At 40.6% G+C, this 69861-nt stretch overlaps 7 protein-coding genes across 9 annotated transcripts in view; 3 read left to right on the top strand and 4 right to left on the bottom strand.

Annotated features, from left to right (window-relative positions):
* Positions 1-1170, bottom strand: part of LOC140943421 (TNF receptor-associated factor 6-B-like) — a 3307-nt gene extending 2137 nt beyond the window's left edge. The window contains exons 1-2 of the mRNA XM_073392504.1: positions 1097-1170; positions 1-317 (exon numbers count right to left, since the gene is read on the bottom strand). The exon at positions 1-317 is cut by the window's left edge and continues 2137 nt beyond it. Coding sequence (XP_073248605.1) covers positions 1-260 — 260 coding nt within the window. The 5' untranslated portion in view covers positions 261-317; positions 1097-1170. The remainder of the gene's footprint in view (positions 318-1096) is intronic.
* A 4159-nt stretch (positions 1171-5329) lies between these two features.
* Positions 5330-9325, top strand: LOC140943174 (TNF receptor-associated factor 4-like). Of its 2 annotated transcripts, XM_073392238.1 has the most exons (7): positions 5330-5552; positions 6236-6287; positions 6633-6731; positions 6996-7160; positions 7851-7928; positions 8398-8475; positions 8638-9323. In XM_073392238.1, the coding sequence occupies exons 1-7, from the start codon at positions 5383-5385 to the stop codon at positions 9268-9270; spliced, it is 1275 nt and encodes a 424-aa protein (XP_073248339.1). In that variant the 5' UTR covers positions 5330-5382; the 3' UTR covers positions 9271-9323. The 2 variants fall into 2 exon arrangements, with proteins under 2 accessions (XP_073248339.1, XP_073248340.1); XM_073392239.1 differs by lacking the exon at positions 8398-8475 and having other exon boundaries at positions 8638-9325.
* A 582-nt stretch (positions 9326-9907) lies between these two features.
* LOC140942836 (pecanex-like protein 4) lies at positions 9908-19207 on the bottom strand. Its single transcript, XM_073391849.1, has 7 exons — positions 18168-19207; positions 17378-17548; positions 16527-17011; positions 16258-16364; positions 13866-15676; positions 11890-12076; positions 9908-11191 (listed from the first exon to the last, which is right to left on the bottom strand). The coding sequence occupies exons 1-7, from the start codon at positions 18866-18868 to the stop codon at positions 10928-10930; spliced, it is 3726 nt and encodes a 1241-aa protein (XP_073247950.1). The 5' UTR covers positions 18869-19207; the 3' UTR covers positions 9908-10927.
* A 1588-nt stretch (positions 19208-20795) lies between these two features.
* LOC140944052 (uncharacterized) lies at positions 20796-25348 on the bottom strand. Its single transcript, XM_073393162.1, has 4 exons — positions 24985-25348; positions 24180-24246; positions 22854-22951; positions 20796-22191 (listed from the first exon to the last, which is right to left on the bottom strand). Exons 1-4 carry the CDS (start codon positions 25327-25329, stop codon positions 22027-22029), a joined length of 675 nt encoding a protein of 224 aa, XP_073249263.1. The 5' UTR covers positions 25330-25348; the 3' UTR covers positions 20796-22026.
* A 550-nt stretch (positions 25349-25898) lies between these two features.
* On the top strand, positions 25899-26384 carry LOC140944180 (uncharacterized). The gene has a single exon (XM_073393309.1). It carries the CDS (start codon positions 25899-25901, stop codon positions 26382-26384), a length of 486 nt encoding a protein of 161 aa, XP_073249410.1.
* A 5381-nt stretch (positions 26385-31765) lies between these two features.
* LOC140943738 (uncharacterized) lies at positions 31766-41302 on the bottom strand. Its single transcript, XM_073392848.1, has 9 exons — positions 41232-41302; positions 40631-40804; positions 39620-40058; positions 37131-39128; positions 35533-35898; positions 34717-34863; positions 34327-34452; positions 33732-33931; positions 31766-33066 (listed from the first exon to the last, which is right to left on the bottom strand). Exons 1-9 carry the CDS (start codon positions 41280-41282, stop codon positions 32722-32724), a joined length of 3846 nt encoding a protein of 1281 aa, XP_073248949.1. The 5' UTR covers positions 41283-41302; the 3' UTR covers positions 31766-32721.
* A 2557-nt stretch (positions 41303-43859) lies between these two features.
* Positions 43860-56384, top strand: LOC140943186 (inactive rhomboid protein 1-like). Of its 2 annotated transcripts, XM_073392254.1 has the most exons (9): positions 43860-43996; positions 45039-45460; positions 46810-46922; positions 47950-48112; positions 49566-49680; positions 50598-50667; positions 52206-52290; positions 53351-53480; positions 54561-56380. In XM_073392254.1, the coding sequence occupies exons 1-9, from the start codon at positions 43960-43962 to the stop codon at positions 54869-54871; spliced, it is 1446 nt and encodes a 481-aa protein (XP_073248355.1). In that variant the 5' UTR covers positions 43860-43959; the 3' UTR covers positions 54872-56380. The 2 variants fall into 2 exon arrangements, with proteins under 2 accessions (XP_073248355.1, XP_073248356.1); XM_073392255.1 differs by lacking the exons at positions 52206-52290; positions 53351-53480 and having other exon boundaries at positions 54561-56384.
* Positions 56385-69861: the final 13477 nt, after the last annotated feature.

Genomic DNA, 69861 nt, shown 5'->3' with positions numbered 1-69861 from the left:
TCAATCAATTCGTCATACTCTTGTTGCTTTCTTATGTTTAGATTTTCAAGTAGCTTAATCTTTTTATTACTCTCGGCAATTTCAAGCTTGCTTGTCGCCAGCGATGCTTCTAGCTTGCTTATTCGATCGACATTGTCAGACACTGTGCTGTGTAATTCCTCGATGTTGTAATTTCCTGGAGTCGAAGATTCCAGTTCTTCAAGCCTTGCGTTTGCTATGGTGAATTCATTTTCCATGGATCGTAACTTTTTACAAGCCATGTTTAAATGGCTCTCCAAGGATAATTGTAAATGTCGGCCGAGGGCGTTTCTGGGAACCTGGAAGAAAAAGTACATCCCTTTTAAGCGACTTAAAGCAATTTGAATGCCACAAATTTAATGATCGTCTTTACACCCTTAGAGCCTATCCCAACCCCACCGCAATTTTAAAAGGTTTGCTCACCGTATCGCCAACAATGCACAATAATTTCCGTCATATAATGAGCGTGGGATCTCTAGCGACTATTCCAAAGCCTCCAATCCTACAATCATGGACAAAAGTCTTGGAACACTATTGCGTTTCTGGGGCATTTTTCAATTCACACAGGTCCAACCCCTCCCCTCACCCCACAAACAATTTGGACGCATGTATCCAGAATTTTTTCCGAGTTTCAACTTTGTATAGTTGAGGGGAGGGAGAACTGCAAAAAAAAAAAACGAAAATGATGCACTATTTGAAGAGGGAACTGAGAATTAACAGAAGCATATGAATATTGCAGTACTGTCCCAAGGACTTTTGTGCAGGATTGTAGGCTTATTGAGACACGCTTCCGTGGCCATTTTTAAGGCAAACGGTAAACATCGCTTTTTAACACCTGAGCAAGTGATTTCGTTTACTTGCCGTTTACTGTTTACCATTCCTACCCATGAAACATTAGTCCAATTGAGACAGGCTCATCAACAAAATTTTTTTTCTTAGTTTTCAGGTCCGTCCATTGCCTGATTTTAAAAACTGTTCAATTGCTTGAATCAGACAAGAATTGTTTCATCAATTCTTTTTCATTTAGCGACCATTGTTTGACGGATAGCAGAATCAGTATCATATACTGTTTCTTTACCTTGGCCTGACATCCTATATGTGCATAAGAACAGCTCACTTCAGTAAGACCACAGACTTTTTCCAGGTGACTGTTTAGCTGAAGTGGAGAACAGAAGAAATAATCGATTAAGTGCACGTTTTTGACGAATAGTTATATCCATACATTAGCTAACAATTGCGCTGTCACATAAATCCAGTCATGACAGCCGGTGACATTTTGCAGAGTAGTGAACACCTTTGCTTAAAATTGGAAAGGATTCCTGTGTAGATTTATGAACATTTTATACAGTAGTGCATGAAAAGACCTGCGATTTCTATGAATTAAAGACTAGTAAAATAATTTAGCACAGAAAAAAGAGAAATACTGCCTGAACTCAGTCGTAATTATCAATTGATTTTTACAAAGTTTATCAAAATCGATCATTTGCGTTGCACAGTATCTTCTAATTTTTATAACACGTAATTATCAGTGTTTACTTAGCTGCGATTGAAGAAGGACCTTATCCGCTGCTGTATATACATCGTATATATTTTGCACAAAATGTTGTATACCTCATTTCTGGGAATGTTGTCTTGACCACACCTCTGAAGACAGGTGCACGGAAATCGTTGACAGGAGTTGAAGTGCTCCTGGAAAAAAAAATAACAAACAACAATTTTCAATACCACAGTTACTGAAAAATATGTGGAAGAAATGCTAATACAATTTCATTCCAGAAATTGTCCAGTGTTTAGTAACGTAAAAAGAACTTGTGCATTCACTTTCGGTGAGTGGGTAAACAACATGGTATAGTATGTAACTTCCATTTCTTCATAGTGTCCGCGCATGCAAGACTGTATCAAATTGCAGAAACAAAAATAATAAAAAGATCCTTTCTGCTACTACCAATTTCATCTCAACTGGCTGGAACTTTGACTGGTTCTAGAAAATATATACCTGTTCAAGGCGCCAAATATAGTTTTGCTGGCAGTATTGGCAGGAGATGGTCCTCCGAGGACATTCTTGAGTCAAATGACGTTGAAGATCACTTTTTAACAAGACGACGTCACAGTGATCATTGGTACATCGCACCCGGACAAATAAACAGTTATTTTCATGGGCCTTGAAAAAAAAAGAATAAAATGAGGTTTAAAAGAGGAAACGCGTGAAAAACAATAAAAAACAAGAATTAAAAACAGTTCTAATTATTCACCTTAATATTTCGTAGCTCACCAATCCACTGACAGCCATAACTTTCGTTTGGACACTTGACTTTGTAGTCCAAAATTTTTCTTTCACTCGCCCGATCGGGGAATATGTCCTAAGTTAAAAAGGAAAGGCAACGTTAAGATAAGCCTCAGTGATTCCCACATGCATATGTCTTAAAACGTCACTCTTACCACAAGTCGACCTCGCGATTTTCACTTTCACAGCAGAGATCGAGCAGAGCGAGTTCTTTAGGCTTCGCGATCGCGAAGCAGTCGAGCGCCGCGACGAAGTCACGAGAGGTCTTTGTTCCGCGGGCCTTATTAAATAGGAGGAAGAATTTTTTTTCGAAAGTCTAGTTATATAAACCCTATTCTAGTCGTACGATTTTGGTTACGTTTGAGACATGTCATCATTTTTTGTTACTAGTGGCAGTGTCTCTCCTGGAACTAGTCTTTTTTGTGTTGTCTGTTCGCCTACCTGCGCACCCAGATCCTCCCTGTCAATTGGACATTCTGGTTTTCTACAAAAAAAAAGTACGAATAAGAAACGAAGAAAAATAAGAAAAGTACTTTGACAATTCGTGGGCTATGCATAGCATTTGGCTCTCAGTTTGCAGAAGTAATGAAATTTTAGTTTTTTCAGCATATAATCATGATTTAAGTTCAAGCCATCGACAATACCGGCAATAAGCTGTCTGGAAATAGGGGTAGCCAGATCCTTTCACTGCTCTGCAAATTTTTAGTATGTCTACGTGTTACCTTCGGAGTTTAAATAGCTGAAGAAGATCCCGTAATTACTGGTCTGTTAAAGGACATTTATAATAATAATAATAATAATAATAATAATAATAATAATAATAATATTCTGTGAGACATGCCCATCCACACTGACAGGACCATAGTAGCTACTGAGGCCAGACATTATGCTAACGAACAAGAAGGTTAAAACCTGCCTTCTCATTGACATGGCTACTCCCCTCGACACCAACACCTCAGTCAAAACCATGGAAAAGCTTTAAAACAAATCGAGGTAGTCTAAGAGTGGATGTGGGGGTTCAAAACAACAACAGTACCGGTGGTTATGGGAGCTCTTGGCACCATCAAGAAGGTCATAAAAAACTACTCCAACAAAATCCCAGACAACATCAACATACATGAACTCCAGAAAATAACTCTCCTTTCTACAGCCCACCTTCTCAGGCGGGTCCTCTCCATCAAGTAGAAACCCTCTATGCCTCCCAAAATCCATGGTTTGGACTCGGATGTTGAGGAAGAATCAATCGCAATAGTATATGTTATATAACAATAACAATAAAATGCTTATATACAACATGTTGTCTTTCTTTTCTGCCATTGCATTTTTCTACGAGCAAATCTCCGAATCTCCTTTGATTTATTTCGAGAGCCACTGTCTGCCTGTAATACGCGCTCAAGCTTAGATCCTCAAACTCACACGAGTGTATCCATTACACAAAAGATAGCGTAGCCACTATGGATGTATTGTCCAAATTAACTAAGCGCCAGTGTCGGAAATACCTGACAGCGAAATATCCTCAGAAGTGAAAGATCAATCACTTGTTCAGTAAGAAATACTTACGTTTTTATCAGTGTATAAGCAAATAAAAGTATACAGGCAGAATATTACCAACATCTGCAAGTCGTCGCGGCTATAGTACGTGAAATCATGTCAAGGAGAAGATTTGGGTCACTGACTCTTGCTGATGAGCCATAATTTCACTCAAAATGCCCATCCATAACTCGTCTTTATAGTTCCTTCTTCTGTGAGTGGGAAAGTTATCATAAAGACTGAAATTTCCGAACGAAAATCAGTTCTTGTAGAATTGAAACAAAGCTAGGCGTGCCACTGAATAACATTAACTTAATGAAGTAACGTTCTCGAGCATTTTAAGTTTACATGGTGGCATGTAGGTTCTATGACTTACGATACTAAAATGCAGACTGAAGAGCCAAAACGTTACCTTCGCATGCATTCTTCCAAGCAGAGGCGGCAAAACCGATGACCACATCTTGTTTGAACAGGTTCTTTCATCGGACTGCTGCATATTGGACAAGTATCCTCCTCTGCGACAAAGGAAACAAATGTGTAGTCGTATCCAGACATAATGCCGCACTACCGGCCAAGATCGCGGAAGCCTAACTTCCCGATTATACAACCCCGGGGTATACAACTCCTTCGCCTCTGTGAATTGTCTCTGATACTAGCCAAGAAAAGTGGAGCCTACATAGACCGTCATATTCGATTGATTTATAGCAGACTTAATAGTTGAACGTTGTTAACGTATTGAGTCAATAAAATGAAATGGTATTGTCAGACAACCAGAGGTACTTGTCATAAATGCTTAGAATGGATGACCCTTCCGGCTCAAACTGGCGCACGTCACAAGTGGAATATAAGGTTACTGAAGCGATTAAGTTACCAATTATTGATTGAAGACGGAAAGAAAAGGTAAAAGCCTGAGTACCGTAATCAAAAGTGATTTAAAGTTGTTACCTCCCGGTGGTAAATAAAACTCAGTATATAAGTTTTGCGTTTTCAATAATTTTTGGACAAACGAGAAACAGTAAGCAACAAAATAAGCCGTGTCACCCAAACATACATGCATTCTGCAAAAGCAACACGCGGCAACTCGAGCAGCAAACGTAAACTGGAAAAAATATTATAACGTTATCGTTTATAAATCTAAAGTGGAAATTTCCAGTGATGTCTGGGCAATAATGCTGTAATTAAACTTCGGGATTTTAAAAGAAAATGGGGAAAATTGGGGATCGAAAGTATACACGCGAAATGGGATGTCAAAAATAAGCATTAGACGTATTACTGGTATTACTAGTCTGCTACACAGCCGTTTTTTGTGTCGTCACGCAACGTTCCTGGAGGAGCGTTGCGTGACGACTCTAAAAACGGCTGTGTGACAGACTATGGTATTACGGGATTGCGCGAAAATTTGGGTCGGGATCACGGGATTGTGGAGACTCTCAATAACAAATCCAGTCACGCGAGTAATTAAATGCGACGCATGACTTGTAATACGATACGGAATTTTCCTGAATCACGCTCGTACTTTTAAAAATGCTTCCTGTTCTTGCAGTATAAAGATGGCGGTGCTTACGAAGGGTCCAGAACTCGGCGGCTATGATTATGACTTCATTACCAGAGTTCCTGAGGACTGGATATGTCTCGTCTGTCATCTAGCAATGAAAGACCCTGTCCAAATTGTGGGATGTGGTCACCGACTTTGTAATATCTGCATGGAGTCTCTTTTCAGGTAATGATTTGTATTATTCAAACAACGAAAGAACAGTCGAAATAACCGCGTGAATGCGATAATTCATCGCTGGTGAATTATATCTTTCTCGTGTCTTTATACTTGACGCTCAGGACTGCCACTTTCGATTATTTCTGCTGAAAGAGCGAGGATTAACAACGTAAATATTTTATAGGATATATCTGTAGTTATTATTTCCTTTTCGGTGCCGAATCACCGTCCTGAATATTTTTATGCGTTTGTGGTCGTTCGTGTTTAGTATCCCAAAGTGTAATCATTCAAATGATGGTTATTGAAAGGAACTTTTCCTGTTGTGCTTCTCATTGTTTCGGTTCGCTTCTATATTTCTAAACACGCATTTTACTTTAAACATAATTTGGTCATGATAACCGATGGACCATGCGTTTAAAAATCTTCACTTTGAGCTTCAATTTTTTCCACAGTCAAGTTTTAATGTCTATTGACCTTTCTGCGTGTAATATTTACTTAATTCCTTAAGGGAATATAATTCGAGTGACTTAATTTAAGGGGAGTGTTGTCAGTGTTCAAGGTCATTCGCATGTTCATAACATAAACTCGCGAACTAATGAATGCTAATCGATATTTCCTCTCATTTGTTGAATTGATTGATAGGCGGGTGGTGTTTGGTTTTCTTCTAATTTTCTTCTAATTTTGTTGTTTAGGCGCCCTTCACCGTCTTGTCCAGCAGACAGGCAGCCATTATCACGCGACAAGGTATTCTGTTTCGTTAGTCATGCAATTTAATTGTAACGCCATCTTGACTCACAGATAACTTTTTTCATGATGCATTAATTTCTATTTTTTAATTGTCATGACAAAAAATGTGCTTCATCAAAAGTGTCCGGAATGAGAGGCAAAGTGTATCATTAGTTGAAGCAGGGAGACAACTACTCTCCCAGTCTCGCACGCACGCACAGCCGTTTTTGAAGTTTCGTCACGCAACGTTCCTCAATTCCGTGTGGGCTTCGTAGGAGATTAGAAGCCAGGAACCGACTATTCTAGGCCTCCATCATGCTATGTTATGTATTCTCAAACAACCTTTTCCTTAATAATTTGCAGATATTTCCGGACGCCGCTTGCCACCGTAAAATTTTGGATCTGTCCGTGAAGTGTTCATATTTTAGGTGTTCATGGACGGGAGAATTGCGTGACGTGGAGGTACGTATGTCATGCTTTTGTTTCCCTACTATAGAAAGAAAAACACTGTATAAAGCCAAAGACCTGGTTAAACTAGGAGACCTTGTTGCCGAAACATTCTTTTTTGTTGCCGGCATCATCATCACTTTTCGTTAAAGTTCGCGTCAGTGTGGTCAAGTATTACTTAGAGTTGCGCAAAGGTTCTTAAGGTAATTCGCGTCAAATTATAACTTTGCCGACCCAGTATTCCTCTTCACTTAGAATGTCAATCTCTTTCACTTTAAGAAACATCAATCAAGCTGTTCGTTCAAAGTGGTTAATTGTCCAAACATTGGTTGCAAAGAAAAGCTCACCAAACAGGAGTTGACAATCCACGTGACTTTTGAATGTTCTTGGAGGATAATTAAGTGTGAATATTGTACAGCATCATTTGTCCAGAATCAAAAACAGGTACGATGAAAATTTGTTTCTTGTTTGGTTGTTTTTATGTAGGTAAGGCCCAAGCACGCACTAAAACTTGTTTTCCTGCGCTGTGCGCCTGTGACTGCCGGTTACCTCAACATTGTCCTTAGCGTCTATTCTTTTTCCAATATGACGACGGCAAGAGACTCCAAAGAAGAGTCTTCTCTCTCGCCGTCGCCATATTCCCTATTCCAGAAAATATAAAAAGAATGAGTACAAGCTTTCGGGGCAACGCATTCTGGGATTGTTTGGGAAGACAAGCGTTTATGATTGGTTAATGGTTGCCTGGGATACCATCGGCCAATCATAACTAACGTTTGTCCACCCAAGCTATCCCAGAAATCGTTGCACCGAAAGCTTGTACCCATTCCCCTCATAGTTTCTAGGGTGGAATGAAACACTGGTCGCGTATATGAACCAGGCGAAAACCCTCACCCTTTTCTTACACTGTACGGGTATTAGTAGAAGCATCTGATCCTATCTGCCTAGTTCTTCTTGAATACGTTTTCAGGCTGACTCAATGAATTATTTATCATTGCAAAACTATGTGCATTAGGAGTGAAACCCTTTAGTTTTAAAAGCCCGAATGGCCGCCGTGACACACTACTTTTAAATCGTCCGCTCGGAATTTCCCGCTTTCGACTTTCTCAAAGAGTATTTGTTCATTTCCTTCCGCAGATCCATCTTGCCACTTGCACAAAGTTTCCTGTCCAGTGTACTAACAAGTGTGGTGTGAGGGATATCCCAAGGGAAATGGTTCGTTGTTTTTTTGCAAGAATTTCAAATTACAGTACAACTATTGATCGCTCCTCCCCTTGGTATCAACCTTTTGTTCGCCTAATACTTCTCTTTACAGGACATTTCCGAAATCCAAACCCTCACTTTGAAAGTGAGGCCGAGTGCAGTGAAACCTTTCATGTTAAAATGTTTTTTATTTGCATAAGAATATAGAAATGACTGTTATCCACATCGGTTCATTGTCTGTTATTTAGTGTCAGTTTTGTTTGTTATTTGTTTGAAACTCGTGGCTTGACTTGAGGTAACTCGGAAATTTCTTAGCTATTAACAATCATCGCTACATTATAAATATCTTATTATCCACACCCCTCAGAGCTTTTTAGCGATAAAGTTGAATCCCGATTTCTCGAGCCCTCGGTTTTTCTACTGCTTGTAGGGCAGTTTGCCTATTGTAGTATATTCGATGTTGTTGTGTTTTTTTTGGCAGCTTGGGGATCATACCCGTTATGATTGTCCTAAAACTTTGGTTCAGTGCGAGTACAATTCTTTGGGATGCGACGCAGTGGTAAGAATTTTTTTAAAAAAATGTATGCCTCCTTTATTCCATTCAATCTCTGACGGACTGCGACGCGATCGGAAGCTGTCTGCGTCGGACATATTCAGTCGATTTCATGCACAAAAAGACAAATACTCCCATTTAATTGTCGGAATATTTCTTCGTTCGCAGTTTCCACGATCAAGCGCCACATTTCACTCGGAATCTCAAGTTGAACACCATCTCACCCTTGCCCTCCGTGGCCTTGAGTCAACTCAGCACCAGGTCCGCGCGCTTGCAAACCTTGTCAAAGAACAGTCGCAACAGATAAAGAGACTGGAGCAGATGACGGAGAAATATGCGCCGTACATTTGGAAGATAACTGGCTTCCAAGCGGTATACGATAGGGCTGTTACAGGGGAACAAGAGACCCTACTGAGTGAACCGTTTTATTTGTCAAAAAACGGGTACAAGTTACGAATCAAAATGTTACCGAACGGTGGCACCGCTGATCCACCTTCGCATAAGAAATTTCATGGGAAATACTTATCGGTCTATATCAAAGTTATTCCCGGTGATTACGATTCAATATTACTCTGGCCTTTTACGGAGAAGATACGTATCACTATAATCGATCAAGCGTCCTGCCAGGGTGACAGAGTAAACATATCAATGGTTGTTGATTTCAAGGATTCTCCCTGGCCCCGCCCTCTGAAGGAAGGAAATCTTGGTTTTGGTTACCCTGGTTTTGTCCCCCAAAATGAATTGCAGACCCGATCATACTTAAAAAACGATAAAATATTCCTCATGGCTAGTAGAGGTTAGCGCAATAAACTCGTAAACACAACAAAGATCCCCCCCCCCCCCCTGAATCCGGTAGGAAAAACCCAGGTCCGATTGCCCGAGACAAGTAAACTTTGATCTTGGGCAACTAAACATAGAAGTTTGGTGGCCCAGTGGGCAACTGAAATTAGGCTCAGTAGTCCTGTGAGTCTGTCTGAATTTAGTTGAAGGGAAGAGGATGCTGGTTATAAACTCGCTGATTTTGTACATCAGAAAGTTCTACAGACTCGATCATATTTAAAAAGTGATAAGATCCTCATCATGGTTAGTAAAAGTTAGCGCAATAAAATAATCGTGGACTTATCAGCCCGGCCATCCCTAGGATTAACAGCAGTGACAAACCTAGAGCATTTGCACAATGTGTAAATCCGGGAAATATCCATACCCTCCCCACGAAGGACAACAGAAATTCCGAGGGGTGGGGGATCCAAACGGAGACAATTTCCGAGGGGGTTAAGGGGTCCTAAGCAAAAGTGCCCTCTGTCAGGGGGTATGGATGTTTTGTGGAGCTACACTATAAATGAAATGAATCCGAGGGAAAAAGAGCTCAATCACAGGGGGACTGAGGAGCTGACTTTCAAGCGCTTACCCTTCCTCAGAGCGCACCAGAAGATTTATGGTTGTCTGTGGTTTAAATGTAGGTTACACAAAGACGGCGCAATACTCAACCAAGTTCACTTTTGAGTTGTTATTTTTATTCACACTCTATTTCACACACTGCTTTTTACAGTTTGCAACTGGCTATACATGAATTAATCTCATACAACAATTTATCACTGCATTTGGGGTTTGGTATCTTGCACGATACTCGAGATTTTCAAGTACGACAAAGACATGTCACAGCTACCACGATGTCGGAAAGGAAAATTTCCTTGCTTTTAAGTTTTTTTTTCATACTTCTAATTCCTAAATAAGGGGAATACCAAACTAAAAAAAACTTGCACGTAAGAAAACTCAGGGGAGATATGTTACCGGGAAAACTTTGAAGAAGAGGAGAAATGCGTTGTGCACGCTTCATTTTCGGTTAGCGCGATTTGCCTTGGCCCCAGGGTTTTCCCTTAGAAAGCGGGAAAGCCCTGGGGACAAGGCTGAGGACAAACAATACGGCCACGCACTCGCGCGGAACACGTGATCCGGTTCCGTGGAATAATGAGGCCTGTTTAATGAGGTACGGTGTCGAGTACAAGTCGTAGCTCGCACAGCTGGAAAGTCTGACCTTATTAGATGGACGCCACCCATCACCGCTTTTTTGTCGATTTTTAACTTCTCCTGGTAATAAAACGTTTGGTGTTTCGATATGGTTTACCGCCATACTTTGGGATCTTTGCACATAAAAATAACTACTGTATGAATAAATTGTGGACGTGTGTGTGTTGTTCTGTCTCAATAATTTGAGATGCAGGGTAGCGACTTGATTCTGAAGACAGGAGAGTTTGCTTCTAGGATAGCAAGGTGCCTGAGTAGCTTTACAATGAACGAGCTGCAACAGCTAGGGTTCCAATACAACCTCTGTGACGCGCAAGAGCTTCTAAGGGGTGCTGATATCTCACTAAGAGGTGCATAAGGTAACCAAGAAGAGGGCCTACTGCCAGGTTTGGGAGGCTCTTGATTGCTTACGATTGGACAGCCAAAGGACCTTTCACAGAGGAGCTACAACAAGAGGTGCTGATACAGCCCCTGAAGAATAGACAGGGTATCCTAGAGGAGGGTCGGCTGCTTGGATGGTAAGGTTCCTGAGTAAGGTGGGGTGGGCCTGGATGCTGTAGCGCTCTTCGTCATCATTAGTGAGATATAGCAGCTCCAGCGCCAGTGAGGCCCATTGTCCTCGTACACACTCTCCATTTAGGCGCCCCACAGGGGCAATAATCTCTTGCTTTGTCAGAACACGGCTGGTGTATGTGCCCTGACAAAAGATAAAAACATATGAGCATTTAAAAAATGATTGCGCCAGAAACCACCTATTTTCCCTACGGTATACATCTTCTTGGAATGATAATGGTTATAAAATCTATTTAAAGGGTTACTTACATTTGCTCCTTCGACATTTTCTCTGACGCTATCTTTAAGATAGACACCTCGTTAAAACGGACACCCAGAGTTGTTCCCCGCCTGTTCATTACTCCCTTTAGTCAGGAGCCGATTACTGCTTTAGTTGACTCTCTATAAGAGGGATGCCTTGCTAAAACGGACACCTAAAGTTGCTCCCAGCCTGCGTGGCAGGCGTTCAAAAGGAAAGATGAAGGGAATATGGCCGCGGGAACGCGCGCGAGGGAGTTTCTCTCCCTCCCTCCCTCCTCCCGCGCCCCTCGCGTTTCTCTCGCGCCCAGAATCCCCTTTCCCTTTCCCTTCGAACGCCTGCTACGCAGGCTAGCTCTTCAGACATTTTACTTTTCTTTGACAGCTTTCAATAAGACGGACACCTATCGCTTTTCGCTACGGTGTTTGTCTCAGAAAGGGATTCGCATGGACCCAAAGTTTAGTTTTAGCTACGGAAACCTATGTGACGCATCTGAATGAGTACACTGAAAAACTGAACAAAGCTGGAGACGATGACACAGAGAATGCTGAATGATTTTTATGAGAAAGCAACTTTTTTCCTACCTGGCTTTTATCTCTACCCAACGAGAAAAGAAATGGTTTATCAGCCATGATAGACGTCTGCCAATCACGATCTGTCTCGGAACCTAGGTACCAGTCCCTGTCGTACTCTGTCAAGTACTCTACCAGTTCATCTTCATTGGTCACTTCTCCAAGAACTGCTTCGTCATACGTTAACTTGAACGCATACCTGTAAAAACGAAGAACACACAAAATATTAAGTAGTACAGTAGTAACGATTCTGAAGGTCTGGATTAGGGGTCTTGGAACGAAACAGTTTCTCTGGTAAAATATTCTAAAACAACTTACTACTACACTTAATATGAGCCTCACTAGCTGGGCCCTAAACCCTCTCCCGATCGCAAAGTTATGAAACTTCTAGCATTTGATAGCTTGTTTTAAAACGCGTATTAAATAAAGAGGCGAATATTTGGCGCGCATCGATTGGTCGTTGCCTATGGTCTATTTGAATTCAGACACATGGATGACGTCACGGGAACATGTTTTCTTTGTTTTGTACAACATGGCGGGCAGTTTTGAAAATGTTTGCGAGATTATTTCGGATTAAGCAAGTGAAGACCACGAAAAAAATTAAGCAGAATTCGTTTTCAAGTAAGAAGAACGGAGAAAATCGGACGAAAAGAGTTCTTGACAACTTGAAAATGCCTGAACTGGAAGAAATCTTCTTAACAGTTGCCATCGTGTCATCGCTACGAGAGACTCGCAGTTCTGCAAAATGTTTTCGCTATTATTATGCTTTGAGCAAGGGAAAGCGTTGAATTACTCTTCGGAGGTACTGTCTTCAAGTAAGATAAAGAAGAAAAGAAGAAGCAGAGAGGGAAAGTAGCGTTTGTGACTTGGAAAATGCCTAAACTGGCACAAATCATCCAACCGAGTCAAGCTGTACGAGGTAGGTTTGTGTTTTTTTCCCTCACTCCATAAAAAGGATATATTCCACGTTGCCGTGGGTCTGTTCAGTAATGACTCACAGAAGACGTCAAAATGTGGTCAAAACATCGATGACACACTCGCCTGCGACTCGTGTCACATAGCATTGTTAAACGTATTTTAGTATTTAAACGGTAGATTTAGGCATATTTTTATCCCCCTAAAAATTTTTCATCTGTTCGAATTTCCTAGCTGAAAGTCCAGTGATCCGAAAATTATAGAGATCAAAACTTATCTTTTCAAAAATTTCAGCCAGAAAAAAGGCTCCCGAAAATTCTAGGTGACCTTTTTTAGGGTTAAAATCCGTTTTAAATGGGCAATTATACCATTTTTTAGATATTCAAAAATCCTAGGAGCGACAGGCAAGCAAGAAATTTTACAACAAATGTTCCGAAATTTCTAGATCTCAAATCGTCTTCCAAACAGATATTTTCCGAAAATTGACGTTGGGAGCCCCTGTCATTTTGATGTCATCTGTGATCTTTTACTAGGGAGCTTAAGCGACAACGAAGGCGACAGCAACTAGAACGGTAAAAAAGCAGTAGGTTCAGATTGGCAAAACAACAACTTTGCACGTGCATCACGCTTTTTTGTACATTTTTTTACCGTCACTGCTCGACTAAAACGTGAAAATGCCTAATTTCACGTTTTGTGGAGAATGTGAATCAAGACAACGGCTTTCTTTTTCTTTTCTTGCACTTCGATGCGGCCTGTTAGATTCAACTCCAGAAAAATTCGCTAACATTCGACAAATGAAAGGAGATGGAGTAAGCGCAATAAATTTGGAAGTTGAGCAAATTCACTTAGTTTTAGTGACGTTTTTGTAGCCGTCCTCGTTGCCTAGGCTCTCTACTAAACAGACGCACGCGATTCACGCATGGCAACAAGATATCTATTGCTAAGGGTAGGGATAAGGGGAATGGCGACAGCTTTCGCGTTTTCCCACTAAAATGACGCTGTTTCACGCGCGCGTACTAATTAGTATTGAGAAAATCTTTGTAGATCTGTGGGATACTGCTTTGTACATGTACCTGTATGCCTTCAGAACGAGGGATTTTAGCTGCGTATCCTTCTCTAGCCAGTCAAGATTCATTGACCACGGGATGTTGCCGGAGTACACCTTATGCACATGACCCGGACCTGCAGCTGTTGAAGAGGATCCTGGGAAACCCAACACTTCCACCACCGCGTAACAAGCGCATGTTAATTGTTTATAGATTCCAGTTAGAGCGGGATCATTAATGATGCTTTGCGCGACAGTCTCGTTATCATTTCCAAAGTTTTGAGACTTTATGACATGTCTCAACCAGAAATCCGGAAATTTGCTGGATAAAGAATCTATGTGATGCTTGTCCACTGGAATGGAAAACTTCCAGTTAGATGGCATGTCAAGTTTGTAAGCATGCTCTGACGTGAATGCCGCTGGCTGTACACTACTGCTGGCACCTGCATTGTTACTGAAAACTCCACTATTACCAGCTGTGTACTGCAAGTCACTCGAGACTGCATGAAACCGTTTAGGTGGATTTCTACTTGTTTTTTGAGTTGTTGATGCCTTGGGGCTGCCAATGTCCAGCGCTGGAAAGCCACCAAGGTTTAATGAATCCTCCAGGTCGTCTACACCCTCATCAGATCCTGGATATTGGGAAAGCGGCATTTGCTTTCCAGGATTTGTGAAGCTATCGTCAAGTTTTAAGCTTTCTTGTGACCAGACGCTGTCACTTAGACTTGGCAACGAGCCGCTTCTATGAAGTTTAGCTGTAGCCACTCCTGTAGACTGATCTTTTTCTTGTTGTAAAGTCTTTGGTAAATTATGAAGTTCAATGTCATCCTGACTTAACAGCCGATCAAGCACAACTTCTTTTGGTTTGAAAACCGGTGAATCATCGACTGGAACATTTACTACTGTCTCTTCTTCTGGAATGCTCACTGGCACATGTCGTGCACTGCTGTCACTGTTGCCAAACTCATGTTCTTTGCAGTATTTAACCAAAACCCAAACAAGTGTCTTGAAGAAATTCTCGGAGTTCCGCCTTAGATTTTCTGGTTGATCAATGACTCCAGTCAGAACATTTTTTGCATCTGAGTAAGTGTTTATCACTAGCGAATCACATGGCCTTAGAACATTAGACATGTGACTGTTTAAAGACACCAGTGGCCATTTGCCTTCATGCACAAAAATATCCTGGAACACATCATCAACGCGAGTGGCTTCCACGGTGTGACACGATGTCTCTTGCAGCTCAAGTCCCTTTAGTACTATGGTACAAAATTTATAACCACTCTCAAGAATATGGACCCAAATAAGCCGGTCCTCAAAGCGCACCAAGAAATGATCCCCTGGGTCAGGATTGCCCAGGGCACCCAATGACACAGTGACACCAAGGTTGGAGACCACTTGAGGCATCAGCTGTTTGTAATACACGGAATCTGGACAGCTTGCCGCTGCAGTGCTGGCCGCCGAGGGCCAGGAACGCAATGGTCGAGGAAACCCAATTAGGAAGATAGGAAGACAGAACACTGGAAGCAGTGGAGCTGCTAACAAAGTTGACATGCCAAGTATGGCAATGACGACAGGGAAAAGAATGGCAGATGTCACTAAGATGGGCACTGTTGATTTGTGTCTTTGCTTAGGCAGCTTCCAGGATGTCACAGCCAGGGTCGTCATGAAGACAAGTTTTTCAAACAGTGGTTGCAGCCTGTTGCGGCAGGCTCCTACCAGCATTAACTGCAAGCCTAGCCCGGCGGAAGCCCACCAGGCAGCGACATCAGAACCAAAAGCTGTCACACTCAGGCAAACAACTGACACCTCTAACAGGGAGTGAAATGTGTTCTGCCAAACCTGAAATGGAAATATAATAAACAATGAGTGAGTTGTAGTGTAAAACAAATTGAGCTATGGCTGGTTGGGTAGAACTGTCACTTTTTAAGGTAAGAAACATCCAATGGACCAATGGGTACATGAATGGAATAGCTTTATCATGCAGCTAGTACGTCACAAGCAGTAGAACAAAGATTGCTATGATCAGTCACAGCAGCTTGAAATATTCATTTGTGTAAGCAGAAATAAGCAGAAATTTGAAGCACAGATACGTTTTCACATGTGTTTGTGCTTGTGCTCACAGGACATCTGATTAACTATATGAACTCAGTTTTGAAACTCTGAGTCACGTGGAGCCTTAAATTTTAATTATGTAGCCCTAAGAGTTCAACAAGCTGCCAGCTTTCTAAGTAACAAGGATGGTTGTTCCTTGGAACAGAAAATAAGTTCCTCCTATGCATTCTGGGGTTAGCAGATCTTCTAACTGGGTTCATACATGAAGTACTTAGCATCTGTCCTTAGCATGTCCTTGTAAACCAAAATAATATTGGTCTCCATGAGTTTCCATTTTGATCTGCACCTCAAAATAAAATCTGGCTTACCTGTCTCAGTGCTCTTACAGTCCCAACAGCCAGGACAAAGTTTGAAATGCTTGGCTGCCCAGGAAGGAGAAACATGCTGAGGAATGCAACTTGCAGTAGAGGTGATACTGAAAAAAAAAAAAAAATAATAATAAAACTAAATCAGCAAGGGTTTGGCCTCTTGGTGAGTCTCACGATTTTCCATCTGATGACCCCCTTCTTTATTGTCTTGAGCTACCATAAACAACGTGTCAATAATTATTATGTGTAATAAATATTATAAAACTTACCATAAACAAGCAATCCTTGCCGTACAAGTCCCACATATTTCAAAGCCTTTTTCCTCTTCTTAAATTCCCCAGAGGAGTCAATAGTTGTTGGGTAAAGAGGATTTCTAAATAAACCAAAGAAGATGCTGACACTCTGTATATCTCCCAGAATCTTCACTAAAACCCAGAACACCAAAAATACAAAACCAAAGGACTCAAATATCTGCAAACTTCCAGAAGATGAAAAATGGCTTGAAACACCGGCCACAACAGCTGTTAGTGATAACATAACAGCAAATATGATGACTTCTTTTAATTTCCAACACGACACTGGATCCTTTGTGTCTACGCTGCTCAACTTCTCTTGCACTTGCAGTGCAAAGCCAAAAATGTCCACACTTAGAATGAAGCCAAAGCAAGCAGATATTATGATATTTGCAGTGTTGCTGGTGATGAATGTTGTCATGACAACCACAAGACTTGAAAAGACAAACATCACAAGTAATCTGAAACAGGTAGAAAAAAAAATAAGACACAAATGTACAAATTAAAGAAGAACACATCAGGGACAAACCTGAAACTTAAATAAAACAGCTCTCAGAGCTTTATGCTTAATAAAACCTCTTCTTGGCCAGTAAGATATCCTTTCCTGTCAGAGGCCACAAGTTTATTTGTGAGTTTCACTACTATGTGTTACCCTCTTTGATTGATTGATTGATTGATTTCCTGTTGACACTACCTTCCCACCTTAACCTAATAATGAAGGATGGGTCCAGTAGATTTAATTTTCACCCTTAACCTTAGCCATTATTGACAAGAGGTCATAATTTTTTACACTAGTTCTGTGAGATGCGTAGAACAAGGTTACTGACCGTAAATCTGTTGCCATGGGTGACCCACCAAGTACTAGCACCAGGACCTGCTCTGCCAGCCATGAAAACAATGCATCAAGGGGAGGCAAGATACCCAGAGTCCAAAGCAAAGGGAGGAAGGCGAACAAAATGTGTAATGCTTTGTCCACTGACACCAGCTCTGGATAATTCCTAAAACAAAAATATAACTTTAATTCTTCTCTAAAATAATAATAACAGAAAAAAATGGCTCTTAAAATATTTATTGTGTTGAATAATCATGTGCGGCTTTATGTGGATAGGTTTTCCTCAAACTCTTGGTTTGCAAACCACATAACATGTTGATTGACAAAAAAGGCCTTCTCAGAGGGGGTGGGTAGTTACATGTCCCTAGTCTGGATTTTACCCTCTCTCCCCTCCCCCTGTCATTTAACATTTTTAGGAGTATTGAGCATGTCCTTGACGCAGTTTCAACCCATCACTGTTGCCTTATGTCACCGTTTCAAGGCCTGATGTTGCTTGTCGGAGCTTCACCCAAACAGAACAACACAGTGTTTTTGCAGATTGTTTGCTTGAAACAAAAAAAAAAAGAGTTTAGTTCTCGGCAGAGGGATCATGCATTGGCACTTGTAGTAGCTGACAGCCTCAGAATGGCAATTCCTATTATTATTGGGGGCAACAGTGGATCTTCTAAAAAGGGGGAAATACCAGGACTCTTAACAAGTCCCCTAGATCCACCAGTGGGTTGTTGTGGTGGGGGGAGGGGGTTGTAGAAACATTTACATGTACTGGTAATGTGTTGATAAATTACCTCGCCAAAACACCAATTATTCCAAATAATAGCACATAAAATGGTCGCATCAGTGGTGTGACTTCTAGGCTGTCAAGGGCTCTGAAGATGGCCAGCTCTGTTGGAGGTTTTGAAGTCAAAGAGTATTGGGCTATGCAGACCACCCACCAACCAAGTATAAACACAATAACAGTTGCCCCTGTGTTGGAGTATAGTCCATTCAATGTCGATGGCAGCAAATATAGAAACATCAGAGCACATAAGACACCCGATATTAGCCCATGAAGGACCATGTTAACCACAAACTTCTTTCCTGGAAAGAGAAACTCTAGTGTTTCAAAACCACAGCAGGAAACGAAGTCTATTTCATCGTCTTGAGCTAAGAGATTCTTTTGAAATTTTGCAAGATTCGATGACCGCCGTCGCATAAGCCAGGTAAAAAGCTGTGTACTGAGTACAAATATGATCATAAGGCCTCCATAAATGTAACTGTTGACGTATACATCGGTTATAATGTCGAATTCCGCAAAAATGGTAAACACACCTCCAAGAACGAATGGTGTCAAATATGTCAGCAGTTGGTTTAAATAAACATAGAAGGGTGCTTCATAGCCCAGCTTTAGCTTAGGTCCGCCTAATAGCGTCTGAGGGAAACGCTTCCAGAAGAATTCAAGTTTGTAATCGTTCAACAAAGGCGCTCCTCCGCCTTCCATCGATCCCATCACACTGGATCTCTACGTCGAAGGCACCCGACGGTTTGAAAGTTGCTCTTCTCAAAATTTGTCTTGTAAAGCCACGAAAAATCGTATCCAGCCTCTGATCGGTTAGCTAGTTCAAGAGATCATGGGAGGTTAGGTTCTTCGTTCAAAGCATTTTTGGATTTCTTGACTTTGCAGATGCTTTCAAATCATCGAAGCAAGCAAGCACGAAGTCCACCATTTTCGAAATCAGGCCATCACGACTTCTGTCAAGTCTGATCAGCTCATGTAAAACGGACAACAGCGCCAAAACATCCAAGAATTTCGAGCATTAACTATAATTCCCCATCGAAGGAGATACAAAGCGTGTAAAGAATTTTTCCTTCCAATTTTATTTCTGTGAAAGAGGGTAAATTTCTGCATTATTTTCTTTACAAAGTAAGTTTATTGACGTCAAGGCAACCGGGGACTTCTGATTGGCTGAAATCCCGGAAAGAGCTTGACAGAGAAATCTTAGGGAGGGTATCTTGGGCATGTAGCGCGCAATACTCTGTTTTGACTCTTAAAATTTAGAGAACGTCACTTATTTAGTCTGTGTGGCAGAGCGAAGGGAAGAAGTGATCAGAAGGGTCAGCGAGGTCATGCGCGAACGTGAGGGAGACTGCGGTAGGAAACAAAGAATAAAAAATTTTGAATAACTCTGGCCGTCAATAAAAAACAGCCCCAAATGAAATTGAGTTTGGTTTATACAAAAAATGAAGGCAGGGCGGCTGTCATTCAATCTTAATGACGTCAAAAGCGATTAGATCTCTGTTCTAACTCAGTTTATCAGCCTTTTTACACATCATTAAAGGCTTTAGTGTGAAGTTCTCAAAAGCTAGCTAAATATATAAGAAAAGCGTAAACGTGAGAAGTATTTCTAGAATAGAAACTGAATATGTCTGGGCTAACTGGGTTGTGAGCTCCTGGTTTTGAAAATTTTCAAGAAATCCGTATATTACTAACTGGAGCAAGAGAGGATAAAGCTCCTCTCCTGTACGGAGCCACTGCCGGAACATGAACAAGCTAGCGCGGGGACTTGCGTGACTCCAGCCCGAGCGGCTGCTGAAAGAGACTGTTCTCCATCGCGCCTACTGATTTGGGATTTCTAATAGTTCTTTCCTCCTCCTCGCGCTCTCTTTGCGCTTCTCGCGCGCTCGAAATCCCTTTCCCCATGGCTTTCGTTCCCAGGGTCCTCTCCTACCCGGAAGGGGACGAGTATGAGAAGACCCTGGGAACGAAGTTGCCCCTGACCAAGTTCCCAGTTTGATGCTTTAAGTTTGATGCAGGCTTATGCAGGCTATCAACAGGTCACCTAAGTATCCCTGAAGCAAATGGTAAGCTGGAATAGCCAAAGTACTTATGAGAGGGGGGGGGGGGTAAGGGAATACACAAATCACTGTAAAAGCACTGTAAGGAGTCTTTACATGATCAAGATAGTTCCTGAAGTGAACATTGTCATGATAGATTCGTCATGATTGTAAATTCAATTATCGTTAATTGTTCAGGCTCTCTGGGGCACTCTGGTGATGGAGTGGACCCTGTACCCCCATGATAGCTCCCAAAATGGCTATGCATTGGCCACATGTAATAGGATGGTTCATAATATTAGATGGAACAGCAAACTTCCAAAATTAGAAAATGTATGCACATTTTATGTAAACAACATACAGGTACACCTTGAATGCCTATCTTCTTACTAAATGTGAAACATACCAACCATGCCAAGACCAGCTAAAGAAATAAACATTTTCTCCAGAACTGTGGGTAAGATTAAAATGTATTGGTACAGTCTTTTAACATTAACTACTGTTATGAGACCATACCTAAGACAATCCTAACTTTTAAGTCTTTGTGAATCTGGCCCATCGTGTTGTTGTTATTGTGACCATAAAATTAATCTTACGAAAAGTATTGTTAAAATAATTTATTCTGCAAGACATTCAACACAAATGGCTCAAACCACGATATATAGTCCTAATATTCTAGTCCTAATATTTGCGTTACATTCATCACATGCCAAACTGAAAGTGATGTCACCTTTGGTTTTATTATATTAAACTTATGTTACCTTTAAGGAAATAGAAACTTAATTTAAGGGTGTAAATTTTCTCACGTTTTTACATGTGCAGACCAGCTTTCTTTCTAAACATTATTTTCATGTTCTGGTTAATCTATTGAACTTCCATATTATGAAAAACATCAAAAATGGCAATGATATTTCTTTGTAAAACAGGTACTTGTGTCACAGTCGTGCACACATTGGATAATGCTATCCACTGGATAAATCGCTAACTATCCAGTGAATAAGTATTAGGGAAACCAATAATACATTTATTGCGCTATTTACTGGATAGAGACTTATCCTGTTGAGAGCGTTATCCACCTTTTGAACAACTGGGACCAGAACACTGGGTTAACAACTTTTTCTATTTGACTTTGAGGTGCCTAGGTGCCTCTTAAAAAAAAAAAAAACCTGTTTTGGAATATGGCTTCTCGACCCTCACATAATAACAAGTTCAATATCAGAATTCAAGCGTAAACTGAATTTAAATGATATAAACAAGGCTACTATTAAAAAAGACTGACAGAAGTAAACAAATCGACTCTGGCTACCATAAATTTGCTTTACATAGCCAGTTTTGGCTTTGAAACAAGAAAGTCATTTGCACACCTTACAAAAGCCAATCTAAAAATTACTTCTGATAAATTCCAAAAGTAAACTAGAAAAGAAAACGCTAAAACTTTGACTGTGCATAAATATTGTTGATATTCACTACCCTGTACAAGCTTGTTTAAAGGAAAGAAGTTGTCCAGCTTGCCTTTATGTACAGCTAGAAAATTTTTGTCCAGCACTGAAATATCTATGACCAATAATACTGTAGTAGTAACTATTCCTTCAATCCAACTTGGCCTTCAGGGCTGTCATTAAGAGGCAGGGGCTGGGGATTTCCCCTGGATGCCATGAACGTGGCCCCTAGCTACTTTCAAAGGAAAATAGAAGAAAAATAGAACCAAGAGGAAACCCCTAGCTGTTTTATTCCCCTCTCCTTGTTGTATTTACCCGGCAACTCAAAATCTTAGTGACAACCCTGTCTTTACAGTTATTACACTAGAGCTCGCAAAGGATTTTTCTCAAAAGTTCAAGGTTTTTCAGATGCACTTGGATCTGGTACTTTGCCATTCATTAACTCCTGATCAACGTGGAGATTTAAGTTATCACCTCCTTCAAGTGAAGCTAGTCTCTCAGCCGCCATTCGCTCTATATATTCTCTTTCTCTTTTCTCTGCTTCTTCTTCTTCTTTTTCCTGAAAACCACACATCTTATGTTAGGACTACAGGATGCTCTTTGTCAGTTCTTTTTGAAAACAAGGGTAAGTTTCCAAGTCTTAAATATCAAAATTATTCTTCATCTAATGAATTGAAATGTGTTGCAGTTGTTCAAAGACTTGGGTTTCATGCTGAGTTTTTAATGGAAAAAAAAAGATTACCACAAAGAGAAAAAACCATGAGCTGAATAGCCACAGTTAAGATTTACCCTAGGACTCCAAATTTAAAACCACCTGGCCCCGGTTGTTCAAACGTTGGATAGCGCTATCCAGCGGATAAATCACTATCCAGTGGATAATGCAATTGTTTCCCGTAATACGTATCTGCTGGATAGTGATTTATCCGGTGGATAGCGCTATCCAGCTTTTGAACAACCTGGGCCTGAACGTAACTTTATAAATAATTATTAATAGTAATTCAACAAGGTACTGCTTCAATGGTGGCACTCACTTTGATGTGACTGGTCACCCTGTCAGGTTTAATCTACAAGGTCTGACTCAAACAAAGGAACCACCTTGAATAGCATTAAAAAGAATCACAGAACAGTACGTGCTCATAACTTCTCTTCTTTTTTATTCGTGGGTCACCACTTCCAGCTAAAGGACAGGATTTTAGGATTTTTTAAAGAAGTAGCACTCACCTGTTGTTTAAGTCTGTAATATTCATCTATTACATATTGATATTTTGGAGTTGTAATATCAAAAAATGCTGCTAGCTTCTCTCCCAGATATTCTGCCACTAAAACAAAGTTTCAAGCACTTTTTAGCATGCATGGCATTGCTTTTTAAGGTCAAGTTTGACGGTACAATATTTACTTATGACTATCATGTGTGAGTAGCATATGTCACGACTTTTGACCATCCACAAACGCAGAATTTTTACTTACAACATCCACGCACAATGTGTCTTACAAATGTTGTGGGTCTAAATTATATGACACGATCTGTCATGAAGTCATGACAAATGCTGGTCGTGTATAACAGTTGTAAGCAAAAATCATACCATCTAAATAATGATCTTAATGCACTTATCAATCTCAAGCCCTTGGTAGGGAAGATTGGGTGCCTCGGGGAATTTGATGACCTACAGTGTTTTTACTGTACTATCGAGAGATTTTGATATCCACTCTGGCCAAGGAATGGGGATTCTGTAAATCTGTACTAACTTACACACAAGGTAACAACACGGCAAAAGAAATCAGAAGCAGATTTCTTTGCCACTGCATCAGGTGATCCAGTACTTTATTAGCTGTGGTTTATACTAGCATTTTACCTAGTAGTACATACATGGTGGTATCTATATAGTATATATATAGTATTTTATTTGGTGTGGTTTGTCTTGCAGTGACAGGTGTCCCCCTTGGCAGGATCCCACTCATATGTAGATATATATGTTGTGGTTCAATTTTATCCTTGGTTCTAATTTTAAAGGCCTTTGTTTTAAACTCATTATCATATGCTACCATACCCCGTAACAAAGGGAAATGAAATTTAATCCAAGGATAAAATTCAGCCACAACATGTAAAACATGTCATGTGGCAGAGCTTGATTCACAAAAACCCCTTTTAGTGGTTCTGTCATCACCGCACCCAGGAATTAAATGACAAGATTTTCTCCAATAGCATACTTATCGCATGAAATTGACGGTATAAGAGAATGATGATAGTGAATAATAAAAGTTTTTTCTTTTACAAAAAAACCTCAAATTTAGAAGCACATAACTGTGAAACAAAATGTATTCCAGTGTTTGAAGGGGCACTGTCAGTTATGGCAACAGAGATGTAGGACACATCAAGAATTGTTAACAACTAATTTCTCCCATCCCAGATATTTTCACTAGCTACCAAATATGTGAGAGAGCTGGGAAATGCTTCAATCTGGACCCAACTGTCCTGGATCTTTGGGTACATAAATAAAAAGTCAAAACATGAATTATACACAAAGCACGTTTAAAGGTTAACAATACCTTTCAGTGCTCCACTTGATAAAGCAACTACATAATACCACAACCAGAGGGTCCAAGTGAGATCAGACTGAGAAAAAAGACAATATAAAAACAGAAAAGATTGTATGCACTTTTAAAACACTATATTAATTTGAGCATTACTGGTTGTCAAATTAAATGATTTTCTTCCCTGACAACCAGTAAGAGAAACAATGACTCATAAAGTAAACTAAACTACAACTGCAATTTAACAGCAATAAAATTCTGTGGATCTCTTTCACTGGTAAAGGAAAATAAATGCAGTATAAGACAGTATTGAATCATTAACAAGACATCTTCACAGTCGCTTGTTTGCTATATACCGATGTGACGGTCATAAAAGCTAGTGTGTCACTTTGGTTTGGGAGATCTCAGGTTCTTCTTGCAGTTTCACAGTTTAATATGTCATTTTGATACACTAGGCTGGTTTTAAAAATTGTTTGGAGAAAACAGATTCCATATCCACTGTAAATCCTTATCAAATTTGCACGCAGGTAATATGCAAAGCCTGCAACTCATATTGGCCATAGTTTTCAGCATGAGCACTTTGCTATCCGAAAAAGTTTTTCCAGCTTGTTTATTTAACCTTTAGTACGGATCAAAGTATCAAAAACTCACGAAATAAGTTTTTTCAGTTACAATGGATGTCTAAAAAGGCTTGAAATTAATAAGATCAAGCACTTGTTACTCGAACCACATACTTGAAATTAAAATTAAGCTCAATTGACGTCGGATCGGAATTTGAATAACTTATTTGGAAATAGGTAAGATTTAAGTTTTTGTTTACCGGATTGACTTCTGGCTCTTTTTTCTTCCTACAGGTCTTTCTATCGTCATCTGAACTGCTTTCAGATGAATCCTCTAATGGCTGGCTTCGTTTTTTCTTTTTACGATATTTTTTCTTGCGTTTATCGTCCGAAAGATCGCGATCCGATGGGTCCACTTCTTCCTCATCGTCGCCATCGCCATCCAAGTTTATAGTCTCAAATTCGTTCTTTGACTCCGAAAAGTTAACTTGAGGTAACCCAGCAACTCCTAGATCGACGTTATTTTTATCTTCGTCGTCCGAATCGTCCTTAGAATCTTCCGTTAATGCTGTTTGTTCGGTTGCCATATTGCTTGCAGTCGCCATTAATGTTTTGAGTGGGCTTCAATTTTAGAACGCATGCGTTTCCTCCGCTGGTTACTGAGCGCTGACTGATAGCGGGCGAAAGATCAACTGTTTGTTCCCATGAGCTCCACCTGTTCCCACGTTCCACTGTTCACCTAGCTCAACACGTTTCCCTGATGAAGGCAGCACTGCCGAAACGTCCGAGTTTTATTTGCAATTATCAGCGTTTAACTTACCACCTTCCCACTTTTAACACACACAAACGCTACGCAGAAACTCCCCCTTTATTTGTATCTGAGTTCCCCTTGTTCCCCTGTTCCCCTTGTTCCCCTGTTCCCCTGTTCCCCTGTTCCCCTGTTGCCCTTGTTCCTCTTCCTTCTCCTGTCATTAACGTTTATTCTGATGAGAAAACGTTGTTCGACGTTTCTGAATGGCTGGTCAGTTCTGGTCCTACTTCTGGTCCTAGACCGCCGTATTCAGAAGATCATCCAATAACTGCTGGCGTTTTCTTTCACGAGTTTGCTGAATACCTCGAATCTGTCGTCATGTCCAGCGATAAGTTACTGATAACTGGTGAATTTAATTTCCATATGGATGTGCCTACTGATCCCAATAACATACACTTCAGAGATCTTTTAGACGCGATGGGTCTTGTCCAACATGTGAAGCAACCTACCCATATACACGGCCACACCCTAGATCTCATCATTACGCGCCAATCTGATGACTTCACTGCTGAAGAGCCGCTATTTGACAGATTTATCTTTGATCATGTTGCCGTGATATGTAGTTTAAGGACACGTAGACCAGTAGTAGAACTGAAGCATGCTGAATACAGGAAGTTGAAGTCTATTGATTCTGTACTATTCGCTGAGGACATTCGCAATTCTACTTTGTATATAGATCTCCCTGACAACTTGGACAAACTAGTTAATTGCTACAACACGACGCTGTCATCACTACTAAACAAGCAATCCCCGATGCAATCGCGGAAAATGAGAAATAGGCCCAAGCCGCCTTGGTTTGATGATGAGATTATGCAGGCAAGGGGCGACAGACGGAAAGCTGAGAAATAGTGGAGGAGAACTGGACTGGCCTCGGACCTTCTAGCGTTCAAATCCAATAGAAATTATGTAATATATGTTATGAACAATGCGAGAAGAACATATTATAGTCAATTTATTGAAGAAAACAACCCAAATCAGTCAAAGCTATTTCGGGAGAGCAAGCTTCTATTGAATATTCAGGCTGATAAAACTCTCCCGCCTCACACGAACGCTGTTAAGCTCGCCAACGATATGGGGGAATACTTTGTTCATAAGATCGCTGCACTAAGATCGAAGCTGGCGGGCAGCACTCAGTCCCCTCTCAGTGCTGCCCAGGAATCTGATTATACTACCACCTTGAAAATGACCGACCTTTCTTTCTCTGAATTCGTGCTACTCACTGAGGAGGATGTAAAGAATTTAGCACTAGCCTGTAAGGAGTCGAGTGACCTTGATCCACTTCCTTCTTCTATACTGTCTATACGTCTGGACCATCTACTCCCTGTCATCACAAAGATGATTATATTTATCACTAAAGACTGGTCGGTTCGCTGATGAGTGGAAAAATGCCTTGGTGCACCCACTGCTTAAGAAACCTGGACTCTAACTGGTAAACAAGAACTTCCGCCCTATAAGTAATTTACAGTTTACTTCTAAGCTTACAGAGAAAGCGGTGGTTATCCAGTTGCAGACCCACATCCTGACCAATGACTTGTTCCCGGAAATGCAGAGTGCGTATCGTGAGCATCACTCCACTAAGACGGCGTTACTGAAAGTCAAGAATAATATTCTTATGAATATGGACAGGGTCATGTGACACTCCTAGTTCTTTTGGACCTCAGCGCCGCCTTCGATACTGTCAACCTCGACATTCTTATTCAGAGACTTCACTCACTGCTCGGCCTACGTGGGTCAGCACTTCAATGGTTTCCATCCTATCTGAGTCGTCGACCGCAACAACTTACAATTAATGGTGCTCTTTACAAAAAATTTGGCCTAAAAAAAGAGGTGCCTTAAGGTTCCTCTTGTTACCCTTGTTACCCCTTGTTACCCCTGTGACCCCTTGTAACCCTTGTTACCCCTTGATGCCCTTGTTACCCCTTGTTACCCTTGTTACCCCTTGTTACCCCTGTTACCCCTTGTTACCCCTGTTACCCCTGTTACCCCTTGTTACCCCTGTTACCCCTTGTTACCCCTGTTACCCCTTGTTACCCCTTGTTACCCTTTGTTACCCGTTGTTACCCTTGTTACCCCTAGTTACCCCTTGTTACCCTTGTTACCCCCTGTTACCCCTTGTTACCCCTTGTTACCCCTGTTACCCCTTGTTACCCCTTGTTACCCTTGTTACCCTTTGTTACCCCTTGTTACCCCTTGTAACCCTTGTTACCCCTTGTTACCCTTGTTACCCCTTGTTACCCCTTGTTACCCCTGTTAACCCTTGTTACCCTTGTTACCCCTTGTTACCCCTGTTACCCCTTGTTACCCTTTGTTACCCCTTGTTACCCCTGTTACCCCTTGTTACCCCTTGTTACCCTTTGTTACCCGTTGTTACCCTTGTTACCCCTAGTTACCCCTTGTTACCCTTGTTACCCCCTGTTACCCCTTGTTACCCCTTGTTACCCCTGTTACCCCTTGTTACCCCTTGTTACCCTTGTTACCCTTTGTTACCCCTTGTTACCCCTTGTAACCCTTGTTACCCCTTGTTACCCTTGTTACCCCTTGTTACCCCTTGTTACCCCTGTTAACCCTTGTTACCCTTGTTACCCCTTGTTACCCCTGTTACCCCTTGTTACCCTTTGTTACCCCTTGTTACCCCTTGTTACCCCTTGTTACCCCTGTTACCCTTGTTACCCCTTGTTACCCTTATTACCCCTTGTTACCCTTGTTACCCCTGTTACCCCTTGTTACCCTTGTTACCCCTGTTACCCCTTGTTACCCTTGTTACCCCTGTTACCCCTTGTTACCCTTGTTACCCTTGTTACCCCTTGTTACCCCTTGTTACGCCTTGTAACCCTTGTTACCCTTTGTTACCCCTTGTTACCCCTTGTTACCCTTGTTACCCCTTGTTACCCTTGTTACCCTTATTACCCCTTGCTACCCCTGTTACCCCTGTTACCCTTGATACCCCTGTTACCCCTTGTTACCCTTGTTACCCCTGTTACTTCTTGTTACCCTTGTTACCGTTGTTACCCCTGTTACCCCTTGTTACCCCTTGTTACCCTTGTTACCCCTTGTTACCAGTTGTTACCCTTGTTACCCCTGTTAACAAGGGTAACAATAAATAACAGGGGTAACAAGGGTAACAGTGGTAACAAGGGGTAACAGGGGTAACAGGGGGTAACAAGGATAACAAGGGGTTACAGGGGTAACAAGGGGTAATAAGGGTAACAAGGGGTAACAAGGGTAACAAGGGTAACAAGGGGTAACAACTGGTAACAACGGTAACAAGGGGTAACAAGGGTAACAAGGGGTAACAGGGATAAAAAGGGGTAACAAGGGGTAATGAGGGGAACAAGGGGTAACAAGGGTAACAAGGGGTAACAAGGGGTAATGAGGGTAACAAGGGGTAACAAGGGTAACAAGGAATAACAGGGGTAACAAGGGGTAACAAGGGGTAACAAGGGTAACAAAGGGTAACAAGGGTAACAAGGGGTAACAAGGGGTAACAGGGGTAACAAGGGGTAACAGGGGTAACAAGGGGTAACAAGGGTAACAAGGGGTAACAAGGGGTAACAAGGGGTAACAAGGGTAACAAGGGGTAACAAGGGGTAACAGGGGTAACAAGGGGTAACAAGGGTAACAAGGGTAACAAGGGGTAACAAGGGTAACAAGGGGTAACAAGGGTAACAAGGGGGTAACAAGGGGTAACAAAGGGTAACAAGGGGTAACAAGGGTAACAAGGGGCAACAGGGGTAACAAGGGGTAACAAGGGTTAACAAGGGTAACAAGGGGAAAGAAGGGGTAACAAGGGTAACAAGGGGTAACAAGGGTAATAAGGGATAACAGGGGTAACAAGGGGTAACAAGGGGTAATAAGGGTAACAAGGGGTAACAAGGGTAACAAGGGGTAACAAGGGTAACAAGGGGTAACAAGGGGTAACAGGGGTAACAAGGGGTAACAGGGGTAACAAGGGGTAACAGGGGTAACAAGGGGTAACAAGGGTAACAAGGGGTAACAAGGGGTAACAAGGGTAACAAGGGGTAACAAGGGTAACAAGGGGGTAACAAGGGGTAATAGGGGTAACAAGGGGTAACAAGGGTAACAAGGGGTAACAAGGGTAACAAGGGGTAACAGGGGTAACAAGGGGTAACAAGGGGTAACAAGGGTAACAAGGGGTAACAAGGGGTAACAAGGGTAACAAGGGGTAACAAGGGTAACAAGGGATAACAGGGGTAACAAGGGGTAACACGGGTAACAAGGGGTAATAAGGGTAACAAGGGGTAACAAGGGTAACAAGGGGTAACAGGGGTAACAAGGGTAACAAGGGTAACAAGGGGTAACAAGGGTAACAAGGGGTAACAAGGGGTAACAGGGGTAACAAGGGGTAACAGGGGTAACAGGGGTAACAAGGGGTAACAAGGGTAACAAGGGGTAACAAGGGTAACAAGGGGTAACAGGGGTAACAAGGGGTAACAGGGGTAACAGGGGTAACAGGGGTAACAAGGGGTAACAAGGGTAACAAGGGGTAACAAGGGTAACAAGGGGGTAACAAGGGGTAACAAGGGTAACAAGGGGTAACAAGGGTAACAAGGGATAACAGGGGTAACAAGGGGTAACAGGGGTAACAGGGGTAACAGGGGTAACAAGGGGTAACAAGGGTAACAAGGGGTAACAAGGGTAACAAGGGGTAACAAGGGTAACAAGGGGTAACAGGGGTAACAAGGGGTAACAAGGGGTAACAGGGGTAACAAGGGTAACAAGGGGTAACAGGGGTAACAAGGGGTAACAGGGGTAACAAGGGGTAACAAGGGGTAACAAGGGTAACAAGGGGTAACAAGGGTAACAAGGGGTAACAGGGGTAACAAGGGGTAACAGGGGTAACAAGGGGTAACAAGGGGTAACAAGGGGTAACAGGGGTAACAAGGGGTAACAAGGGTAACAAGGGGTAACAAGGGTAACAAGGGGTAACAGGGGTAACAAGGGTAACAAGGGGTAACAGGGGTAACAAGGGGTAACAGGGGTAACAAGGGGTAACAAGGGTAATAAGGGGTAACAAGGGTAACAAGGGGTAACAGGGGTAACAAGGGGTAACAAGGGTAACAAGGGGTAACAGGGGTAGCAAGGGGTAACAAGGTTAACAAGGGGTAACAAGGGGTAATAAGGGTAACAAGGGGTAACAAGGGTAACAAGGGATAACAGGGGTAACAAGGGGTAACAGGGGTAACAAGGGGTAACAGGGGTAACAAGGGGTAACAGGGGTAACAGGGGTAACAAGGGGTAACAGGGGTAACAAGGGGTAACAGGGGTAACAAGGGGTAACAAGGGGTAACAAGGGGTAACAGGGGTAACAAGGGGTAACAGGGGTAGCAAGGGGTAACAAGGTTAACAAGGGGTAACAAGGGGTAATAAGGGTAACAAGGGGTAACAAGGGTAACAAGGGGTAACAGGGGTAACAAGGGGTAACAGGGGTAACAAGGGGTAACAGGGGTAACAGGGGTAACAAGGGGTAACAGGGGTAACAAGGGGTAACAGGGGTAACAAGGGGTAACAAGGGGTAACAGGGGTAACAAGGGGTAACAAGGGGTAACAAGTGTAACAAGGGGTAACAGGGGTAACAAGGGGTAACAAGGGTAACAAGGGGTAACAAGGGGTAACAGGGGTAACAAGGGGTAACAAGGGTAACAAGGGGTAACAAGGGGTAACAGGGGTAACAAGGGGTAACAGGGGTAACAAGGGTAACAAGGGGTAACAAGGGTAACAAGGGGTAACAAGGGTAACAAGGGGGTAACAAGGGGTAACAAGGGTAACAAGGGGTAACAAGGGTAACAAGGGATAACAGGGGTAACAAGGGGTAACAGGGGTAACAAGGGGTAATAAGGGTAACAAGGGGTAACAAGGGTAACAAGGGGTAACAAGGGTAAAAAGGGGTAACAAGGGTAACAAGGGGTAACAAGGGTAACAGGGGTAACAAGGGGTAACAAGGGTAACAAGGGGTAACAAGGGTAACAAGGGGTAACAGGGGTAATAGGGGGTAACAAGGGGTAACAGGGGTAACAAGGGGTAATAAGGGTTACAAGGTTACAATTTTGCCCAAAGTTTCAAGTTTCCATCCTTTCAATTCGTTTAGACTAGTTACAGGACACTGACTTATTGAAGCCCGAGTTAACGCTCTTAGAGGTTGTTGCTGAATTGTTCATAAGTTCGAAACAGAGCAGTTTTAAATTCTCAATTTATTATTCTATATTTCAGGTTATTATTTCTTAATACATATTATTTTACTGGGCAAATTAAGTAGAGTCTTAATACACTGTATTTGTAATTAAGTGGTAAATCAAGCCATAACCAAGTTCACAAATATTAATCAAATCACTTTTATCGATATTTTTACAGATATAGTTTTACCGACATAATTAATTGCTTTTCGCCAATAACGACGGTTTAAGAATATTAATTTATCATACTTCACTCGACAAGCAAGGAAAATAAATAGACTTTATGGTATAAATTTCAAGTATAAATAATAAATAATATTAAAGGCTATAGCCTTGAGCTGAGCGAGGCACAATTGATAAATTTCACAAACTTCTGGTGGCGCGTTAGGTTTTACGCTAGAGAACAAAAAAATTGTTCAACGAGAACTTTATCGTTCCGATCGATTACTCCTCAAAAGACGGTGGATAAGGTCAGCTTTTAACCAAGCTGAAAAATTCTTAAAGTAATTTAGCCACCCTGAAAAAGGGGATTCGAAAGCTTATATTTAGAGTGCTAGCCTTTTCCACTAGCTGATTTGATGTAAGTACTAAAGCGCGCACTCCATATTTGACCAATATAAACTAAAGCCACAAACATTCACGATTAGTATTCGTGATTTTTCTGTTCCTAGTTGAGTTCAGACCGACGTGACAGTCGCGGTTTGGGAGAATTCTTACGATTACAATGGTTAAGCAATGATTCTCTGTGTAGTCGGCAGGCTTAATTATCCTAGGCTATTCCTTTCTCGACCAATGGGAGGTTAGATTGAAACCTCGACTTCTTCGCAGAAGTTGCTTTTGTACCTAGTATTCACTCTTAAGTGATTTCGTATCGGTTCATTGTTACGATAGCGGCTGTTCTGACTGACAAAAAATTCATGTACTTTGTCTTCAGTCTTACGAAAGCGACACACAAATTTTAAGGCATTGACACAGTTACAACGACTCTTAGCATTTTAAAGAAAAGTATCAAGCCATTCTTTGGATTGTTTCATATTTCCTTTGACATTACCATCTCGAGACGCGCTGCCATTTTCGCGCACTGCCCCTACAGATCCTGGTGAGTTTCTTGGGGACAAGTCATCCACAGAACACACGCTGCTGGTTTCCAAGTCCTTGACGGTGAGATGCAAATTGCGGAGATCTGGAGCTGAAGTGGTTTTCTTCAAATCTCTAGTTCCAAAGCTTCCTCCGTCACTTGTGAAGGAGAGGTCCATCAGCTCCTGGTCAATGTGGAGTCTCAGAGCCTCTAAGGCGTCAACATCGTCATGGTACTCCACAGCTATCACCTTCTCACATGGCTGAAAGTTATTGAGGGATATTTCATCAAAGCGAATTCCATTTACTTTTACTTTAGGGTATGAGTGAGAAAGGAATTGGGCAGACTGCTCAGGGAGCGTTTCGGAGCAAGTTCGTAGAGAAAACGCCCAATAATCAGGGCTCGAAAAAAACCGTGAATTCCAGCTTGTCCTTTGAGCAAGCAGTTCTCATATTTTGATTGCCTGCGGCCACTTCTTGCTCGTCTTAGTTAACGATTTTGCTTGAGGATGACTTGCCTGGTCCCTTGCCCATTGCGCACTCACGCAGGAACTCAGGAGCACCCCTTTTGTGGGTTAGCCTGGACTAATTATTATTAGTAAAATCCAACTAGTGGTCTATTATCAATGCAGCGTTCTGATTGGTTGAGCTACTACTAGGCTATATGTTATAGCCCACTAGTAGCGAACAGCGCGGGCTTTTTGGCGGCAAAAAAGGATTAAACTCTAGCTTTAACTAGCTAAAAGTTTTTTATTCTCGATATTTTTGACCAACTAGTTGGATTTTACTAAAACACTTATTCTTATTCCTCTCGCCCTCATAGCCTCTGAGTCAATAGCTATTGACTCAGAGTCCATTCGGGCTCGAGGAATAATTGTTAATTATTTTCTTTTGCATTTAAGTTACAAACTCCTCGTTTTTTGCTAACCTGGTAAATGGGGTTCTCAAACGTCTTTTCGTCGGGGTAGGGATGCGGTAGCGTGTCAGCATGTTTCTCTGTGAGCTTCATTCGCCCGTTTCTCTGTCTCCGGACCCTCAGTTTAAATGCGAGGAGAACTGCCACGCATACTAAGGCTACAACTGCAACTACGATGACGGGAACGAGATATGAAGGCTTGGTGGACGAATCTGGAGGTAAAAACAGACCAGAACAGTTGTCTTCATAGAAAAATGGTAAAATTTGCTTGCCTGTAGCCTTTGGGTGCCAATTTAGACCTACGAACCCTATGTCTGATCCAGCCTGTCATGAAGCCAGTTGAGCGTAACTTGAACAGAAAACAGCCCTGCACCAATCCAGCGTCACATCTAAACTCATCACATCACATCACATGACATCAAATCACATGACATTACCTCTCATCACATCACACTTCATCACACCACTCCTCATCACATCCTCACCACATCACATCGCATGACATCACACCTTATCACATTAAATCATATCACACCTCATCACATCACATCACATTACATTTCATCACATCAAATCACATCACAACCAATCACACATCAAACCATACCTAATATCTGCTCACGTCCATTAGCCATCTTATTGTAATCACTGAGAGGCACACAGGTGAACAGGTTAATTGCATCGATGCACTTCATTCCCACTGTACACGGATTCGAGAAGCACTCGTTTATTTCTGCAAAAGAAAATTACAGTTCAACAAAAAGACGGAAAAGTTACATACTGTTATGTTAATTTCAGGGGCATAAGGCTGAGAAAATACAATATTTAAACTCGGGATTTGGAAAAAAGGACGGCAAGCGGACGAATCTAATTTCGCAGTCTCATTTTCCTTTTTTGTGATATTTTTGAATTTGAGGAAATTGCAGCCTGCTCTGGGCACCTTCGATCTACACTTTCACCGTTACTAGCATGAAAGACCGTATATAAACCAACTTACCATACTGACAGAGAAGGCCTGAATATCCCGCATGGCATATGCACTGGAAACCAGTACGGCGGCTAACGCATGCTCCGTGAGGTCCACAAATGTTCGATGGGAATGTTAGATTGCTGTCTGCTACTCGCACGATGCAGTGGTCAAAGCCTGTGAAGAAATACATTGAAAGAAACACTGACGTAAGAGCAACTGTACTCCAACCGTCCGAGCGGGAAAGCCAAAAAGAAATATAATTGGGAATGTCCATCACCAGAGCCTAACTTGAAAATAAACGCGTTTCAACCACAAACGGTTAAAAAGGTTATAGCACTTACACTATAACTTCATCTGGTTTTTGCCGTGAGCGGTTCGGTTATGGATCGTAAGGGTGGGCGTAATATTATTATGACTCAGAAGACGAGAGGATTTTGGGGAAGGGATGGCTGCGGTTAGTTTATTCTGGAACGCCCTGTAAGGGGGACGGGGGGTATATTAAATTTTGGAACCCCTGTAGGGTTGAATAAAGTATGATTGAAATCGCGCGTTGGGCGAGAATGTTCTGCTCACCGGCGACAGAGCGGGGGATTAGAAACTATATTTCAGATATCTCAAAGAATCTTTCGGACGCCCCTCCTGTCGTATTAGACAGACTGATTTAGAAATGAAAACGTGACAGCAGTAATGACAGGGCGCGCAGATCTTAAACGAGCTTGACCAATGGCAAAGCAACAATTTAAGAACCGGAAGTCGCATTCAGTCCGTTCCGCGCGCTTTCGCGTTATGATTTGTTACTCTGCTTATTAAGGGAAAGCACCATAAGAAAAATTTTCTACCCACCTTTTTCACAGTGCCTCCCGACAAACCCGACGGGACACTTACAGAACACCAGGTCACCATTATCAACACATGTAGCACCATTAAGACAAGGAGATGATTGACACCTGTCAGTTTTCAACTCACAATGTTTTCCATGGTAACCTTCAGAACAGATACACTTGCTTTGGTTTCCTACATGGCCACATCTGCCACCATGTAAACATACCATGCCGGCGCATTTATCAATTACTCTTGTTTCGTTGCATGTATTTCCGTTGAAACCTGGTGGACAGATGCAGTAGAATCCTCCTGGGATGTCAAGACAAGTTCCACCATTTTCGCATGGAGACGAGGTACAAGAGCTTTCCTTCACTTCGCAATAGCGACCTGAATCACCAAGGTAAAAAAATAATGACATTTCAGTCCTGTTTTATTTTACTACATATACAATAAACGACGTCAATTTACACTATAGGATAGGAAAAAACTTTTTACACACAAGCTTTCCATTCTATTGCGGAATCTTTTTCAAGTGATAGATTTGGGCGTTTTGTCACGTGATTTATACTGTGAATCACGTGACAAAACGTCTTGATAGATAGTGGGGAGCTTTGGACAACAGCACTATACTTTCTGCAAGTATTTTGGTAATTAGCCTGCTGGCAATTTCTTTTCATCCTTGGAGACCCAAGGGCGGTCAGTCAGGTCGGGAAAAACGGCGGCGAAAGATTGCATTCATTGAGGGATATGTAAATCGTGAGAAGTCACTCGCAAGCGGCACCCGAAAAAAGACACTAGTGAGGAGTGAGGATTGGGGGGAAGAGACAGGGTTTTCCCTGGCTCCTGGAAGGTTTGTTGCCTGCTTGCGCATTCTCTCATCATGGCTTGTTTTGCTGAACACAGAAAAAGAGGGATTGCTCGCAGGTCATTTGGTGACGAGCTATAGGATTATTTTGCTTCTGAGCAAAAGAGGAAGTTTATTTACTCTACAGTGAAACCTTCCTTACAAGCATCTCTATGGTAGGAATACCTCTCTGTTAAGGACAGCTGTATTAGTCCCAGAGATCCCTATCTCTATTATAATGGACACCTCTGTATCTGTAATGCACACACCAGGATCTGTCTTTTTGGTGTAGGTGTTTGGGAAGTGCAACTGTATCATTTTGTAAAGTAAGGAAAACTCGCAACATTGTCATTTTAAATTTGGTTAGGCCATCCCCTTTTTTTCTCCGTTTAGCGTCGTCCGACCGACCCAATTTTTTGGCATTTTCAAACAACAACAAAAAAGTAACGACGTAGTTAAACCATTTTTCACTTGAAATAATTTTTTTAATCAGAAAAAAAAGCATAGTAACAGCATACAGAAAAAAAAAAACAACAGAAGGAACATTTCTTACAGTATATTGTGTATTTTGTTAATCCAAATATGTGAATGTTAACTTTTAACGTCATCCTGGGGTACCAGGGCCTCCCATTCTGAGACTTCTTGTGTTTTTAATTTTTTTCAATCCGACCGACCGACCCAATATCAGAAAACGCATTCCACGCTAAATGAAAAAAAAAGGTGGGGGGGGGGGGGGGGTGGCCTTATTAAAGAAGGTAAAAACACAGAACCCTACCTTTAAATCCTGATGGGCACCAACATTTAAAGTCAGTTATTTCATTGGTGCAGGTAGCATTATTGTGACAGGGCGAAGGGGAGCACTGATCTATCTCAACAGAGCAATTGACTCCTGTATATCCTGGTGCACACATACAGCTAAATGCATTGAATCCATCCACACATGTGCTACCATTATGCTGACAAGGCTGAAGAGAACAGTCATCAATATTCACTGCACAAGTTCTTCCTGTAAACCCAGTGGGACACATGCAAAAGAAGTCTTCAATCATATCAAAGCAGCTGCCCCCGTTTAAACAAGGAGACTGAGCACAGTCATTTATGTTGACTTCACAAAGATGACCAGTAAAACCAGCTTGACAGACGCACTCAAATCTGCCTGCCTGGTCCAGACATGTTCCATTGAAACACGGCTTTGTGAGACACTCGTTGATGTCTGTCTCACAGTGGACACCTGTGTAACCCACTGGGCAGTTACACAAGAAACCATTCACCAAGTCAGTACATGAGGAGTTGTGTTGGCATGGCTGACTGGCACAGTCATCAATGTCAACTTCACACTGTCGCCCTGTATAACCTGGCGGGCACGCACACTGGAAGTTATTCACATAGTCAGTGCAATTGCCTGAGTTCTTACAAGGCTGACGTGCGCAGTCATCAATGTTCACTTCACAGTGAGTTCCACCATATCCAGGACTACATAAACATTCAAAGTTGTTAATGCCATCCACACAAAACCCACCATGTAGGCACCGCACAGACCCACATTCATTGATGTTAATCTCGCATCTTCTACCCATAAATCCTGGCTTGCAGGAGCAGCTGAAATCATTCACCAAATCTGTGCAAATCCCATCGTGATAACAAGGCAATGAGTAACACTCATTTATGTCTACAGAGCATGTATGTCCTTTGAAACCTGCAGAGCAAATGCACTGGAAGCCATTGACCAAGTCCACACAAGTAGCACCATTCTTGCATGGATTACCAAGGCATTCATTTATCTCTGTTTCACATCTTTTGCCAGTGTAACCCTTAATGCAGACACAAGTATAATTACTTATATCATTGAGACATGTTGCATTATTCTGACATGTGTGTGATTGGCAGTGATTTATATCAACCTCACAGTCAATACCAGTGAACCCGTCAGGGCAAATGCACTGATATGAAGAATTATTGGAGATACAAGTCCCTCCGTTGCGGCATGAAAATGAATTGCACACATCCACTGTACCGGCACAAGTTCTTCCTGGAGAGGTTCCAGAGCAGTCACATATAAAGTTGTTGATCAAATCAGAACACACACCTCCATTACAAAGATTAGGTAAACAGTCATTAATATCAACTGAGCAATTTGCACTTGTGAATCCACTAAGACAAATACAATCATGGCCTAGTCCATCTGCCCGGTTAATACAGGTTGCCCCATTCTGACAGGGGTTTTCTGTGCATTCATCAACATTGATATGACAATCTTTGCCTGTATAGCCATTTAAACAAGTGCAATTGTAATCATTGACAAGATCGACACATGTTCCATTGTGATGGCAGGGGCTGAGTGCGCAATCATCGATGTTCACTGCACAATCCTTTCCTGTAAATCCCGTTTGGCAGACACATTTGAAGTCGTTTACCAGGTCAACACACAAGCCTAGGTTCTGACATGGATGAGAATTGCACTCATTAACATCCCCTTCGCAAAACTGCCCAGTATAACCAGGTTTACACAAACACCTGTACGAGTTGATTTCATCAATGCAAGCAGAATTGTGCAAGCACGTGTGATCTCTGCATTCATCTACATCAAGTTCGCATCTTTGTCCAGTAAAGCCTGGCAAACAAGTGCAGGAGAATCCGTTAATCAAGTCCACACAAGTTGAATTGTTGTCACATGGAGCAGGTAGGCAATCATCAATGTCAACTTCACAGGTAGCACCTTGAAAACCAACTGCACAGTTGCAGCGGAAATCATTCACAAGGTCAGAACATGTTCCTGGAATAAAAATCACCAAGAAGAGTATTATAAGTAAAAGTTTTAGACAACCACCCCTCGCATAAGCTCCAGGGTTTTGCTTGCCGGGGGCCACTATTTGCTTGTCTTAGTCAATGAAAGATTTAGTAACGTTAGAAGATGACTTGCTTTTACCCTTGCCCATTGGGCATGACTGTGCTGTAAAAGTTTAAGGTTTGCCCAGCAAGAAAATCAACTTGTCCTGGACTTCAGGACAAAACTTTTTTTGAGCCCTGATAACAGGCCATAGGCTATCTACTTATTCATATGAGTCTGACCAGCAAAAGATTTAGATAGCAAATATTTTTATCACTCTTTTATATTTGTTTACAATGATTTTAATGATATTAATAATATCCCCTTTTGTAAGTTGTTTAACAGATTAACATTGTTCAGATGAACAAAGATATTAGTCCGTATGTCTTCTTCTTTGGAAATCCTAAGAATATTATTGTTTTAATGAAGTTACTTACCACCATTCTTGCAAGGTGCTTGTTGACAGTCATCAATGTCCACTTCACAGTTCTGTCCAGTGTAACCTGCCTTACAAACGCACAAGTATGCATTCACTCCATCAGCACAGATTCCTCCGTTCCTGCACGGACCGCTGCCACACTCGTTATAGTTAATTTCACACAAACTTCCTGTATAGCCAGCGAGACAGGTGCAAGAAAATCCATTCACATGATCAGTGCATGTACTGCCATGGTGACAAGGCACACCAGCACAGTCGTCAACATCAGTCTCACAGGATTTTCCCACAAAACCTGGCAGACAGTGGCAGCGGAAGTCAGAAACAAGATCTTGACAGGTAGCCCCGTTTCTACAGGGGTTTCCATGGCAATCATCTATATTTGTCTCACAAATTATTCCAGTGAATCCCCTGGGGCAATGACAACGGAATGAGTTAACCTGGAAAAAAAAACAATTATCAAACAATGGTTATGGTATGTTATAATCATGTTTACAGTAATCAATACTCTCTAGTCAAATAATTCTTGATTACATCCGCCTCCAATTACTGTAAAATAAACCTTCTAATATAGCCAGGGCTGTAACTAAGATTTCAAGATGCTGGGCACGTTATGCAATAAGAAGGAGGGGAATGGAACAGCTATGAAGTTGCTTTGGTTCTATCATTCGTTTCGTTTACTATGAAAGTTAACCCGGGGGTCATACTTATAGAGCCAAGGGGAATCCCCATCTCCTGGCCCTCAGAGACATTAAATAACAAATACTGTATGTTGCTGATGGTAAAAAAAAAGAATTAGTTAAAAAAGAAAAACTACAGTCTCAGTCAAAATTGTTGGGACACTTTTGTGTCTTCTTTTCCCCTCAATGCTGGTGTACAAGGTTTGGTGACTGAACCGCGATAAACAACTTTGAGAGGGACAAGGGGAGCACGAGAAGGAAAAAAACAGCATTTGGTCTAAGTGTCCCAACTATTTTTGTCTGAGACTGTAGCAACATCCAACTTTGCATACCTGATCAATGCAAGTTCCATTGTTATTACATGGGTGTGTGGAGCATTCATCTATGTTGACTGAGCAGTCACTACTTGTAAACCCTGCAGCGCAGAGGCAAGACTGTCCCCTGGGAGTGGCAATACATGTGCCACCATTAAAACAGGAAATTGAACAAGTAGCTTCTGCATAACCCTAGTAAACAATATATAAAAATATATATATATAAGAAAAAAGATTAGGTAAGTGTCCACTGGGCCTTTAGGGCTTGAACTGTTGGAAACATTATAAAATTTAAAGCTTGATTTATTTTTCTAATTTCAGGGCTGTACTCTAGCAGTGCCCGGTGGCCTGTTGGGCCTAACTTTTGCTCTTGGACGACTAGAAAATCTTACTTTTATGCATACAAAAAATATGCTGGGCACCCTGGATTTCACAAGTTCAGAGCACGGGGCTCCCTTCAATTTTTCTTAAAGCACAGCCTTGAATTTTTCAAGTACATAATTGTTACATTTGAAGCTTAATTACAACGCAACATGAAACAAATGAAAATGAAGATCAAGCTAAAGACAAAGTGTCTTTCAATTTATGGTTTTTAAATCATAAAACGTCTGTCTATCACCTGGAGAATGATATTCCATATTATAAAGAAGACAATTCCTGCTCTATACATTCTGTGTTTTTTCCAAGCAGACTAGAGAGTGAGAATGTGAGAATGGTCTAGTATCACTTCCCTCTTCTCTGAAATCAATGGACAAATACATGCTATGAGTGGAGCCATTAGTCAACAGGGTGCAAAGAAAATCATTTTTACAGCTTGCCATTCAGGCAAGCTGTAGCTAGCATTTACTAGCCAAGACGTCATTTCAACTAGCCCCGAGAGGTTTTTGATGAGCAGAATTGATTTCAATGTTCTTCTGTTATTTGTATGCCTCAAAAAACATCACTCGCCAGTCGGGCAAGTTTAAAACAGAATTCATTAGCCCAATAGCAATATCCACTAGCCTCGGGCTATCGGACACTACTTTCTTTGCACACTGGTCAAGTAGCTAAAAAGTTACGTCTACTACTAAACACTTAAGATTTGGAGATGAGCATTTAGGCTAACTGATTGATCACTATAAATAATAGTAATAAATTAAAATATTATCCAAAAGACCTTCCAGAGAGCAAAGTCAAGAAATCGTACTGCAGAAGAGTCCAAAATACGTCTCTCTATTTATCAGCCCTTCCAAAATTTGAGCCCTTAACACAACAAGGCCTCTTTTAATTAATAGACCCCTCTGTATTATATAAGCCTAAACTGGGTGCTTTCATTTGGGAACACAAGACAAGTGCAGGGGTGAGATTAACACTTGAGATCTTGAGCGACTGTTATGAATAATTATTTATCATTCCAGCATCATGTACCACCATCAATACTGAATTTTAAAGTATATTCTAGTATCAAATCAGTTATTCATTTTGCCACTCCCAGAATTTGCTGCACTCACTACTTGTGAATTTCAAATAAACCTTGCTTGCCCCCAACATTGTCTTCAAGTTCTCTTGGGATGACTGTAATACCCAGGAGAAATCAAAACCAAAGGTTATGCAGAATTTAAATTTTGAAGTCATGGTGTACAATGGGAATTGTGCAAGTGGTGAGAATGACTCTTTCATGAATAGTTTCGTGATTGTTTCAGTTTCAAAGTTGAATAATAAATACACAAAATAATCCAGTCTTTAATATGCATGTAAAGTTAAGTCTTATTTGTCCAAAATAGTTAATTATTTGCTCTCCAATGCAAGATGACAAAAAAGTAGCAGAATAATAATGACCCTAAATATGAACATCGGCAGCGATGGAAAAGCGTCTGCATTAAAAATTAATTTGTTTTAAGTAATAAAAAAACCGTACAAAACCGATCTTTTATACAAAACTCATATAGCTTAACTGAAGATTCAGATTATTATCTGATAGAATAGTACTTTTTAAAATAAAAATGTCCAGAATATTTGAGGTTACGAGTGTGTTTGACAAATTTGACACGTCTTGAGGGAAATTATTTCTTGAAGTATTCATAACAAAATTATCCAGAAACTGTACATTGCGTCGCAGAATTCAGGTTAATTTCAATGTTCAGTTCAATTTCAATAAATTGTTGCATTTGGTTTGTGGCGCGAAAAAAATTCCGTGGCTATGCTCCACTATGTTTTTGAAACATTATAACAAGGCGTGCTTTACTTACCAGAGGTCTTTTCATCGTTGTTTCAAGAACTCAGTTGGTCAAAACAAGAAGCTCAATGCGAACAGAGAGTCGTGAAAGCATGAAAAATTCCTTCACAACCGTGACCAAATGACGCTGTTATCAGGACAACAGAGGTACGAAAGACTGGGTACGAAAAATTGCGACGTTGCTGAGGGAGGGGTAGGTAGGTGGGGGTAAAACTCTTTTTTTTTTTTTCTCTTTTGTTTGATTTTAGACATCTGACTGGCTACGAAAGAAAAGAATTTAAAGCAAACTCGTGTGAAAAAAAGGCGTGGAAACGGTATTCCGCTTTTGATGACGCTGTTGATTACAGTCGACTCTCGCCTTGCGGACACTCCGCTATAACGGACACCCAAATAATACGGACAGCAGATAAATTCCGGGCAAAAATAAATTTCAGATATTTGACTGAAATAAACTCCCGCTATAACGGACTCTCCCTACAAAGGACACTAACTTAAGGTACCTCCCGGGGGGGGCACTTGGGTATTTTTTGGGTGGGTATGTGCCGCCCGGGAATCCAAATTGGCACCCCGTTCTAAAAAAAAATTCCCGTAAAATTGATACCCCGTTCTAGAATTCGCCCTAAAAGTGATACCCCTTTCTAGAAATGGGCCAGTTTTTATACTCCGTTCTAAGGTGCAAAGAGTACAACAGTTTGCTTGTTAACGCATTGAACCGTATTTTTAAAAGCAATCTGTCCTTGAATAATTTCAAATGGCTGCTTACAAAACTGGAGCTTTCGTGCGTTCGAAATATTATACCCCGTTCTAGAAAACGCCTCTGAAATGGATACCCGGTTCTAAATCAGGAGCTTCAAAATCACGACCCCGTTGGGCGGCACATACCCGTATAGGTAATGTATGGGAGTACCCCCCCCCCCCCCCCCCCCGCCGGGAGGTACCTACAGTGTATTGACGTTAAGTATTGACGTATTTCTGTTATTTACATGAGGCCCAGTCTTCTCCGAGACGCGCTGAAATCGAAACTGCAATGCGCAGAGCAGGGGATACAGTTTCAGTTTTGCAAGGCAGAAGTGTCGAGAGAGGTGGGAATATGCGTTCGAAGAGGAAGCCTTTTAAAGACCTTTAAATAATAATGGAAAGAACACCCCTCCTTAGACATTCAGCTAATGGTAAGAAATGACAAAAATTTATGTTGCTTATAATATATAAGCTTAAGTTTCTTATACGTGCTGCAAGTTTCAAAGCAGCTTGTTTAGAGAGTTGAAACTAATCAAGAAGGAAAGAAGTTATAAACGGAGTTGCAACTATACTCGTGATTAACTTCCATCAGTATAGTTAATTTAATGTATTGGACTTAGAAAAAGTGTAAATAAACGAAAAAAATTCGCGCCTTCTAATTACATGCGTGTTATAAATGAATGTGCACGTAAAACGACTTATTATTCCGTCTCGTGACCCAACTATCAACCGGAAGTAGAGACGAGTACGTGAATAATCGATTCTTTTAGATATCGTAGGGTGTGCATGATTATGACATGATGAAACATGAAATCTGAAACATGACAAAGGTAGCTTATACAATGAATATAGTTACATCGCTGAAAATTTCACCAAAGGAAATCAGAACTCCACTGATATTTCAACTTGATTACCTTTCAAGAACTGCTGCTGAATTTTTCTTTCTAATTCGTTAAGAGTAAGGGGAGTTTATGGTGCATGCAAACTAATTAAACCTGTTGCTTTTTTTTATATCACCTGTTGTTAATTGTTGATATCGTTATATTTGATTAAGTATGCCGGGTCAACTCAATATTCAAGTATACAGTGGTTTATTACCACTTGATCCAATAAATGTTGCTTTGGGCATTAAGCAATTGCGCACTGGGAAGCTACTGTTTGGTGGTCACTCCAGCTAATCATTGCATAGCCTGCGTAGCAGGCACTAGAAAATAAATGAGCGCAAGAAAGAATTAACAAGTGCACATGAGGGAGTAATGCTCTACTTGCGTGTCTCCCTCGCACGCGCCCGTTCTTTCTTGTACCCAATCTCCTAGCGCCTGCTGTGCAGGCTAATCATTGCAATGACTTCAGCATGCCGAAAGCCCAGTGACCATTACCAGTGACAAATTGCCAAAGCAACCTTAAATTTTTATTAAATTAGGTATAAACTGTATCACATGGGTTTAATCAACTATCAATGTCAATTTTTAGGACGACGATACTCCCAGATACCAAGTAATGATGAACATTCTGAATACTCTGTATATAGCTACTGTGGTGATAATTTTCCACAGCCAGAAAAACGGTCTTCACGATCAGGAACTGTAGACACTCAAATAAGCGTCACCAGTGACGAATCGCCTCCACTAAGAAGGTGCCATCGGCCATTATTCATAATTGTGGTGACAATTGTACACTGTGCACTTATCATCTACATTTGTGTGGCTGGTGGAATTGAAGATATTAGTTTTACACCCTTTGTTATGAGTGAATCAGTCAACACTTTTGGCTTTATAGCAAATAATAATAATGGCTCAATGCACAAGGAAAAGGTCTTTAGGTACTCTGGTGTCAATGGATTCATTGGTCCCAACTCTTCCTTTCTTGTGACTGTAGGTGCAAAATTTGGACCGGTAAGTTTATTAGCAAAAGTAAACTTATTCCACAATGGTGTCAAAGTTTGTTATTCTTAAATGTCTTAATGATAACTCGCCCTTGATGCCTTATGCCTCAAGGTAAAATTTCTTTTGAATTCTGCAAGTGCAAAATCACATAGGACATACAATCCAAAGGGGAATAAAAGGATGTATTGCCCCATTTAAGGAAATCCAGAATCTCCAATTTGGGACATTTTTGCTGTGGAATCCAGAATCCTGGGCTTTGGAATCATGAACACAGGTCAAGGAATCCAGAATTCCATTAAAAAATTGGAATCTAAATTCCACTGACAAAGAATCCAGAACTGAGTACCTGGAATCTTGAATCCCAGGGGGGGGGGGGACTCCCATATGAAACAGACGGGGATGCTTGTCGGAAATTTTGAATTTAACCCCTAAAGGAGACCATCTGGGCGTGGCTCAAGCTTTTTGTGACCCCTAAAGGAGACCAATCTGGGCGTGGCTTAAGCAAATTTTGACCCCTAAAAGAGACCGCTTAAAAACTCACAAATACGACATGCAATGAGTTTTAATGATATAAAGACATAATCATCGAATGCTTTTATCTAAAAGTAGTTTTTGAAAGCATTGCCATAAATCTCAAGTTCTTTGCAGAACCCTAAACGAGACCTTGGCGGCTTAAAATATTGGAGCTTTGCCCAGAACACCCTAAGCGAGACTAAAATCCAAAATTTACACCCCTAATCACCCCCGTCTGTTTCATATGGAAGTCCCCCCCCGGGCTTGAATCCTCGCGATGGAATCAAGAATTCTAGAATGATAGGAGGATTGGACGTGGATCAATGCCTGGGTCCCACTCCTTCTGCAGTGCCAAGGAAATTTTTTTTCTAAGGAGCCCCTCCGTTAACTCAAGGCATACAAAGAGAGCCGCACCTATACCCTCACTTCAGTGTCTTTTTTTTTATCCTGCCATGACTCAGGAGGGCATTGGCTGGTGAAATAGAAATAAAAGCTAAATCAACACAGGGTCGCCTCTTTTTGATTCAGGATATCCCAACTTGGGTCAAGCTTATTTTAAATGTTCCTCCACTTCCAAAAGTAGATAACTGTGGCAAATCTCTGTTTATATAAAATGCTTTTAAATTAAGAAAAAATGAAAAAGTGTTCCTAAAGAAGGTTTCTCTGTTATTTTCTCCTGGATCCACCCACTATTTCTGTGCTTACTGACACTGGCCCTTCCTGCTCAGAATTTTTATCTCTGGAACTGCATGTTGTTGATCATTCCTTTGTACAAAATTTCAGCAACAATTATTAATTGCATTTATTGATATTTGATTTACTTTTTATGTATTAACTTTTACCAGTGCATGAAAAAATTGGAAGTTATTGAAAATAGAGTCAAGTCAATAGAAGAGAATGAGAGTGATTTTGTATGCTGTTCCTATAATGGGGAGTGTGGAATGATGAAAAATGCAAGGTACGGTGACATATTTTGTAATTTTAATGATTGCAAAAAGCTTATTGAATCAGTTATGAGATACTAGAAACATCCTCAGGCCTTGTCTTATTACTTGATTGCCTATATGCTCTGACACAGAATTTTATCTTTTTTCCATCCTGAGTAGCCTTCGAAAACAGCTGTGTTTCTCCTAGCTCTTCTTCACTGGGGACATTTTGCGTGGAGGAAAAGAAATTCAGCAGAAATTCCATACTGATGATGTAAATCAATGTTTACTTAATAAATCTGATAGTCATGGGGTTCCAAATGCAAATTTGTTCAATTTTACGTTTCTCCTGGTCAATTTTTGTAAAGTGTTGACGTATTCATCTGCGAATGAGCCCCAGCAAAACTCAAATGCTTCTTCTAGAGAAGACTATATTCCACAAATATTGACTGTTTTGTTAGAGATTCATCGCATTTACGTTTGACCTTTGGGGCCGTTTGTCTGTCATTTGTGAACAATAGCTCAAACAATATAACTACTCTGTCAACCAATCAGTGCTTCTGACTGGATTTTGGACAGATTTGATGTCATCAGTGTGGAATTTGTGTCGCTGAGTCGCAGACATTCCTCCTCGCAAAAACTCCCCAGCGGCCAGGAGCGAGGGAAAACGGCTGCTTTCGCGAGCTAGTTGTAGGGTGGGAGGGTCCGCTTAGTCTGTTCCCCTCCAACCAAATGCATGTAATTGCTTAGAAACTGAAATTGGTACTACTGAAGAATCACTTGGGGTGTGCTTGAAAATAATATTTCTTCTCCAAGAAGGGTGCAATAATATATTTATTAATAGCCCCAAAATAGCTTCAGTGATGTGCACAAGTTTAGACTGCTCCAATAAAAAAAATTACTGAATCTGCCTATGAATGAGACCCTGTTGCTCTTAGCAAATTGGTCCTGATGTTCATGGAGAGCTATGATTTTTATGACTTCTTATTGTGCTACTGGGAAGTTTGATGACAAAGAAAGGGGCACTTGTTTCTTATTTTGTTGAATTGTGTATTTCAGCTGTCCGGGTGTGGTCATTGATTCCGAGAACTGTAGTTCCAATAGTGTGAATTGTACCCATGGCATAACACTCAGACCCTGTTGTCTGGGTCTGTACTGCCAGTGTCAAGTGATTTCCCAGTCAAAGTGTTCATTTCAAAGAGGTCACTGGCACAAAGACAAGGTAAGGCGAAACTAGGCCTTTCCCGATTGTGCTCATTAAATCCTAAAAAAGTGCTGGCAAAAATGGCTAAAAAGTGCTCAAAATCTCAAAATAGTGCTCAAAAAGTGCTAAAAGTTGTGAACAGTTACCTCTAAGCTTTTCTTAATATGTTAATTTTTACTGAAGTAATTAACAATCTATTTTGCGTAGTGTTATTCGACAGGTTGTTACGAAAGGTTAATAGAATATAGAACAATAATATTTTTAAAAAACTAAAGCCGGTTACGAATTGTAAATAAATTCAGCAGTGCTAGCATCAGATGATTTAGACATTTGAGATGACACACGCATGATACATCAGCCAATCAGAAACTTCATTTCTCACGCTCAGTGAGGATAAGTCCACGTGCCTTTCCATGACAACGGTCTTTTATTCTTGACAACATCATTAGTTATTCAAATTTATGACCTGGAACACGATTCTCGTTGCGAGCGACACACAGTTTTTGCTTTAAAATTTTTTAGAAGACATATGTTGCTCGAAATTTGCTTGAAATGTGAAATATTGCTCAAATGTTGCCCAAAGTGCGAAAAAGTGCTTAAGGGTGCTCAAAATGCAAAATAGTGCTCCAAACTCAAAAAAGTGCTCAAAAGGTGCTCAGCGCAATCGGGAAAGGCCTAGGCAAAACATAGCATTGGGCGTGGCTAAAGTTGGCTTCTTCTAACAATTTCAATTCCAGCATTTTTAGCACGTTATATGTTTGATTGATGGGGGATCACCTAACTACCACTCTGTGTCAATTGTTTCTTTCGTAAAAATAAAAAAGTTCTGGTCACTTTCTTGACATATCAGGTCACCATAGCAACAGTATGACCTGTTGAAAAAAAAAACATAAGCAAATTTTCCATGCAGTCAGAATTTCAAAATTTATCCTTTCATTTAGTTTAGAAAAGATTTGGGAGTGAATTCAGGGCAACCATGAATTTTAAAAAAAGTTAAGGTGGCTCTGAACTCACTCCCACAATTTTTTTTCAAAGCTAAGCTTGGTCAAAAGTTGAACTTAATCATGCTAGTCACTTAAAAAAGCAGGCCATTTTAAGTGCAAGTTACTGCATTAAGGAACTAGGTTACTTTTTCTCAGAATTCTATTGCACAAGTAAATTCACCATTATGTTCCTGTCCCAGTTGGGCCATTAAGCTAATAACAAACTGGCAGAAGATGTGCTGTATGAAAATGGGAAAGGTGAGCCATAATGTAAATCAGAAAAGCACGATTTCTCTGTAACTTTGGAAAATTTGAGGTTAATGCTTTTGCCAAAGGCAATGAGAGAAGGGAGGTTTCTTCTGTATCCAGACTCCTGAATAATCCAAGAGAGTTGGTATATATTATGAAGCATGTTCTTGACTAACTCCCATAAACATCAACTTACCAGAAAAAGTTTAGGCTTTATTTTGTCGCTCAAAATGATATAGCTTCTGTGCAAAGATGTGAACTGCCTGGAAGGGATTTGTGCAATGTCTAAAGGGAAAGACAAGACCTCTGGTCACCAGTGGTACAGGCTGATCACTCCAATATTCTTACATCTTGGTAAGTTTGATTTGGTTAATTTTCAGCCATGCCACCGAAAATAGAAGATTTTAATTCCAATAATTTATCGCAACTGAAATTATACTCTATTTAACAGAGAATTCACATGAGGGCAATTATGTAGAAAAGTAGTCAGATTTTTGGTGATTTCTTTCAAGTTAAAGCACTTGAAGATATGAAGACTTATTTTCCCAAAACTTTTAAGAAGTTAAACTTTTTTGATTGTATCAACTTACAAATTATTGCTAGAGACTGATTTTTGTCACGTTCTTCTTATTGGTTAACCCTTCACTCCTTGTCCACATTATTACAAGATTAATTGTCCCTCCAACTTTTGAATCAATGGAGGAAAGCCTACCAGAAACCCATGAACAGAGCTGGCAACTCCAATGACAGGCTAAGGCGTTTCCACAGACCTGTTTAGTTTTAGACTTGAGCACATTTTCCCGCGTAAATGGAAACTCTGTTTTGTGTATGTGGGTAAAAGAAAGCTAAACGTCATTAAAACGTCAAAATGACCATTTTCAGGTCTGTGGGTTTTGCTGACAGCTGGTTCGCGGGACTTAAACTAGATTATAAATTGGCGCCAAAATCGTTCTTAACATAACCTGGTCCATAAAATCGCTATGAAACGAGAACATGGAAGCTGCTTGTTTTTGGTTGTGGGCTCCTGATCTTTCCATTCAAATAAACCAGCTCTTTGGCAGACTTTTTGCAATTGTCAAATTTTACAGAAAGAAACTCATTAGTTGTTTCTGTTTTTCTCCTCCCCCCACCTTTATTGCCTCTGTCGTGGTCCTTTTTCATGGCGGGATCACGTAAGTATAAATATTCCATACTTAAAGATAAAACTTGTACTCTTGTCTCTAGATGTACTACTTAAAATTGGAATTCCATCTTTGTTTTTTCTCTGTCAGGTATCATTCATTTGGTCACCAATCTGTTCTTCCAGATTCCAGTGGGAATACTGATTGAGAGAGAAATTGGGTAGGTCTTCAGATCTCTCTTTAGAAATCACCTAATCGGAAAAGGAACGTGAAACAGTAAGAAGGAATATTTGAACTGGGGCTGAGTTCACACAAATTATCGACCGGCTGAATAAGGGCCTGTTTACAAGGAGAGAGGGTTACCCTAGCAAGCGGGTTAAAGTTAGCCCTGGTTTACAACCAAATTTCACAGGTAGGGTTACCCTATCACCCGGGTCAACTTTACCAGCTTTCAGTGAGCTTTGCCGACGTGTTTCGTCATGCATGACATTCCTTGTAAGTGTTACTGCCCAAGATTTGAAATAATCTTGAAGTTCTCTATGAAAAACACGTTAAATTCACGATAGAAAGGGAAAATACTATCATCATAGACAGAAAATAAAGTTTTATTTTTTAAATGATTATAATTAAGTTCAGAAATTGGATAACGCCGTTCAAATTGGCACGATTTTTGGTCACGCATGACAGCGGAATGTTGACCCGGGTAAGCGAGTTATCCCTAGCGGAGCGTTTACAAGGCAGGTAGGGTAACCCTCTTGCTAGGGTAACCCTACCTGCCTTGTAAACACGTCGTGTGAAAAAAGAAGAAATATGCGAGTCCTAGGGTAACCCTAGAACCAGGGTTACCCTCCCTCCTGGTAAACCGGGCCTCATTTGACCGGACATTCGTTCACGCGTTAGGATTCAGTATACTTTTTTGCTCCGTTCACACGAAAGTTTGAACGGCTAGGCATCTAAATCTTTGTACGCTTAAGGTGGTTCCGTGTAAATGGAACAACTAAACGCACGCCGACGTTTCAACCGGGCGAAAATTCGCCTTTGTGGCTGGTTGATTGTTAGATACAATTTCCAAACTTTCTGTATTACCGTTATGTTCTTCAACGTACAGCTGTCGGTGGCTTGAACTCAGTCCAGGGGCGATCCAGGCGATTTTTCTCAGGACGGGGTACACATCACAACTGAGGAACTACCATTTTAACTACCATTTTACGGCGTTTTACAAAAATTATTCGACCCCCGTCTCAGTGTTTTACTTCAACACCAATAAAATATATAATAATAATAATACCAGTTGTATTGGAAAGCCACAGGTCATCTGGGGGGGGGGGGGGGGGAGTGCGCACCCCTGCACCCTACTACTACTGTCACTTTCATTTCCTTAACTTCTCTTATTATGGTAGTTAAATGTTAAATACGGACATCTACGGAGCTAAATGTATCGTTCCTGTTTTGGAATGAACCGTGTTTTTTTACTGCTTAGTTTCCACATAAGCTGCCGCCGCTGTTTGTATCCGTAGATTGATAGAAATCTCTTTCCAAGTGGTTTTATTTCGAAGGCCGCGTAGCAGTGGAGGTGATGGTATAATCAACAATGGGTTCAACGTAATATTCCTCACTTCTTAAGTTATTAAGTTCAATGTTAACTTTGCTACGTCTCGAACTATGAATGGATGAATTTATGGACGAATTCAACTTTTTCTTCTGTAATGAAAACTTTTCGCCCTGGAAATGCCTTAAACTATTTGATTTTGTTCACAGAACTGTGCGTATATGCTTGATATACTTGATAAGTGGAATTGGTGGGAATTTATTTTGTGGACTATTCAACCCTCTTAGTCCACAGGTGAGTCCATTTGGTCGAAACCCAGAGTTTTAAAAGTGACCCGAAATTCCCTTTAACCCTTTAAGCCCCAATATCCACATACAAATTCTCAAAACTGGTCTTTATACATTTCCTTAAGAATAAGTTGAGAGAATTTGGTAGAAGATCAAAGCATTTTCTCTTTGGTGATCATTTTATTAACTCTCATAACCATTTCTCTTGGTAACATATGGATATTGTTAGGAAAAAAATTGATCTTGGTCACTATGCCGCCTTGGAGAAGGAAAAAAAGAAAGAAACAACGAAAGAAACGATGACCCCTTTTTGATTAATCACCTCTTTTAGTAAATAAAATTGTTTGTGTGGAGAGAAGAACCTAGAGGAAATTTCTGAGTTCCAGATTGGAATAGACCTTTTTACCGATACAGCGGCCATATTGAATTAATTGGATTTAAGAAGTATTATGGGATGCCCAATTGGCATGAGCACGATCTGATGTACTCGCATCAGTATTTACGCGGGCTTTTTGAGCCAATCTTTTTTAAGTTTTCCTAGAAAAGATTGTTATGGGAAAAAAGATCGTTGTGCCGTGTTTGGATGTAATAATGATCGCCGTTTTCCTTAGAAATATACACTGAAGTTCTCTTTTTGCCCGAAAAGCGCGCGTAAATGTGAGTAAGTGCCCCCTGGTTATCCCATAATACTCCTTAAATCTAATAAATTCAACATGGCCGCCGTATCGGTAAAAAGGTCTATTAAACAGTCACGACCTTCCAGACACTAGTTGGATGCTCTAACCACTAAGCTACCTAGAATTCTAGTGATGAGCAGGTCATTTTTGGGCTGACATAACGACCGTATCGTGCAGTAACATGCAAAATGAACAGACGAAAAAAACTATTTTTAAAGCTCTTCATAGTATTAACATCGAGTCTTTATTACCGGGTAAACTTGTTTGCGACGAGTGAAACCCTTTTGCATGGCATTACTGTTGAATGGTACGTTTTGTTTTTCATGGCATTTTGAAAACGATATTGATGATTTTTTTTGCCGGTGACAGCAGCAACTGTTTTCTTTGAAGGTTGGCGCGTCAGGTGCACTGTTTGGACTCATTGGTTTACTGATTGTTAAACTGCTTCAACTAAGACATGAAGTGAGGCGGCCTTGTTGTGAAGTGCTCTGTCTGCTAGGCGTGGTACTGATCAGTTTTGGTAAGTATAATAACAACCTGCAAAACAAGAATACTGAATCACTCTGAATAATACCATCATCTGAAAAGTCTCTCTTAGAGTCAATACTGTTGTACACAGATTTTCTTGCATTAAGCGTCGACCACAGTTTCTCATTAGCCTTGTGATTGACTGCAGCCTAGGTCACCGAAATGATCACAGAGTGTTCGAAAACTCAAGTTTCACTGCAAAGTTTTGACCACTATTGCTGGAAATATTTGTATGTCGTGACTGTTCATCAGTAGGTTGACTGAAACTGATGTGTGCAATTCCACAATTGGTTTTGGTTCCATTAAATCCTGTAGCAGACGTTTTGCTTCCGGAATAGTCCACCTCCGAGTTCCAAAAACCCTCACTTTCAAAATGAGGCTAGGTGCACAACCTTTCCTGTGAAAATGAGTTTTATTTGCATGAGAATGAAAAATGATTTCCATATCAAAGGCTGAGCACCTACCCTCGTTTTGAAACAGAGGCCCGGGGGAACTCGGAGATGGCCTATTTAATTTTTTGCCAAATTAAGAGTAAGTGTGTGGCTTCATTTTGAGTCGCTCCCTGCCCTTTTAAAGTCACTTATTTTACAGGCCGCTGTATAAGAGGGAATGAAGAATTATGCAGATTTTGGAGGGTGTCAACCCCGCCGACCCTCTTCCTCTTCGATCTGCAAAATAAATAAAATAAAATAAATAACGAGTTACAGGTAGCACATCCACTAAGTGTTTCTTTGTCTACTGATTTCTGGTCGAATTGGAATTTAAAATGTTGGTTTTTGAGGAGAGGGGAAAACCGGAGTACCCGGAGAAAAACCTCTTGGAGCAAGGGAGAGAACAAACAACAAACTCAAACCACATATGGCGGCGACGCCGGGATTTGAACCCGGGCCACATTGGTGGGAGGCGAGTGCTGTCACCACTGTGCCATCCCGTGCTCCCCAAAGTTAAAATTCATAATTCAGTTCATAATTCTTGATGTCATTAAAAACCGAATCCAACAGCTGCTGATGATTCTTCCTTATCGTAAGGAACATTTATACCTCGTAAACTGATGATGAATTCCCCTTTTTAGCCTTGGGTACTTTACCATACATTGGAAACTTTGTGCACATTGGTGGTTTCTTGTTCGGACTGTTCGCTTCACTGGCTCTCCTTCCGCGCACGAATTATCGTTGCAGGAACTTAGCAGTAAACAGCTGTGTAAAGGCGATTTTTACAACACTGCTTCTCATCTTATTGGTTGGTATGTGTGTTTTGTTCTTCTTGGTGAAGAACCCCAGAACATTCTGCTCGTGGTGCCATTATGTCGATTGCGTGCCATACAAGAAGGACCATTTTTGCCCGAGTATGAATTCTGACGGTTTTTTAGATAATGGAACTTGACGCCATGTAACGAAAATGTTTAGAGTCGTAGCTAACTGTACGTCAGTAGGCATTCGACTGCGAGCAGTCTCCCTTCCGAGATTTAGTGAGAGGAGTGCACGCATGCGTGAGCGTCGAGCAGCGAACCCGCGAGACGAGAAGAAAGGCCCGTCTCGCGTCTTCAGTCAGCTGTCTGGTCATTCTCGTGTCTCGCTCGTTTCGCTCAACGGACTAACAAAAAGGAGAGACTGCTCGAAGTCTAAGGACGCATTCGTAAGTGAAAAAAATATAGAAATATAATAATAAACAGAAGTAAGATAGAAAAACAAAGCAGAGGAATTAAGCGGAAAAATATTTGAACTTCCTTCAATTAATTTTCAAACCATAATGCAGTGTGTTTTTTCCCGATTTTGCGGCCCGCGATAACTGCTTGCAAAACACGATATATCCTCCGTCGGCAATCTTAGCATACTGCTACGAAACGCAAACTGAATTTCATCAAATCACACGCGTGAAAACAAATGGATTTGGCGACGGGGAAGGATTCCCACCGGATTTGGAAAACTTTGCATACCCTTGGAAAATCCTAGCCACGCTCGCGATTTCAGCAGCAGAGTGTTTGTAATTTAAACCTTGCTGCGATTACGACATTTAAAAATGTCGAAATGCGAAAAGGGGAGAACGAAATAGATTCTGTTCGTAGTAGTAAAAAATGACGCTATACTTCAAATCAGGGTAGGGTTAGATACATTATCTCGGCATAATTTTGACATTTTGGGGGGCATAATGTTATAGTCGGAGCATCGAGCATAATGACGGCATAATGGCTATTTTTTTCAGCGTAAAGAGAATGATACTGAAAAAATAATGATAATTACATAACTGTACCGAGAAATTTTTACTTTCAAGTGCTTTTAGTGAGGATTAACATATTCAAAGGGTTGCTTGCGACTTTCAATGTCTTGTTGCACCGCTGCATCATTTTGTCAGGCTGCTAAGACTGGCCATTCGTCTATCCATCATGGCTGCCAGTTCGAAATTTGTAACTGATACAATAAAATGTTTTATTCATGTCTGCGGGGATGGAAAAGGGCATCAAATACAGCCGAGATCAGGCGAGCATAATTTTAGGCATAATGCTGTTGTTTTGAGGGTGACGCTCAAAAGCATCCTCAAAGTTTCGAGCATAATATCTCTAACCCTAGCTAATGGCCTATCACCTGCTGAGCGTCCTCGCCTTCTCCTCGTTTCTTAGGGAAAAGTCCAAGGGACGAGCTTGCCTGATGAACCATGAGCAAATGATATAATTTATTTTGATTTATGACAAGGGCTTACCCCCAGTGAAACTGGTGATTTCATTATAGGCTTGACTGAATGTTTTTCTTCTCACACTTTGGTGAATTAAAGGTCACGGTAGGAAATCGGTGCATAAACTAAGAGAATATGTTCCGATTAATTTATTGAAAATGTAAACTATCGTATTTATAGTTGTAGCTGAGTTATTTTTGAATAGAAATAAACATACTATTATAAAATAAGTATGGTTTCATGTCAAACATTTTCCCCTTGTATTGTACTGGTGAGCGGTTTTATCCATTTCTTTGTAATCGGTAGGGCAATCTAATAACCACCAAAAAATTCTCCACTACTGTTATTCACCGAGTTTATTATATGGCTTGATGAAGCCAATACGTTGTTCTGATTGGCTACCTGAGCGGGCGAGATGGGCCTATCTTCAACATGGTCCGCAAAAACACACACAACAAAGAAGACGACCTTGGCCAAGATTGCACGCTTGAACTAGCAAAACGATGGATTTAATTATAATATGGCTCGTTGGGACTAGCCTACGTCGCAGATTTAACCTCGGTTAGTAAATCGGTTAGTAACGTTTCGCCTGGGGCGCAGGCTACTTGGGGTTCCTGTGGCTGTTGATAGTGTTTGGCATGTGGCGAAATAATGGCGGGAAAATTGAGCGGGAAACTGTAGCCGCTTCTGGACCGACGTCACGTAATCTGAGAAGCTTATCATGTTACACAAAAGGTGAACTCTTCTTCTTCGCCTGCTCGCCGATGTTTTCTCCCCTCTTTCCGTTTTCTATGTTTTTCCGTGAATTCGACATAGCAAAAGTAGATTATTAATGTTATTCTTCCACTTTGGTCTTATGGGCCGCCGAATTTAATGTTCGAAATGGTAAGAAGAAGTGGATCATTCAGCAAATGTAGAGTGATGTGGTCGGACAAATTTACGTGGTCACTACAGATCGCTCGAACACGTGTCATGTTTATAAACTATTGTATACACCTATACCAAGTTGACGATACGTAGAAAAGAGGTAAGGTTCTCATCTGTTTTATTTGAATTAAATGTGTTTGGGGAAAAGCGTTAATGGTACCGGTTGCACAGCGAAGTGAAATTCAAATATATTTGAGACATTCGAGACCACGAGTTTTGAACACCAAGTGGCATCCTACGACAGGACGCTACTTGTAACTGAAACGGAAAATCACTGTATATACCACAAAGCTTGAAATTTCTTTTGCAGAATCAGAAAAAAATTCCTGACATGCATTTTTTCCACTGTATATCTCCTTGCAAGATTTTCTTACCGTGTACGGTCTGTACGGAGAGGTCAGTCAGTGACAATTTACATCCCTACCCCTCACCCGTCTCCCTGCAATTTTGCTGTGAATAGGTAACAGCTTGGAGAATTTTTAGAGTTCCTTCTATGATAATTATGATGATGATAATAATAATAATAATAATAATAATCTCTCATTATTGTTATTGTTATTATTATTATTATTATTATTATTATGGTTTATTAATTTGCTACAGCGCCTTCTAACATATAAATGATCAAAAGCACCTTACATTTTCTTCATAATTGTTAAATTTATAAAATGAATCTATGATAGATAAAACTGATAAAAAGGAAAAATGCTGATAAAAATACATTAAAAAACTTTGTAAAAGCTAATCTATAGAGGATATTAAACGGTGGTGCGAAGATTTGAATTTTATTTTCGAGTGGCCAAACAATATTTTACTAAACAAGCGCAGCAAGTGAATAAAATATTGTTTTTGCCACTCGAAAATAAAATTCACATCTTCAAGCCGCCGTGTAATGTTCTTTTTATTATATAGACAAAAAGACATTGATAAAATACTAGAGGGAAATTGCCGACATTACGTCATCGATAAACTCACGTGTGAAATTATGGAAAATAAACCACTCGGGTCCCGGATGCAGTTTTTATGAATTTTACAAGTGGTATATTTTCCAGTAAAACACTCATGTCTATATAATAAAAAAAGATATGTCTTGACATGTCTTCGCCCAGTGATTCAATATCATGGATATGCAGGGGAAGGCTGTTCCACAATGCAGGGGTGGTAGCAGAGAACCATCCAGCGCCTAAAGTTACCAACATGCACCCCTCAGGACATTCTAAAACAACAGAGTGGTGCAATCTTAATGAATATGCCGAACAGGACCTTATGCTGGCTAAATCGCTAGGTGACATGCCATGTACACTGTATGACCTCAAAAGTAATTACAGCAGAACCCGGGTAACTCAAACTCTGAAGGGAAACTAAAAACAGTTCAAGTTAGCAGGGAATTCAAGTTATTGGGGTAAATTTCTGTGAAATTTTGATCAGCTGGGAATGGAAATTTAGGTCGAGTTAACGGGGAATTCGAGTTATCTGAGTTCGAGTTATCGAGGTTCTACTGTGTTAAAATTTTAAAATAGATACGATAAAACACCTGCAACCAATGTTGCTCAAAGAGAACTGGCGAGATACGGTTTTACTTCCTAGTGTTCATAATAAGTCTTGTGGCAGTGTTCTGGACTTGTTGTAGCTTACAGATCTGATATTTGGGCAGCCCATAAAGTAAACTATCACAAAGAGGAGCCAACAATAATTGTTTGCCTATCTGTTATACATTGACAGGGTTGCCACGATCAGGGGAAAACAAAAATTTTTCCAGGTCAAGGTACAAGTGCAGAATTTCCATACTGATGACATGTCTCTACCCAGATCTGGCATGTGACACATTCTCAGTATGGAATTTCTGTGCTCATTCCCCAGACATAATTTCACAGCAAACCAGTTTGTTGCAAAGTGTCAGCTGTTTACTGCTACCAGCTTTCCTGTGTCAAGGTGTAGAGTGTTTCTCAGGCAATAAATTAAAGTGCGCTAACTTCAAAGAAATTTGAGCCAATAGCAACCATCAAGCTTGTCTATCAACATAAAATCAAGCTTGAGTACAATGCTTAAATCCCAAGCCAGTGATTTCTTCTAGAATGCACTCTCTTCCTTGTTCTGGCAAACTGCCAAGAGACATCAGATAAAGTACAGTCAGCTCTCACCTTGCAGACACCCAGCTATAACGGACACCCTGATGAAACAGACAGTAGCTAAATCCCCAGCAAAAACAAATTACAGAGGTTTGACTGAAATATACTCCCTCTATTACGGACTCTCGCTAATGAGGACACTAAATCGAGGTCCCTACAGTGTCCTCTATAAAGGGAGTTGACTGTAATACGGGTTTATGTCTTCTTTTTTGGGTAGGGGGTATTTGGTGCCTTTAATCTAAATAGGCTTCTTCACACCTTTACATGCCACAAAAACAGTGATACCAGCCAATGCCCAGCGTCCATTCGGCGGCCCTTTTGGTCTGAATCCGATAGCATCGGCATGTATTGTTGCAATTCCTTTGGTCTAAATCATCTCACATTGTTCTAAATTGTCTTAATTAAATTACAGTGAAATGCGAGTGACAGCATTTTCACCTGTACAATGTACCCAGTTAAGTCTTATTTGAAGTCATGGTTCACTGAACCTGGTGAACCTCTATAAGTTGTTCTCTATGTCATTGTGTTGAAACATTTCACATGTTTTCTATGAAAAAAACTAAAACAAGGTTTTCTAGTTACCTAAGAGCAAAAGTTAAGTACCAGGGACCACCGGGTGCTGCTGGAGCACAGCCTGGTGGTAGACTAAGACCTCGCCATATCTCATCCAAATGCAATTTGTATGGACCAAAGGGACCTCTTTCTCGGCAAAGCTACTTCCTGCTACTTTGTCTTGTAGTCGTTATCATTGGTAAAGATTCAAATGTCTCTATTTTAAAAGGTTCACTTCAAGACATAAGGGCAGAGCTTATTCCTGTATCTGCAGCATGCAATTTGTACAAGCACCAACACTACCCCTCTGGAGTGGATCTTGTCTGGATTCTTTGCAGGTCTTCCTGGTAATTTACAGTGCTATGTCACTAACACTGATTTGTACCCCTACCTGGAGAGGGACAGAACGGAGCAAGTTAAAATACCAAGCAGGTAAGACTGGTTTGCTGGCCTGCTTCAGACGTTCAGAGTCATGGAGTGCAGCCAAAGTCAGAGAGCGGGGAAAAATAAGGAAGAAGAGAAGGAGAAGGGGAGGGGTGCTCCAGCATCGTTTTGCCAAAATATGCATCATTCAGTGTTACCCTTAATTATCTAATGCACGAGATCATGGAATTCTGCGTGACATCTTCTTTGGCGCTGGACAACTGACAAAAATATTGTCAAACGCTTGGTAATAAGCCAAACCATTCACACCGTGTGCCGCGAGGACGATCATTTTCCAAATGGAAAATTTTATATTATTTTATAGTTTGTTTCACTTAGTGTACCTTGTTTTCCCAAAAAGTTTGTTTTCTATTGCCGATTTGTTTGCTGCGTGTTATCTGTGGGCTCGTATGTAATGAAGATAAATGCTGTGTTGTGACACCGCGCAGCAGATATTCGCGTCGCTTAGCTTGTTTACTTGGCTTGTTTACGTTTGCACGTATTGTGTGCCTATTGCAACTTTAAATCAAAAGAAGGGAACTCGATTACCCTATTTGGGCGACGCCCAAATAATGAGGCAAATAATACGTTTTTTAATTGTCTTAGAAAGAACGAATTGAAGTTGAAGCCCAAGTTGAATTTACATTTTAAGTTATGGCTAGGGTCACCTGTTATTGATGTAACAGTTAAGAAAGACTGCTTGCTCAGCTAGTGTATGTACTTATATTTTTCGGAATTTTGGCGGGTCGGTGTGGTACTGTAGTAGTAAGGGAGAGAGATTAGGATACGAAAGGTCCGGTTTCAAGGTCCTGGGGCCCGTTTCTCGAAAGTCCCGTTAACTTTTCGGGCCCGAACTCAAATACTCAAATCGAAATAAAAAGAATAAGAGCGCGGGTCCTGGCTGGCAAACAACTCCATTTTGTTTCGTTAACTGATAGTTTTATCATGTTAGATGCAAAACTATTGAAACCTCGATCTTTAATGGAAACCGAGACAGGTTACCGGGCCCGTTAATTATCGGGACTTTCGAGAAACGGGCCTCAGGTTCGATCCTAGGTTGCGATTTTCTTTCTTTTTAATAGAAACGCTTTCAATAATAGGTCAAAAATTAAAAATGGCAGCGACCGTTTACGGAAGGGACAACTGCGTCGCCGTCGTTGCTGCTAAAACTGCCTAATATCTTCCTGTGGCTCTTGCGTTCGAATTGTGGTATTGTTTTATTCCATTTTTATTCCCATAATTCTTGTACAGTTTGTAGCACTGCCGCCGATTTTTAAAGCAGGAGTAGCGTGCAATATTTACAGGGGCCAAAAATAGTATATAAAAGAATAAGGGGTCAGACCGGAGCTTTTCCGTACAAAACGTTTTTTAGTACCCCCCCCCCTTTTCGCTGGTGTGTAATATTTCAGCCGTATCATGGAAAGATATTGCATTTTTAACCGGTACCCTCACCCTTGTCATTGAACATAGCCGGCACAGGCGTAAAAGGTTTACGGGTTACACCGCTAGAAAAACACCGTCTTGGTGACGCTCTTCTCTCTCGGCGCAAGCAAGCGACGCTCCAGTAGTTTGCACACAAAAATTGAATCCGGTAGAAATTACTTTGCTATTACAATGTTTTAATGTTGCAGTGGACAGGCCGCTTCCTGGCCGGAATTATGTTGATCCTATTCATGTCCGTATTGCTGCAGTCACTGCAGCTTGTGCCAGACCAAATATTAAAAATTCATAGAGTTTGTAAGCCGTACCGTTAGTGTTACTTCGTTACTTCTTTATTTCGCAGTCGTAAATCCTGGCCTTGCCCAAAATCCTCCCGTTGAAGGCTGTTTTCTATACTAATGTTTTGTTCATTTTCCAGTAAATGACACCGTACTCCTACGTCGAGCTGAAAGTTTTGTTATTTCTGACATGCTTGTGCTTTCTTTGTCCATTGAAAGAAGGTGAGAACCTGCTATATAACCTGAAAGTCGTTAAGATCGCTTGAGTTCCTCAGTTTATCGGGGGTGGAATGTACTTGGCCCGCAGCTAAATGGCTTTAACTCGACTTTGCAGTCCGAGGTAAAGCAAAGTATTTTAGTTAGCCTTTTAGACGTTAAATTAATTACAATTAATTAAAGCCTCCTTCAGCTGCCAATTCATGCATCATTTATACGACCAATCTCAAGTGAATCAAAATAACCCACTGCGATGTAATTCTCATTTGCTTTGTTAAATACAAGGAAATCTCCGTTTTCCTGTCGTGTATGCTTTTATTAGAACAGCGATACTAATTTTTATACTCTCAGAAGTACGTTTGTTTAATGAAAAAAGCAATTCCAAACGGTGAACTTATTGTTCTCCACAAGAAAGAGCCACACTTCAGTCCTTAGCTTTAAGTCTACAAAGCAAATATTTCTATGTATTGAGTGGCTACATTACTGCCGTTCTAACAAAAAGGCACGCATACATATGTTTTACACAAAAGCCAGCATGAAGCCCCTCCGTCGTGGACTAGCAGGTGAAAACAGGTTTTGTTAAATTGATGAATGATGATGAGGTGCACACCTCGGATTGCTCATTTGTGTGTTCCTTCTTCAGGATTCAAGTCTCACGAAAAGGTATCCAAACGCAGCTTGTCAGTGAGCTTCACAGTCGAAAGGTAAGCTTGTTTCTCTAAAACAATTTGCAATCTCCTCTCCAACTGTGATTTTACACCTGAACTTATTTTATTGGGTGAAGGAGGCTTCTGGCTTGGCACTTACATCTGCACTCTTCCTCGTTCGTCCTCTTTCAAGACTGACTAAACCTCCTAGTTTTTGCCCTTTTATACAGTTGTCCGCGAATGACGTTTGAATTAAAGCCTAAACTCATGCTCTTAAGTCAGTCAGAAGCAAACAATTACTGTTTTTTTTCTATCTTTTTTTTCACTTGGTGTGGCTTCCACCAAGAAGTATTCATGTGTACTCTATAGTTTAATTCACTGCTGCGATAATAAGTACTTAAGCTTAAATCGTGTTTTTGCATGCAAGCCAATATAAGAGAATCAGCTCTTGGTTATGGCAAGAGGTGACAAGACTGAAGAGTGTAAAAAAATGTTGCTAGTTTTTTTTCTCTTTTTCCTTGAACCGATGGCCTATGCTAGAAATGTAATGTGATTCGCAACTCAGTCTTAGTTGTATAAAAAAATTAACACTTGAATCGTAATTGTTAATTATGTCCGTGTGCTTATTTTTATTAAGTTTTCACAAGTTACTGCGTGCGAACTCAACATCTCTGTGTTACAGCATGTCTGAAATCAAAACTTTCCACTCACGAGTCTGTTTCAGTTAAATACTCTGCATGCATTTATTTTTTCTCGGCTTTCATCAGTTTGGTGTTCTATTTAGTCTTATTACAAGGAAAGTAAAAATCTCTGCCGAGAACAGGTGAAAATAAATCATTACAGTGATCAGGGTTTTTTGTTACAAGGCAGGTTAAAAAATGATTGCAACGTGACAAAAACGTCCGCTGCCGAGCAGGGACAAAGAAAACAGTAACCGGCCACCCGAAACGCGCGAGCATGCGCAGTCAAACAAACCCGGCAGATGGACAAATCTGTTCACACTTCAGAGCAAGCGGGACAATGAACCACGTGGAACGGGCTCGCGCGTGAGTGTGTTAGAAGCGAGCGAAATTCATAATCATCTCAGCTAGAGGAGGAAAAAATCGTGCGAAAAACTCTGACATACCTGGTCGCCCACGATACTTTGATTCGGTTTTAGAGTTTAAAATTGCAAGTTTCAATGTTGTTATTAAGGTTTTTTCTTGCTATGGCAGATTTTAACAATAGTCGCGTGTCGCTACAATGGTAAAACTCAATACCTTGTACAAAGACAGTCAGTATAAGGCCCTCTTTTGTTTCATTTCCTTAACTCTCCTTTTTACGAGTTAAAGTTCTCGTAGATTTTTTTTTCGATTACTCACAACATTGTTTTATGTTCAAGTGAGACGAATCAACGGTGAAAGAAACAATTAAATATTTTGAATTGAAGACAAATACTGCATTCATCTGGTTGCAGATGGATGTGGAGCGATTCACGCAAATGTGTCAGGGAAATGTTTAAGAGAAAAGAAAAATCTTAAACTATTCATCCGCATGTGCGAAACTCTTTCAATGTTAGAGCTGCAATGAAGATAAAATCCTGCGGTGTGGTCATTCAAATAAAACTCTTTGGTAGTACGTTCACATGGTCTTATTAGTTTTCAGTATTTATGAATACGAGAATTTTGTATTTTTCTTGAATATAAGCATACCATAACCGAAAACAAGGAAAAGAACAGGCCTGATATGAAAGCAACTATCATCCACGCGCCTTTGTCTGCGGCTCGTGCCTTATTGTTGATGTTTCATATAGATACTCTTATTGATTTGCTCTCAAATCAGAATGGTAACAATGGCCTTTATTTCGCTCAAAACATGTGTACAACAGGTTCCGTGAGCCAAGAAAGCCTTCGTGCACGCTGGCAGTGTTTCCATTATCGTAATTACCACAATTTCGATGATAACCTTCATTAACCACTGTTTCCAAGGATTAGCTTTTCTCCGGGAGACTATTTGTCTTTGCTGAAAGACGAATTGTCCACCTTTTGACTCACTGAGTGAAATGTAAAGCATTAGCAAGGTAAAACTTAATGTTTCCGTTATCTTGCGCTTTTCTTCCTCGCGTGGTTCGGATCAAGAGGGAACACTGAAGACGAAGTTTCTCAGTTCAGTAATCTCGTGTGCGTTGCGTTGTTTCTTCTTTCCTTCTGAAAATCAACACCGCCGGAAGAAATTATAATCATTTCATGAAGAAGTTGCAACATCTGCAAAGTGTTTATCTTAGCCTAATTTTGCTATTTCTTTATAATCTTGTTCTCTTTTATCCATCGAAAGCATCAAAGGCTATTTTAAAACTTCGATGGTCTTCAGCTGCTGCAAAGTGACCCTTATAAGAAAATCTTTGTTATAAAAAGAGAAAAGAGTGAAACTTTAGCCATATTTTACAGAACTTTTTACATTAGGTTAATTTTTGATGTCACTTTATTGCTGTTTTCGACAACACAATTGTCTCTCTGTGTTCTCCAGTTTTTGTTGATGGCGAAAATTCATTTACTGAAATTCAATCTATCATCCACGTTTTTCGGATGTTTACAGACTGAAATTTATCAAGGATCCGCAAAACTTGCGACGTGATGGTAAACCCGGTCGTTGTTACATCCTCAGTTGCCTTGGTATTAATAAAAGTTGTAATTGCCTCTTCGAAGCCGTTTAACAAAGTAATGAAGTGATTTCTCGTATCATTTCTTCAATGTCGTTGTGGTTTAATCTATTATAGTGTTTATATGTCGCCCCTGGAATCCAGAAACATCTTTAGTTCTCATTGTTCCTTGAGAGAATTAGTTTTGAGCTGAGTAAATTAAACCAATTCATTGCGAACGCTTTTCTGACTAGGGCACGTGGCCTAGTTTACCAGAGAAGGCCCTCTGTTATGTTGTAAACGATCAACACTCACTATGTCTTTCGTTCCTAAACCCGCTTGTCTCTTTCCCTGTTTCTTTGGACTCTGAGTATTGACTTCTGATTCTGTCAAAGGCATTTTGTCTGCCTTTGTTGGGTTTCACCATAAGACAAGAAAGACAGTAATAAAAACAGAATCAATAAAGGAATTAATTTTAACTGCCGCACTGATCGGCATATCTTAGAATTTGGTGAGGAATAAATTCCGTAAACACACTTAAACTTCGAAATTTAGTAGCGATCGAAGTAGTCGTAATTGTAAAGCTCCGATCACCACTGAGCCGCCGCCGTCTTTAAACAGCTCTGGTAATTGCTCTAATTATCAATTCCGAGTACGTCTCGGCCTGGAGATTCTTTTGCGATGGAAATTGTCTGTGACCATACGTTGCGATATTGATGAACGGTCGTTTTAGCCACTGACAACTTGGAGAGATCTGAATTGTTTTTGACAGTCTAAACCAATAAACACCTTAATTTGCTTGATGAAAATAATTACGACTGTCAATTAGCCTCTAAGGAAAAACCATTTCTCACAGCTCCCTTGTGCACCTGCGAGATTTGCAAGTGAAATGAGGCATTGTACAATGACCCGGCTCAATTAGATATTGTCGCGGAGTCCTATCACGGGCACCTTCACTAAACCGTCCACAATAGAGGTAGCGGTTTGTTCCAGGTTACGTGAAGGCTACAAGGGAAATTCTCTTGAATGAATTGTCCTTCGTTCTGCGTGCTTCCTGTTAGTGCCTGCGAGGGAAAGTGCATTTTCGTTGTTGCCAGTCTTCATTGTATTGGCCGAGAAAAGTTGCGAAAGGTTTCTTAATTTCCGGAACAGCTCAGGAAATCCCAGAAAACTCTGTTGGATCCTCCGTGCGCCTACATAAAGGTGTGTTCTGATTTTTATTCTCTAGCTTGATGTGGTGGGCTTTTCACTTTGACTAAATGGTGGTAAACCATGGAAAAATCGCGGTTTGAAACTTCATTCCATCGGCTTGTTTTTCGTTAAATGAATGTAATTCGCATTTATGTGAGCCATCATGAATCATTAATTGAATTTAGCGATACAACACAAAACTCGGCTTTCAACATTTCCTCGATGAGATGTAAACGTCGGCTGGACGATAGGTTTGTTTTGCGCGACCCAAAGTTTCACGGGTCTTTTCTTTTACTTTGATTTTGTTCCCTTTTGTAAAACGAAACAAATTCCGTTCAGGAATAAGTGACGTGCAAGTCAAATCAAATTAGTGTTATCTCAAAAATTCTTAATAAATGAAACGTTTTCTGATTATTTGCAATCGAAAAAATGACAAAAAAACATTGTGAGAAATTCCTTTAGAAAAATAGCCTCAAATATTTAGAAACCAAGCTTAAGAAGTCAGGAATCAGAGTCACGGGTCAAAGAGCGATGAGTCTTGGTTGTTTTTCTCTTCAAATCAAGTGTTTCTTTTTTTCTTTTTCGCTTTTTCATTCATTGAAACGCTTTTTCTTCGTGTTGGAGATGGCCTTTCCAAACAGTTCAGTATTCCTATAGATGATAAAAAATAAACGAATTTTCTGCGTGGATCAGAACAACTATCACTAGTATTTTTGCCCAGCTTTCAAGCTAGTGTTTACCGCGCTGTAGAATCTCTAGGCAAAACCTTTCATTTGTTAGGTGTTGGCTGGTTCTTGTTGTCAGTGTTTATGCCGCAGTGCTTGGTGTGTAAGAAAGTATGTCGTTTTTTTTAAAAGCGCAAACTCTCCTGAACGCGCCAGCATTTGCGAAAAGTGCGATAATATTAAGTGGAGAGTGCGCAGGGGAAATTGCTCACACATATGTCGTTGCTTCAAAAGTGGAGTTTGGCGGCGCTAGATGTAACAGGTCCGTTAATGTCTAGGTGGTTTGGAGCTTGCGGAGTTTAACACCATCTGCCCACAGGCCGGGCGCTTCTTGTGAAATAAAGGCGGCTGCGGTTACGGACCGATTGCACATGTTAAACTAGCGTGAATTAGACCAAATTAATTCCACTTAAGCTTTAAATCAAAATTGAATGAAGTACAATTCCGTTTCGGTGTTTTATTAGCGAGAAAGAAGCGCACCGTGAGATTACGTGTTGCATTTATTTAAATTTTCGTCTGATCGCATCGCAGCTGCTTGTGAGCTGTGTGTTTCGATGTATGTAGTGCTTTGATACTGCAGCTCAGTCTTTCTTTTTCTTGGTCTGACTTTTACTCACGACTGTGAATTAAAAGTAACATCGCGTACCAGGGGAATTCCCATTTCCTAGTTCCAGTTACATTGTGGTGCGATTTACAAAGGGTTAAGCCGTTTATTTAGTCTTGAAATAGGAGTCGTAGTTTAGTTTTTTTCAACCACACGTTCTCGTTTAGAAGGTTAGAAGAAGTTAAAATTACAGAGAAATTGTGCGTTATTGCAGCGCTTCAGAAGTGCGAACGTGTCGTGCGGCACTTGACAATGTAATCAATGCTTAAAATACGAACTTTACGCTCTTTACGCAAAATAAATAGTCTGTGAAATGACAGTGTCGCTCCTTTAAAGCCTTTTACTTATTTAGTCCCAAATAAGTACCTTTGTAATGTTCCAGAATCATTCATCATGTTCTTGTGACACGTGCTGCATAAATACTGACAACAGGTATGACTGGTATAAATAATGAACTGACTGCTGTTTGTGGAAGTTTTTTCCTTAAAAGATCATTTATTAAGACAGAAAAATGGATGTCTCGAAGTAGCTTTATAATTCTCGGGACAGTTCGACTTGCGACACGTCCTTTACAACATAATTTATTTTTATAACTCGCCTGACCTTCAGTTTCTATCGTTTACCTCCCCTAAACTCAAAAACGTTTTAACCCTTTTAGTCCCAATGGTGTCCAACATCAATTTTCTCCTAACAATATCTATCGATTGTCAAGAGATTTGGTTATGAGAATTAATAAATTGATCACCTAAGAGAAAATGCTTTGATCTTTCATCAAATTCTCTCAACTTATTCTTTAACAAAATGTATAGAGATCAGTTTGGAGAATTTGTATGTGGATATTGGGGCTTAAAGGGTTAATGGACTTTTTTAAACTAGTTGCCAATAGCTTTAGCGAAAGGAAAATTTCAGGTCTCTGGTGGAAAGTTGGAATAATAACCAGTCAAGGATTGCGTGTGTTTTTGACATTTTAGAGATCTCTTTAAATGCTCTTAACTCTCCATTGTGGTCGTAAATATTACTTAATTTACCGATGTCTTGATAAAAAGTATTTTTCATGGTTTTAATTCAGTCGAGACCACAATTTTCCGGCTGGCAGAGATGCGGCGTGTTGTATGCTCAAAGCGTTAATAGAGTATAATTTAAATTGAACAGCAACTGATTGAATTGTTGCGTGTGTGATAATATCGTATACCTTTTGTGGTAAAGGATAGAGACCGACTATTGTTGTAAGGACAATTTGTTTTCAACATTTTGTTTCCACTGGAGCACTTGTCAGCCAGACTGATTTGTGAATTAAGCTTGCGGTAGGAGGAGTTGATCAATTTTCTCCTAGCTTTGCTTAACATTTCATGGCCTGTATGAATTATCCTTTTTTCCCCTAAATATATGACTTATAAATCTGTAAATATGATGGTATACTCACTATACTAACAGGGAATCGCCTTACAGTAGTTTTTTTTTAGTATTTTTAAGGCGTTTATCGTGATTTGTCAGTACAGTTGAGCCTCGATATAACAAAGCTCTGTATATCAAAGTCCTCGGTATCACGAACGACCTTCTCTACCCCAAAGAACCTCGATATAACGAAACCTAGTTGTAGCGAACATATTTTGCAAGTCCTTTGGCCCTTCGTTATATCGAGGTTCTACTGAAGTACAATTTGCTTTTAGTGTTTGGCAAATGAAAGTTGCGCATTTTATCGAGTGTTCATCACAGAGGTTTTGGAGGATTTACTGTATACAAGCCTGGGAAAGGCATTGGCAAAGACTTACGAAACTTTGCAGTGTACTCTCGTAAAAGGCGCGTTATATCAGTCGCAATATTTGTTTTTGACTTCATTCATGTCGCTATTTCAACTTCCGTACTCTATGATATGAATCTGAATTTTCTTTCAACCAATTCTCTGATTTCCCATCTTGTTAAAAAGGTGATAGATATGGATGCTCTGTATTTA

The sequence above is a fragment of the Porites lutea genome, chromosome 7, assembly GCF_958299795.1.
Source record: "Porites lutea chromosome 7, jaPorLute2.1, whole genome shotgun sequence".
Taxonomy (NCBI): domain Eukaryota; kingdom Metazoa; phylum Cnidaria; class Anthozoa; order Scleractinia; family Poritidae; genus Porites; species Porites lutea.
This window is presented reverse-complemented; position numbering and strand designations above follow the sequence as displayed.

What these genes read in the sequence shown, in the direction of transcription:
- LOC140944180 (XM_073393309.1), top strand. Translation starts at nt 25,899, where the DNA reads ATGGATGTGCCTACTGATCCCAATAACATACACTTCAGAGATCTTTTA.
- LOC140944052 (XM_073393162.1), bottom strand. Translation starts at nt 25,329, where the DNA reads ATGGCGACTGCAAGCAATATGGCAACCGAACAAACAGCATTAACGGAA. An exon ending in AAGAGCCAGAAGTCAATCCG is followed by an intron (nt 24,247 to 24,984) that starts GTAAACAAAAAC and finishes CTTTTTTCTCAG; the next exon opens with TCTGATCTCACTTGGACCCT. An exon ending in ATCAAGTGGAGCACTGAAAG is followed by an intron (nt 22,952 to 24,179) that starts GTATTGTTAACC and finishes ACTTTGTTTTAG; the next exon opens with TGGCAGAATATCTGGGAGAG.
- LOC140943738 (XM_073392848.1), bottom strand. Translation starts at nt 41,282, where the DNA reads ATGTATAGAGCAGGAATTGTCTTCTTTATAATATGGAATATCATTCTC. An exon ending in AGCACCTTGCAAGAATGGTG is followed by an intron (nt 39,129 to 39,619) that starts GTAAGTAACTTC and finishes TTTTTATTCCAG; the next exon opens with GAACATGTTCTGACCTTGTG. An exon ending in TTGAGAACCCCATTTACCAG is followed by an intron (nt 33,067 to 33,731) that starts GTTAGCAAAAAA and finishes AATAACTTTCAG; the next exon opens with CCATGTGAGAAGGTGATAGC.
- LOC140943174 (XM_073392238.1), top strand. Translation starts at nt 5,383, where the DNA reads ATGGCGGTGCTTACGAAGGGTCCAGAACTCGGCGGCTATGATTATGAC. An exon ending in TTGTCCAGAATCAAAAACAG is followed by an intron (nt 7,161 to 7,850) that starts GTACGATGAAAA and finishes TTCCTTCCGCAG; the next exon opens with ATCCATCTTGCCACTTGCAC. An exon ending in GGGATATCCCAAGGGAAATG is followed by an intron (nt 7,929 to 8,397) that starts GTTCGTTGTTTT and finishes TTTTTTTGGCAG; the next exon opens with CTTGGGGATCATACCCGTTA.
- LOC140943186 (XM_073392254.1), top strand. Translation starts at nt 43,960, where the DNA reads ATGGAAAGAACACCCCTCCTTAGACATTCAGCTAATG. An exon ending in CCTTAGACATTCAGCTAATG is followed by an intron (nt 43,997 to 45,038) that starts GTAAGAAATGAC and finishes GTCAATTTTTAG; the next exon opens with GACGACGATACTCCCAGATA. An exon ending in CTGATTGAGAGAGAAATTGG is followed by an intron (nt 50,668 to 52,205) that starts GTAGGTCTTCAG and finishes TTTTGTTCACAG; the next exon opens with AACTGTGCGTATATGCTTGA.
- LOC140942836 (XM_073391849.1), bottom strand. Translation starts at nt 18,868, where the DNA reads ATGGGATCGATGGAAGGCGGAGGAGCGCCTTTGTTGAACGATTACAAA. An exon ending in GCAAGGATTGCTTGTTTATG is followed by an intron (nt 16,365 to 16,526) that starts GTAAGTTTTATA and finishes TTTTTTTTTCAG; the next exon opens with TATCACCTCTACTGCAAGTT. An exon ending in CTGTAAGAGCACTGAGACAG is followed by an intron (nt 15,677 to 16,257) that starts GTAAGCCAGATT and finishes TTTCCATTTCAG; the next exon opens with GTTTGGCAGAACACATTTCA.